Source organism: Saimiri boliviensis, chromosome 12 (genome assembly GCF_048565385.1).
Source record: "Saimiri boliviensis isolate mSaiBol1 chromosome 12, mSaiBol1.pri, whole genome shotgun sequence".
In the NCBI taxonomy this organism is placed as follows: Eukaryota; Metazoa; Chordata; class Mammalia; order Primates; family Cebidae; genus Saimiri; species Saimiri boliviensis.
Window position 1 is genome coordinate 28,635,889 of NC_133460.1, and position 72,089 is coordinate 28,707,977.

Below are 72,089 nucleotides of genomic sequence, written 5' to 3' on the forward strand. Positions count from 1 at the left end.
AGGGGATGAAGATGACGATGATGTCAGTGAGGAGGAAGAAGAATGTGGACTTGAAGAAGGTGAAGATCAGGATGAAGAGGAGGAAGAAGGTGAGAAAGGTGAAAGGAGGAGAGAAACAGAAAACGAAGGAGAAGATGATTAAGACTCCAGATGACCTGCAGAAACAGAACTGTTCAGTATTGGTTGAACAGCTCATGGATTTGGTAGCTGTTAAAAAAAACAAACAAACGAAGTAGCTGTGATACAAACCCCAGGACACCCACCCAAAAGGCCAAAGAATAGTTCCTGTGACATTCTGCCTTCCCTCCATGGAGGCCCTTTTTGTAATCTACCACCAAGCTTGAGGACTTCACCCCAACAAAACTGTAACATTGTTAGGTTTTGCGTAAGACTCTTGCTGTAGCATGGATAGCTGTGATTGGTGAGTCAACCGTCTGTGGCTACCAGTTACACCGAGACTGTAACAGCATTTTTACTTTCTGTACAACAAAAAACTTTGTAAATGAAATCTTAACATTTTGGGTCTGTGTTTTCATGCTTTTCTTTCTAATGAATTTTCTTTTTTTTACATTATGACATTTTATGTGACAACTGCCATATAAGTATTTTTAAGAATTTAAGTGGGCCAGGCATGGTGGCTCACACCTGTAATCGAAGAACATTAGAGGCCAAGGCGGGTGGATCACCTGAGGTTGGGAGTTCGAGACCAGCCTGACCAACATGGTGAAACCCCGACTTAATTTAAAAAAAAAAAAAAAAAAAAAAAGAAGAATCTAAGTGAAATAAACAGATTACTCTTTGGTAAAGCCTTAAAAAAAAATTCAATCATACTATGTATGGATGAAAGCAATCTGAGAGATTTGAATAGAAAAAGCAGTCAAGTGGCTGGGCATGGTGGTTCATGCCTGTAATCCAAGCACTTTGGAGACCAAGGTGGGTGGATCACCTGAGGTCAGGAGTTCAAGACCAGCCTGACCAACATGGTGAAACCCCATCTGAAAAAAAAAAAAAGTAATCAAGTTAAAACTCACAAAGCTGCAATTGAGCTACTTGGGAGATATGATCCACAAAAACAACTGATTATTGAAGATCCCTGTTATGGGTATGACTCTGACTTTGAGATGGTGTACCAGCAGTGTGTCAGGTGCTGCATAGCATTCTTGGAGAAGGCCCAGTGAGGCAGGTTCATGCCCTGCTGGGGCCAGCCTGACTAGACCCCACCCTGAGGCCCTGCATTTCTCAGTCAGTGTGTCATCATGTTCTAGAGCCCAAAGCCCCAGCTCTTTGTTCACTTGACACATTGTTTCTTACCTTAAAAAATAATTGTAGATGGAAATCAGTTGTGTTTGGCAGAAGATTAAACAAAAACCTTTGACTCAGACACTTTATGGTGTATATTAAGCAGTTTTAGACTAGTTGAACATCTCACTTTGCCCCAGTTAGAAAAACAGTCGAACAAACAGCATAAAACATAATAAAGGAAAACCTCACTTGAAGGCCCAGGTCAACATCTAAGCCCATTGAGACTTAGATCATCAAGTCTATCTCTTCAGTAGCTTTGTGTGGATGGCCTGATGGAGGGCAGGTGCCCTCTGCTCCTCTGAGCTACCTCTCACTTCCCCAGTACCTTTTATGGATTGACCGTAGCCCCTTTCGTAGGAGCTCACAGTTCAGATTAGAAGTGTTTTAATTTATAGACACCCATAGTGCACACTTGTATACTGAAAAGATAGAAAAGAAAGAAAGATTTATAGAATGAATCATTAGCACCTTTAATACTTCTTGAGTTTTGTCAAGTTTACTTCTTGAAGAGGTCAGCTCATTTGCTACCCTCTGAACCACTGCCTCTAAAACTTAATTACATCCAGAAAGGACACTTGTATGCCACTCTATCTATGGTCAGTTGAAGAATATGACTGTTTTTATATGCACGTGTAACCCAAATGTCCAATATAAATTGGCTTATTTTTTAAAATAATTTTAAAAGTTGGGAAAAGTTTTATTATTTGGCATGCTTAAATATTGATTGTTACATATTCTTCATCAGTATTTATCAAATGTATAGGCAGAACTTAAAAAATCATTTAATAAATTTTTTTCCCACTTATCAATCCTTTATTGCCCACATCAACTTGAAGAGAGACCAAATCAAGAGACAAAAAACAACTCAATGGTCAATGGAATATCATATACAAAAACAGAGGTAAAAAATTTTATTTATTTCTCCACTGACCTGTTTATATGTTCTCTCTGCCACACACATCATAAAAAAATCCAAATAAGACACAATCTTTCAAAAAACATTAATTATGGACAAATCAGTAACAGGTATAACAGGTGATGCCCCACAAAAGAGAGTCAAGATGTCCTCAGCTGAAATGGACTTCAGTTGGTCAAGGCTCTTCTCACGGAAAAGTCGATGTAAGAACGGAAAAAATGCTCATCCAATAGTGACAACATTTCCCAGCATCTGACAACCTACTCCTTGCTGGCACTGACCGCGCTCATGATGAGGCCACTTATTTCCAACACAGACATATCCATGTTTTTGCACTCATTCCCTTCCCAGATTATTGCTCTAACTCAATCAGAGGCAGGGCTTGAGGTCTGAAGCCAGAATAAATGGTTCTGCTGGAAAACATCCTCTTTGGGGTCACGTTTGTTCTGAGTGAAGGGTACTCATATGCGCCCTCTCACTGTCACTGGTGGCAGAAGACTGGCACTCTGGGCCATGTGGCAGGTTATCCCATAACATATCCTCGATCTCCAAGTCATGGCGGGTACTGGGTCTCTTCTTGACATGTTGAGGCTTCAAGAGCCACCACTCACACCAGATCTAGAGCCCTGGCTGAAGGCTGCTGATTCCAATTCTGATTCCGCCAGACTATCTAATTCCCACACAAGATGACACCACCTTGTAGTGGTTCTCTTTACCTGAGTTTAGGTGCTTTGAAAGTATTGATTTTCTATCCTCAACTCCACAATCATTGTCACTTGTCCCCTTCCACACTCCTACACAATAATATCATCTGTGTCTCTGCTTCTCCATCTTCCTCACTTGACAGGTCATAAGATACCCCATTACCCAAACACCTGAAAGCCTCCCTACGGCACTTTTCTCCATCTGAAAATTTTGCTTTCTCTCTTGTTTGCCACATTCTAACCTCTGGTCAACATTGTCTCTCCTTAATGATAGGATGGACACAACTTGGGTCATTGTCAGTTTCAGTCCCTTTATGAGATATGAATTTACTCTTTTAATCCTGTTGCCAAAGATGGGCTCCCCAAAACCACCAATAACGGGTACAGATTCCAAAGTTTCTACTCCTCTGACTTTATCAGGGGAGTTATTTCCATTTTCTCAGCTCCCATTGCCATTTACAGTTTTTCCTAATTTTCTTCTTCTCCAATTTCCATTGTTTCCTGATGGGTTTGCTAACTGAGTAGAAACAATTTGACAGCGGACAGTTCCCATGAGTAGCATAAGACACGAGCATCCAAGTACTTCACTTACATTCACAATAGGCATCATCAAATATAAGACGATTGCTATAACTTGCATGAAATAAAGCAGTAACAGCCAAACAAAGATTATTAAAGAGGTAACCTGAATCCACCAGTTGCTGAAAGACGGAAAAAATACAACTCGAACAAGCCCCTTCCGAGTCAGAAGTGTCCATGGAATTTCAGGTTTTGCTTTGGTGAATGTTGAGCCTCTGATTAAGTCAACATCAGTCAAGTCTGGCTTTATTTGGCCCATCTATTTTGGTTTGTTTTTGAAACCCTTAATCCGAGTCTGTTCAACTGACTTTTCCTATGTCTGCTGATCGTATGCTCCCATCTTCTTTTGGTACCAGATACAGCATCTCTCTCATTTGAGACCATCTGTGTCTCCAACCAGAGAATGGGATTTCACTGGTGCCTGATGCCCTGCAGGCCAGCACCCAGGGCCTTTGTCCTCAGTGGCTGGGGGCCCTCCATGAGGCTGGGGATGAGTCAGCGGGCTAGCAGGCCGCATCTTTCCCACTGGGCAGAAACACCCACGGAGTCGTTACTGTGGAGGTTTTAAAGGCCACCCGAGCCTCGGAGGCAGCAGACCACCCAGCAGCCTGAAGTGGCAAATCGATCACCTGTCCACTGACCTACGAGGTCATGGGCTGACCAGAAAATAAGCAGAGAATGAACTGGAAAATGAGGGAGATTAAAAGTGAAGGAGGTCTTCGCTAGGCATTTTTTTTTTTTTTTTTTGTCATTTCACAGTGAGAATTTATTGAGAATGGCTCATTACACACAAAATATATATAACATCTCTGGAAAGCAAAAGATCTGTTTCATACCCCTGTGGCTATAGTGAACAAGGCCCATTTTCCCACGTGGCTTCAGGGGCTGTGCTGGGTCCAGGCTGGGCAGCTGTGGGTGCCATGTGCTGTGGGCACAAGTCCCTGATGTCCAGGCTCCCTCTCTGTCCTGATTTTCATGACTTGTGCAAGAATGCCACACCCTGAGGCTTACATCCTGCCTCTGTGACACTCCCTAGGCAGATGGGTCTTGAGAACGGGTGGCTTTCTCATTCATCTTCCAGGCAGGTGACCTTTAACTTGTGGCATGCCCTGAGAAGCCATGCTCTGGGACCAGAGACTGAGCATTTCTAAACATCTTGGATGGACTGAGGTGCTGGTACCACTCTCCATGGAGGCCACTGCCCAGTGACAGCCCTACCAGCATGTGCACTGTGTGTGAATCACATCTCGCCATCCTGAAAACTTCCCTTCCTCCCACTGGTTTCTGTCATACAGCGGATCTCACAACTTTACCAGAACATCTGAAGATGCCCACACCCCACATTTGCTGTGCATGGGTACTCCTGGGCCACCTGTCATTAAGGGAATGGAGATGAGACCAGTCTGTAGCCAACACCAGTCTCTGAAACCCAGAAGGGCTGTCCAGCTAACAGCATCTCCGTCTTGGCCAAAGGCTTTGTCTAGGGTTGAGGAGCAATTTGGCTGAGTGGTCTGACCACCCTCCTAAAGAAAACCCACCTCTACCCCCAGAGTTACCTAGTGGGGGAGGGTCCAGCTGCCACTATGCGATGCCTTGGGCACTGTAAGACCAGGACCCAGGAGTACAGGGATGGTGTCACTGTTGCCCCTTTGAGAATGAGGCATTTCCCTTAGTTTCTAAGGTGTAGTTTGGGGTTCAAGACCCACCTCCACCACTGTCCTGGGCAGACTCCCCAGACTAGGCCAGCTGCCTTGTCTGTGAGGTGAAGTGGGGGTACTCAAAGCACTGGCCAAGTCCCTTTCTCTGAAAAAGAACGTGAGCTGGCTAACTGCCCTGTGCAGAGGTGTTAGCGGTTCCAAAGTACCTTCACTTTTACTGTTTTACTTGAAGGTGATTACCCCTCAAAAATAAAAACGTAAATCTCAAAGAAACAACCCCTGACCCCAACCAAAAAAAAATGAGGTGGGGGAAGGAAGGAGCGCTATGCTATTTGCTGTGTTGTATGACCCTGGGCAGGAACTCCTCATCTCCATCAAGATAGAAGAGATCCAGTGTCCTGTGCAATGTGGCATGAAGACCAGGTTGGGTGGGCAGCTGCAGGCTGTCCCTGCCCCTTGCTTTGGAGCACAGCCCCTAGCAGCCAACCTTAAAGGACTAGAGGCTTCCCACACTCAGAGGACAGACCCCACTGTCAGGATTTGGGCTGGTGTCAGGAGGTGTGGGGATCCCTCTGCGGCTAGGGCAGCTGTTTCTTCCCAGAGCACACACTGTGCTGCCAGTCATCAGGGCTTCCAGTGGCATCCAGGCCCGGGCCGCACCCTGAGAGCCCTCCATCTGACGGAACTGAGGACCTGGAGGGCTGTGGGGGGCTTAAGAGGCCCCAGGGGCTAGGGCTCTGATCAGCTGTGAGGTGTGGCTATCCTTTGTGGCAGGGGCCAGACATCCTGTAACCAGCTGCAGAAACTTGGCCCCATGGGTAGGCAGGAGGTGGTGGTGTCACCAACCACGGGGCATGGGGCGTCTGCAGCACTTCCAGGAGAGAGGAGCCTGGAGGGGTCCTCAGCGCCGCAGGATTGGAGTCAGCTATGCTGTCTCCAGACACTCACATACTGTCCTGACAAGTGGCCACAGTCAAGCGACTTCGCTTTCCAGGCTCAGTCCTGTGGTCTGAGGGGAGACAAACTCAAGGCTCTCCCCTTGCCTTGGGTCTACCTCAAAGGCAACAAGGGCACTGCCAGGGCTGGACTTCCTGTGGGCACATTTGGAGTCAGGCTTGGGGTCTGACTCTTGAGACCAGGAGTTTGAGCCCAGCCCGGCCAACATGGTGAAGCCCATCTCTACTAAAAATACAAAAATAAGCCAGATGCAGTGGCATGTGCCTGTGATCCCAGCTAATCGGCTGGCTGATGCAAGAGAATCACTTAAACCTGGGAGGCAGAGGTCGCAGTGAACTGAGATTGCAACACTGCACTCCAGCCTGGGTGACAGAGCTAGACTCTGTCAATAAACAAATAAATAAATAAATAAAATACAGCTCTTGGCCTGGCACAGTGGCTCATGTCTATAATCTCAGCACTTTAGAAGGCCACGGTGGGAGAATTGCTTGACCTCAAGAGTTCGAGGTCATCTGGAAACATAGTGGGACCCCTGTCTCTACAAAAGCAAGTTTGAAAATGAGCCAGGCACAGAGGGACACACTTGCAGTTCCAGCTACTTGGGAAGCTGAGGTGGGGATTGCTTGAGCCCAGGAGGCCGAGGCTGCAGTGAGTCCTGATTGTGCCACTGTACTTTAGCCTCTCCAGATTTGTGGATCTCGTAATTCTAAGTCATTATCCTCCACCATCCTTTGCTTTAAGTTGTCATATAATGATATCAGTTTTTCTGGAATCACATTAGGGTCTATAGATGTGCTTTTCTTATAGATATCCTGCACTCACATCAAAGCTGCGTTTTCTCTTTCTCTCTCTTTCTTTCCTTTATTCTTTTCTCCTTTATTTATTTATTTTTTCTAGACAAGGCCGTCACCTCCTGTGCTCACGTGAACCTCCTGCCTCAGCCTCCCGAAGTGCTGGGATTACAGGCATGAGCTACTACATCCAGCCAAAAACTGCGCTAGAAAAAAAGGTATTTGGCAAAAAGATCAAGGTTTCACGTGTGCTGGGATGGTTGCAGTGATGACATTGAGAAGTCCCTTTTCTTTTTTTACAAGGGGTCTTAGGTTGGATCATTTATGTTGAAATGGTGGGCAAAGGCAGCTGCAGGCCTCTGTCTACAGCACATATCAATCAATCCACTGTTTGCTTTTACTGCCAAGACGTTTCTCTGCTTCTTGGGAGCACTTCCAGCATCACCAGTGGCACTTCGTGTGCATCCTATTGTGTTCTTCAGGTTTACGGTATTGCACTAAACATGAAAAATACATGAGAACCACGACGGATCAGGTTTCACTGTGGTACACAATGTACAGGAGAGACAGGTGCTCACGTGGAGATGGCTAGTGTCCCATGGCATTTGAAGTGAACACTCTCGACATGAGCTCACAACAATGGGAGCAGGAGTGGTGGCAGAATTACTCCAGTGGCACAGCATGCTCCCATTAATCTATGCAGTTATGAGTTAATACTTCATCTTTATGTTTGTTTATGTTTCTCTCGACTAAATGGCACCATGCAATGTGTTTGTGTGCATAACTTTTGATAAATGTTAACTGTTTATAGTAGATTTCTGTATATTTTTATGGTACTAAGTGATAAAAATAAACTAGTGTCTACATATATTTTATGCATATTCATGACATACCTTTTTTTTTTCGTTTTCTTTGGGATGGAGTCTCACTATGTCACCTAGGCTGCAGTGCAATGGCACAATCTTGGCTCACTGCAACCTCCACCTCCTGAGTCCCGGTTCAAGCAATTCTCCTGCCTCAGCCTCCTGAGTAGCTGGGATTACAGGCACGCATCACCATGCCCAGCTAATTTTTGCATGGCATACTTTTTCTAAACTTTTTCAATATTTCTAGGATACAAGGTTCATCTACAAGTTTCTTCAAATGGTTACAAATCTCCAAAAGATGTTTCAATATATTTATTGAAAACAGCCCGGGCCAGGTGTGGTGGTTCATGCATGTGATCCCAGCAATTTCGGAGGCCAAGGTGGGAGGGTTGCTTGAGTCCTGGAATTTGAGACCAGCCTGAGCAACATAAGGAGACCCTGTATCTATCTAAGAAGATTTCATTTAAAAACTTTTTTAGAAAAGAATCTGTATGTAGGTACACCCATGTAGTTCAGACTTGTGTTGTTCAGGGGTCACCACTGTACATGTGATGATTATAGGAAAGAGATGACAAAAAGTTAGTCTTATTTCTGCATCTGATCCCATTTTAAAGAGGTGTTTAGGTCTGAGAATTTTCACACGTGTGAGGTTCCACAGTCAGGATGCCGAGGAGTGGCATCCCGCTTGCTGGAGTCCAGCCCTCCCCACCATACCCTGCTGACTGGTGCTGCACCTTCCATCCCTGTCACACTGTTGTCTTGGAAGGCCGTGTGAGTGGAGACACGCAGCATGGGATCTTTGTAACTGGTTGCTTTCACTGAGTCATGTTTTTGAGCTCCATCCCCACTGCTCTGTGTGTCAGTGACGTGTTCCTTTGGATTGTGGAATGGTGTTTGCCTGTACAGGGAGACACAGGTGGTTACCCCTTCATCCATGAGAGGACGTGTGGTTGTGTCCAGATTTGGGTGATTATGAATAGAGTTGCTATAAACATTTGTATAGAGGTTTTCATGTGAACACAATTTTTTCTTTCTTCAGGGAAAATAGCTGTGGGACTGCTGGGCCATGTGATTTAACAGAGCTGTCAAACTGCTTTCCGGTGGCACCTCACTACGGTTTGATTTGCATTTTCCTAATGACTAGTGTTGATGGTCTCTCATAGGCTTACTGTCCTCCAAATAGAGCATCCTCCTTGGTGAGGGTCCAAGTCATTTACCCATTTTTGTTTGGATGGTTCTCTAACTGTTGATTCTGAGAATTCTTTGTTTATTTCAGATACTTTCTTTGTTGGATGTGTGTGGTTTGCAGATATTCTCTCCCAGTCTGTAGCTGTCTTTTCAGCATCTTTTGCTATATTGTTTTTTTTTTTTTGATCAAGTCTAATTAATGGATTTTTGCTTTTATGTGTACTTGGTGTCTTGTCTAAGAACTCTTTCCCTAATCTCAAGTTATGAAGATTTCTTCCTATGTTTTCTTCCAAAACTGTAAACACAGACACACACATACACACACACACACCCCCCACACACTAGAATATTATTTAGCCAGATAAATGACATCCTGTCATTCATGGCAACATGAATGAGCCTGGAGGACATTATGTTAAGTAAAATAAGTCAGACACAGAAAGATATTCTCACTCATATGTGGGAGCTAGAACAATTTTGAACTCATGAAAGTAGAGAGGAGAGTTATGGGCATTAGAGGTTATAAAGTGTAGGGAGGAGAGAAGGCTGGGAGAGGCTCGGTGACATACAAAATTACAGTTAGATAGGAAGAATGAGCTCTGTTCTGAAACACTGTAGAGTGAATGTGGTTAACAAGAATTTATTGCATATTTTCCAAAAGCTAGGAGAGAGGATTTTGAATGTTCACAAAACAAAGAAATGAAAATGTCTGAGGTGATGGATATGCTAATTGCCCTGATTTGATCATTTATACATTGTATACACATATGGAACTATCACCCTGTATCCCATAAACATACACAATTATTACATGCCCACTAAAAATGAAAGGAAAGGATTAACTATCACAGAGATGAGCCCTGGAGCTCATAAACAACTTTTCAAATTCCCCGTCCTGAACTCATCACATGCCGTGATCTCCCTGGTCCTTGCCAGCTCCTAGGAGCTCATCTTTTCAGAGAGCCACCCAAGCAAGGGGATTATTTACTTCATTCTACACCTTGCTTGCCGTGACCATGGCGTCAAGCAATAAAAGGACGGAAAGAGTGAAAAAGCAACGGAGTGTGCCCACCTGCTTAGGCCACCGCTCTACTTATCAGAAATGAGGTGCCAGTGGGCTGCAAAGGACTGAGGTACAAGAAAAAGGAGTAAAGAGAAAAGAATTTCTTGCACTCTCTCTACATGGTAGGAGACTGTTTCCTGCTCCTCAGCTGGGTCAGGAAGGCTGTCCTGAGCCCTGTCTTTTTGCACCCAAGTCCATTTCCAAGCTCAGGCCTCCTTGAAGACAGACTGGGAGACACCAGAGAAGGGAAATGGCAAAACTCAATGCCAGCTCAGTGTTACTTAAAATCCTTTGGAGACAGAATCTCTCACTGTCACCCAAGCTGCAGTGCACTGGTGTGATCTGGGCTCACTGCAACCTCCATCTCCCAGGTTCAAGCCATTCTCATGTCTCAGGGACCTGAATAGCTGGGATTACAGGCATGTGCCACCATCCTTGGCTAATTTTTGTACTTTTAGTAGAGATGGTGTTTCACCATGTTGTCCAGGCTGTTCTCAAGCTCCTGACCTCAAGTGATCCACCTGCCTTGGTCTCCCAAAATGCTGAGATTACAGGTGTGAGCCACATACCCAAACCCTAGAGCTGTTTTTCTTCTTTTTTTTCTAAGACGGAGTCTCACTCAGTCACCAGATTGGAGTGCAGTGGCATGACCTAAGCTCACTGCAACTCTGCCTCCCAGGTTCAAGTGATTCTCCTGCCTCAGACTCCCAAGTAGCTGGGATAACAGGTGCGCACCACCATGCCCAACTAATTTTTGTATTTTTAGTAGAGATGGGGTTTCACTATGTTGTCCAGAATGGTATAGATCTCTCGGCCTCTTGATCCACCAGCCTCAGCCTCTCAATGTGCTGGGATTACAGGCATGAGCCACTGTGCCTGGTCAAGATTTTACTTTGCATTATAGATATGGGAATACAACCCTGTCTGTGGAGATGTATTCCAGTAAGAAATACAAGACATAGGATAAAATATATTTGTAGAAATTCTAATAGATTTGATTTTAATCATACTCACCCATGGTTTTAATCAAGATAAAATAGATGGCAGGAGATATTTAACTTTGTCAATATAAATATAATGAAAAACTAATTGTCATACTTCTCCCATTTGCTCCATTATATTGGAACATTGGACAATGTTTGATACTCTGTGTCATACTCATTTCCTTACATTTTATTTAAAACCTTAAAAATGGCCGGGTGCGGTGGCTCAAGCCTGTAATCCCAGCACTTTGGGAGGCCGAGGCGGGTGGATCACGAGGTCAAGAGATCGAGACCATCCTGGTCAACATGGTGAAACCCTGTCTCTACTAAAAAATACAAAACATTAGCTGGGCATGGTGACGCGTGCCTGTAATCCCAGCTACTCAGGAGGCTGAGGCAGGAGAATTGCCTGAACCCAGGAGGCGGAGGTTGCGGTGAGCCGAGATCGCGCCATTGCACTCCAGCCTGGGTAACAAGAGCGAAACTGTCTCAAAAAAAACAAAAAACAAAAAACAAAAAACCTTAAAAATTATTGTTATTAAATTGGATTGCAAAATATATCAACACCACAGCAACTTATCAAATGCATCTCATGTTTCAAAATCCTTGTTTTAGAATCACATCAAAATTATTTAAAATTTAACTTAATAATATACGTGTCACAAAATATGCCAACACAAAGTATTTAATGGTTGACTCGGTAATAAACCTAATAATAAATCATTAAATTACATAACTTTTATCTCTAGTGACTTCAAAAGGAGCAATTTCAGTAAAAATGTTTCAAAAAATTATTTTTAAAAATACAGTGAAGACATGAAACTTGAAACTTCTATGTTTAAAAAAATGTCAAGACAACTTTCTTCAGATCAGAATATATACTAGTTTATTTTTATTTTTATTCTCTCACAATTATAGAGAATCAGGTCAAAAATAAAGTTAGAAATTATTCAAGAATGTCAGATCTGCTTCAAGTTATTTTTATGAGATAGAAACAAATACAATCTTTGTTTTTGTAAAGGGCTTTACACAGGTTTCCTTTAGACTATAAGTGACAAGAAAACGGGAACCATTTTCTACATATGTGCCTAGTAATAAGTCATTATTAAATGCTAAGTCAATATTTGTTCAATAACAAGCCAGCACTAGTATCAAGTGCTAGAAATATAAAACATTAAAATTATTTCAATTATTCATCTTGAAATACAATTTCAAGAACTATTTTTTTTGTCATGGTGATTCTTCATTGGGTATGGATGAATGATGAGGCATAAATGACCAACGTAAAACATTCCAGAATAAAGACGGGGTCCTTGTCACATGGTCATGAAATACTAGGCTCACAGACACTTTGAAGGGTGAGAAAAATAAAATGTATTAAGCAAAAAGAATACAGAGGAACCAGGGACCCTCAGCAGAGCGGGAGTCCTGCTAGCATAGGCTTCCCGCTTCACAGATTGAATTCCAGGTTCCATACAGGAAGAGAGGAGGCCAGGCTCTCCACACTGCAAACAGTGTGAACTTCCCAAGGCTCCACTCCAGTGCTCACTCCTCCCAGTGTGCAGGCCTGATGGAGGTTCTCTGATGACCCCTTTATACTCAGCCGCCTCATTCCTCTCTCTAAATAAGTACATCCAACTGCTGTTAGAATAAGGATGCTGCTTCCTACAGTCAGGGGCAGTTTTGGGAAAGCTGCACTCAGAGTCCCCTCAGAGGCCTATCTAAAAGTCCCTGGCAGAAGGGATCATTGTCCGAGGCTCCAGCTGCTTGACCATTCAACCTTTGAGGGCTGAAGGTGAGACAACATACACCAGATTATTAGAAAGCATGTATCAGAACAAAATGAGCCGGGTAGGTGGCTCACGCCTGTAATCCCAGCAGTTTTTGAGGCTGACGCAGGTGGGTTGCCTGAAGTCAGGAGTTTGAGACCAGCCTGGCCAAGAGACTGAAACCCTGTCTCTACTAAAAATACAAAAAAATACAAAACACTACATGGGCATGGTGGCAGGTGCCTGTAATCCCAGCTACTAGGGAGACTGAGGCAGGAGAATCTCTTGAACCCAGGAAGTGGAGGTCGATGAACCAAGATCTCACCACTGCACTCCAGCTTGGGCCACAAGAGAGAAACTCTTTCTCAAACAAAGCAAAACAAATCAAAGTGAATCAAAATAAGGGGAGGGGTAAGGACAGCTCAAAAGTCCCAGGGCCTTTTACCAGTTTGCACAGGAGAGGGAGGCCAAAAACCCCACTGGGAAAAAGAAACTTGGCCCTTTGGCCAGCATGCTGTGCTTCTGGGCTCCCTTCCCCTGAGCCCAGTCCTAAGCCAACCAGTTTAAGGTTTGAAAATTTAACTTTTCTCAGTTTGGAGGATACATCTAAGGAAACTGTCCCATAGTATAGAGACAAAATTAACTCTCTGTGAAGACAGGACAGAAGAGGAGAAAGAAAAAGATGTTTTTTCAAAGGAGTCCCAGGGATTCAGGATGGATTTCAAAGGGATACACATGGAAGATGGATGGCTACACATCTAAAAACAGGGGAGCAGGCGACACCTGGTTTCCTTCTGGTTTTGAGAAGTGGGTCTTCTATATTAACAAAATTACACAAATACAAACTATAATTGGTTAAAACAAGACTTTATTTAAAATATTTATTTATTTACTTATGAGCAGAGTCTCACTCTGTCACCCCGGAGTGCACTGGTGCAATCTCGGCTCACCGCAACCTTTGCCTCCTGGGTTCCAGGAATTCCATCACAACTGTGCTTAAGTTTCTCTCCTTCCCCAGCTCCCGGACTCTGCTCTGCCTTCAGTCTGAGCCAACATACAAACCCCGTTTACGTTCCTCCTAAGAACAGACTGACTTCTGGGTGAAACATTCCCTAAGCCTGAATCTGATTTTGCCATTCTCCACTCTTCCTCCCACCTTCCTTCTCATGTTGTTCGCTCCTCCATAAAAAACACAGCCCTTTCCTGCCTCTTGTGAGATGCTTGCAGATCTGATGCTTGGAGCTTTCCCCATTGCAATACTCCTTTAGAATAAAGTCACGTCTTACCTACATCTGAATTTATTTGCCAATATCTAGAAACAGCCTCAGGACAATAACAATTATTCCCTCACAGAGGACATCACAACCCGCCTCCTATTCTCAACTCTGATCCTGTCTGCCTGTGCATTCTCAGCTTTCCAGCGCTCTGTAGCTTCTCTCAGCATAAAGGCCCCGTCTATGGCGGCTGCGAGCAGGCTGGGACACCTGAAGGGGAGGACCCTCAGGAAGAAAAGACTGTGCTATTCATGAACTCCTTTGACATGTTTTCATACTAATACTGCAATTTGGGGGGAAAGAAAAATATTTTTAAAAAACAAAAAAGTTATCTTTTAAAATCTAAAAAATTTAAACCATTGTTTTAAAAGCCTTACATAGGCCAGGTGCCCCTGTAATTCCAGCTACTTAAAATAAAACATTTAATTAAGAAGGGAGGCTGAGGAATAGAATGGCTTGGACCCAGGAGGTGGAAATTGTATTGAGCCGAGATCACACCACTGCCCCCTAGCCTGGCAAGAGACTCATCTGAAAACAAAACAGAAAAAGGCTGACACAGTTCATAGCTATCAGCCGACACACTAACAAGCATCTGTGAGTGAGCAGAAGGAGTCTTCACTTTGGAGTGGTTTCTATAACTCTGTTTACATTCAAAGGGACAGAAGAGTGTAAGACTCTGTTGTTGCCCTGACATGGTCCCATGCTTTACTATAAAGTGCAATCTTAGTTGTCCTTGAGTTAACTTGAATTGAGGTATTTCTTCTTTTTAAAATACAAACTTTTCCAGTTATTTAGCAGGAGAGGTGGTATTTTCCTGTCTTTTTTGGTGAGGGGCTCAGATGTTACATTACCCCTCATTTCTTCCTTCAGGAGAGGACGGCCTTAGCGCGCTGAAGACAAATTAAGTCATCAGCACTCAGAGCCCCGGTCTTGCGAGCAGTATAGAACACTTCCTCTTGATCTATCCTTGATAAGGCCTAAGAATGTCAAATAGAAAAGAGGTACGATTTTAAAAAGGGTTCCATCCTTTTAACAATCACCACTGAGGAGAAGCCACACTTGCAGACTCCTTTAGATAGTTCAGCTACAGCTACTTTGGCTGAGGTTTACACTGCCAACTTCTGGCAGCTTACTTAAGTCATCTCCTTTCAGGGCTAGAATTAGATTGCTGGAGCAAAGGGCAGCTTGCTTTATTAAGTTACTTAAAAATTGGGCTCCCCAAAATGTCACCCTATTGTGACAGGCTTCTGACAGTATCATCTGTTACCTGTGCACTTGTGCCTTAAAGATAACGAAAGCACACATTGCAAAAAGGTAGATTATTAGTCTATTCGCATTCTACCCAATCTATAAAGTTATGATATACTGAAAGAAAATTGTAACCAGGCAGGCATATGCTGGATTGTATTGAAATGTTAACAAAGTCTAATGATTAAGCATCAAAAGGCACTACTTTTACGCTTATGGTAGAAAATTGTATTACTTTAAAATACTTCCACAATGCCACAGAATATGCCTATTTTAAATGATCATCCTTGTCAGCTGTGAGTAATTTTGCTGTGTACTTACCAAAAGTCACAAACCATAAATATTACTTTGTTCCATAAGAGTTATCATTTCCAGTAAAATCCCATGTACTTCCTGCAGCCAGTACCTGAGACAGGCACACCTCATACTGTCTAAGTGCAGGTCTCTCGGCTTAGGCACTAATGGTTTGCCTAACACACCCATGGGACTGACTGCACTGTGGTATACACAGTAGAAAATGACAGAAATTTGCAAACTGAGTAATAAAAAGTAGTCAAGAGTGGTAAGTAAGTGCATTATGCATGTTGACATTGTTAGAAATACAATGGCAAGAAATCATTTCTGTATGATTAATTGCAAGGGCAAAGGTTCAAAATGTTCAAATTCATTAAGAATGAATTTAATTTGATTAAAACATTCTGAATTATGGCCACAAAAGAGATAATATCTATAATTTTCAAAAAATGTGAATCCTTATAAAAACCATAAGAGATACGGGAAATAGAATGCCGAAAGGTTAATAAGCTCTTCAGTATGTTAATTTTGAAGCTTTCCATTTTTCTAATCACTACTTCATATGACCTAGACATAAATGTTGGCACTGGTGTTTGACTTAAAACCCACTTAGTGACTTCATAACCTTACCTTCAGATCCCATGCTCTTTCTCTGTCAAGAAGGTAATATGGCAAACCCAGGCCATGCCTGAATGCCAAGGCACGAAGACAGAAGTAGCATCTGGTATAAACACTTAGAGAAACGTTCAGATTATAATTAATTAACTCCAAGTACCACCTTTGTAACTCGTTCCTGGGGAAGGAGAAATACAACAAAACCATCACAGGACCATGTTAGTTCACTGGGCTATCTTCAAAAACATTATTCTTATGTAACAAATGTGCTAAAGCTCTCATGTGCTCTAGTTTGTTAGAATTCATGAAATAACACACTGGACAGAACCCGATCTAGTGAAGAAATACAAGAAAGCATGCAACTTTCCCAATTCTCTTTGAAAACTCAGAAAAAAAACTTGTACCGGAAACAAAGCATGAATGTAAAAAATGTGTTAATAAACTTGATTTTACCCTATGCTTTCAAAGACATTTTATCTTAAGAAACATGGTAAAGCCAGCCGGGCGTGGTGGCTCAAGCCTGTAATCCCAGCACTTTGGGAGGCTGAGGCGGGTGGATCATGAGGTTGAGAGATCGAGACCATCCTGGTCAACAAGGTGAAACCCCGTCTCTACTAAAAATACAAAAAAATTAGCTGGGCATGGTGGCGCGTGCCTGTAATCCCAGCTACTCAGGAGGCTGAGGCAGGAGAATTGCCTGAACCCAGGAGGCGGAGGTTGCGGTGAGCCGAGATCGCGCCATTGCACTCCAGCCTGGGTAACAAGAGCAAAACTCCGTCTCAAAAAAAAAAAAAAAAAAAAAAAAAAAAGAAACATGGTAAAGCCTTCAGCTTTTTTATTTCTTTGAAAACATGAAAAGATTCAATGGGAAATTCCTTATAAACAGAAACATGTGGTAAGGTCTTCAGTTATTCCAGTTCCACATGAAGATAAGAACTCATTTCTGAAATAAAACCTATGAATGTATAGAATGCAGAAATGCCTTCATTTACATGATATTTGCTCCAAGACCTATAATAATACACACTGGAGATAGATTTTATAAATATAAGAAAGCATATTGGATTGGAACCCTAGTAGATTACCAAATACAGAAAAGTTTACAGTTTTAAGAATTTCTTCAACATTGATGTGAAAACTTTCCCTAGAGGGAAATCCTACTAATGTTCATAAATTGAAAAGCCTCATGCAAATTTATTCTTGTATAATCTTCAAAAAGATACATAAGTAAACGTTATCCTACTTCTATTTTGTTTCTCAGTGATTCTTCATTTGAAGGGGTCTCTGTATTACTTCCGCTTCTTTTGCAAGAAAACATTGAGGTTACAATTTTGTAGATACTTTTTCAACAATACTATATGCATTTAATAGGCAGTTGTTTTTTTAAGTCAGTTAACAAAACTTTTCTTTATTTAAAAATATCACACTGAGCTACTAGAATGGCTCCAAATTCTGTTTTGAAACACATGCAGGTGCGTTCCTACGCTAATGTCCAAACAGGGCACAGCTGCTAGCAGTCCATTCTGAATCCAGCACCCCAACTTTGGGATGAGGAGAAAGGGGACGGCCTCCTCTGTACTTGTGCAGCTGACTCAGGGCTCATTCTTGAGTGTTCCATTGCACAACTCAGACTTCATGCTCACTCCCCCAAGGCACCGCAATAGTGATCAGATGGTAGAAATGATGAATGCCATTTATTAGCTGTCACTATTACGGAGCAGGGATACTCTTTACACCTCCAACGGTGGAAAGATCAGAGAGAGACATCTTGGCTAAACTAAACTCATTTTATGAGATGCCTTCCGGTAGGGTGCCAGCCTTACACTGTGTTTCTCCTGAGTTGGGTTAGAAATGAAACCCCAAGGTGCTCAGCATCGGTCACCCCTGGCCACAACAGAATGTGGGGATGAGTTGAATGCACTGAGAGGGGAACAGGCTGGAAGCAGCCCTCTGCTGCATGATTATTCACCTGTCCTGGCCAAAGGTTTTGTTTTTGTTTTTTTGAGACAGGGTCACCCAGGCTAAAGTGCACTGGCATGATCCTAGCTCACAGCAGACTCAACCTCCCAGGCTCAAGTTACCCATGCACCTAAGCCTTTCAAGGCTTGGAACTACAGGCTCATGCCACTTAACCGTGTGATTTTTAAAAATTCTTTTTGTAAAGACAGGGTCTCACTTTTTGCCCAGGCTGGTGTTAAACTCCTGTGATCAAGTGGATACTCCCACCTTGGCCTCCCAAAGTGCTGGAATTACAGACATGAGCCACTGTATCCAGCACTTGGACAAATGTTTAAATAAATACAAAACTAGAGTAATCTTACCACTCTCATACTAATCACTGTAAATACTCAATTGTATAAAAACAATACCTCAACAACACATTTGGCTTCTTGCTTTTGAAGTTTCAATGTTTTATCCACTGGCTAAGTCAACAAATGTTTGTAGTTCTCCAGTATGGAAATCAGTTAGGATATAAGCAGATATGTGGTTTTCTCATTGGTTTCACTGAAAACCCAGCTGAAACCACTTCCAACATTAATTTTCTAGTCATATAACCACAAGGCTATGATGGGAATGTCAATCAGATATGTGAATAATCAGCTGACCAGGACTTAGTTTACTATAGAAATGTATGCACTTCATAATCTCTTTTCTGTATTTCCATAAATATTTTAACTATTATAATAACGTGTAAAATATGGCATTTCATAGAATGATCATGTTTATTAATAGTAGTTATCGAAGAAAACAATTATCCCTACAGGATATGTATCTTCTTAGTTTTTGTTGTTTTTTAAATGGCTGAATAGCATATCCTTTTCAAGCACAGCAAATTTTCAGACTAGAAGCTGCTCAGTTTAACTTACATGTATATATGTGTGTGTGTGTATGTGTATATATGTGTTGTTTATCAATAATGTTTTTAAATTTTATTTCAATCATTTTTGAGAAACAGGTGGTTTTGGTTATATAGATAATTTCTTGAGGAGTGACATCAGAGCTTCTGGTTCACCTACCACTTGAGCAGTGTACCCAATATGTAATCTTTTATCCATCACCCCCCTCCCAACCTCCCCCTCCAGTCCCCAAAGGCCACTGTATCATTTTATGACTTTAGATTCTCATGGAGAATACATGATATTTGGTTTTCCATTCCTGAGTCACTTCACTTAGAATAATGACCTCCAGCTCCATCCAGGTTGCTGTAAAGGCCATTATTTCATTCTGTTTTATGGCTCAGCAGTATGCCATGGTATATTTATTCCACATTTTCTTTACTCATTAATTGATGGGCATTGAGGCTGGTTCCACATTTTTACAATTGCAAACTGTGCTGCTGTCAACATGCATGTGCGTTTGTCTTTTTCGTATGACTTCATTTCCTTTGGGTAGATACGCAGTGTGAGATTGCTGGACTGAATGGCAGTGCTGGTTTCCACAGTGCTTGTACTGGTTTACATTCCCATCAGCAGTGTAAGTGTTCCCTTTTGACCAAATCCATACCAGCATAGATGATTTTTTGATTTTTTAATTATGGCCCATTCTTGCAGGAGTATTACATTGTTGTATTACATTGTGGTTTTAATTTGCATTTCACTGATAATTAGTGATGTTTCTGAAGACAAATACATCCTAACAAGACTAACAGACGTTGAAAAGTTTGAAGAAAACTCTGATAGACACTAATTTTTAAAAGGTTCAATTTACAGTCAAAAAGAGACCACTTATAATCCCAGCACTTTGGGAGGGCGAGGCGGGTGGATCACAGAGCAAGAGATCGAGACCATCCTGGTCAACATGGTGAAACCCCGTCTCTACTAAAAACACAAAAAATTATCTGGGCATGGTGGCGCGTGCCTATAATCCCAGCTACTCAGAAAGCTGAGGCAAGAGAATTGCCTGAACCCAGGAGGCGGAGGTGACAGTGAGCCGAGATCGCGCCATTGCACTCCAGCCTGGGTAACAAGAGCGAAACTCCGTCTCAAAAAAAAAAAAAAAAAAAAAAGAGAGACCACTATGAATAATCAACAGCAGAGGGACAAGATAAATGTCCATTAAACACTTTGTTGTAATGTTTTCAATCTCCAAAGATCGTGGGCATAGCTCCTATTCAGAGCATAGCTCCTGATCCTTCTGTGTTCACAAATGGTGCTATGTAGACCTGGTCATCTTGAGGCTGGCCTCTGTCATCACTGCCTCTGGAGCTCATATCTGTGGAAACCTGCACATTTCTCTGTGTATTCTCTGACCTTGGAACTAGAGCTTGAGCCCTACCAGATTAGCTGCAGGTCTTGAGATCAATTTAACTGCCACTATAGTGGAGCTAAGTGTTCATCATTACAAATCTTGCTCCCTTCCAGAAACCAGTTTACAAGCTGGGCACAGTGGCTCAGGCCTGTAATCCCAGCACTTTGGGAGGCTAAGATGGGTGGATCCTCTGAGATCACGAGTTCGAGACCAGCGTGACCCATGGAGAAACAACATGGAGAAACCCCTGAAGAGGGAAATTAAATAATAACAACAGTAGTCTGTAATTGCTACGTAATACAATTTGCTCTATTGTGTTCAATATAAAACCTAACCCCCAGCTCTGCTTGAAATTAACTAACTCCCTATAAAATCTACCTTATCTACTCTCCCTACTTTCTCAGCAAAGTTCCCAGGCATCTCAAGACTTCCATTTTTCTTGCAGACCAGCTGCAAGGTCACAGGGTAATATAACACCCAAAGAATGTGCAATGTGTTTCTCAAACGTATAACACTCAAAGAATGTGCAATGCGATTCTCAAACATAACATACATCACAAGGCATGTCACAAGTTAACTGTTCTTTCCTCTGGCTTCTGTAAACCTGTTAGTTGCTATGTCATCCTGGCTGTATAACAAATCAAGCCCTGTCTTTGTTAGGCTCTCAACCTTGGGATGCAAATCCGCCGAGCTGGTGGCCACCTTAATAAAATCCTCCTGTTTCACCCATTGGTCTCTCCAGGCTCCTGAATATTATGTAATACCCCATCTCTACTAAAAATAGAAAATTAGCCAGGTGTAGTGGCACATGCCTATAATCCCAGCTACTCAGGAGGCTGAGGCAGGAGAACTGCTTGAACCCAGGAGGCAGAGGTTGTGGTGAGCCAAGATCACGCCATTGCACATTGTTGCCTAGGCAACAAGAGCAAAAATCCATCTCTCTCTTTCTCTCTCTCTCTCTCTCTCACACGCGCGCACACACACACACACACACACACAGAAACCAGTTTACAGATTGATGACAGTAGTGATTAAGAGAACTTTAGCTCTGCAACTTACTTTCTTTTTTTTTTTTTTTTTTTTTTTGAGGCGGAGTTTCGCTCTTGTTACCCAGGCTGGAGTGCAATGGCGCGATCTCGGCTCACCGCAGCCTCTGCCTCCTGGGTTCAAGCAATTCTCCTGCCTCAGCCTCCTGAGTAGCTGGGATTACAGGCACGTGCCGCCATGCCCAGCTAATTTTTTTTTTTTTTTTAGTATTTTTTTTAGTAGAGACAGGGTTTCACCATGTTGACCAGGATGGTCTCGATCTCTTGACCTCGTGATCCACCCGCCTCGGCCTCCCAAAGTGCTGGGATTACAGGCTTGAGCCACCGCGCCCGGCCAGCTCTGCAACTTTCAAATGACGTTCATTTTCTGTTAAATCCTTTACTAAAATGGCTCCTAGCAATATCACCATGACAACTCAGTTTATACTATTAGCAAAGTGGTAACTTAGCAGCCATTTGAACAGCAACCAATCATCACTAGTCTCTTCTTGGTTACAAGAAGCCTTATTTCAATTGTAAATATACACTGTGTTAATTCTGAATGAAAGTCTTCAAAAATTTTGGGGGGTACATTGTAAGTGTACATATTTATGGGGTATATAAAATTATTTGATACAGGCCTATAATGCGTCATAATCACAGCAGGGTAAATGAAAAATCCACTGCACCTCAAGCATGTATCCTTTTATTTATATTTTTTTTTACAAATAATTCTATTACACTCTTTTAGTTACTCTAAAATGTACAATTAAATAATTCTTGACTGTTGTCACTCTGTTGTGCTATCAAATACGAGATGTAATTTATTCTTTCTAACAAAATGTGTGCACCTATTAAGCATCACCCCTTACTCCTCTCATCCTCCATGCTACTTTTACCAGCAGCTGCAAACAATTCTCCTACTCTATATCTTCATGAGTTAAATTGTTTTAATTTTTAGTTCCCACAAATCAGTGAGAATAGGTGAATTTTGTCATTTTGTGTCTAACTTATTTCACTTAACATTCCCATTCATGTTGTTGCAGGTAACAGGATCTCATTCTCCTTTATAGTTGAATAGTGCTCCACTGTGTATATGAACCATTTTCTTTAGCCACTCATCTGTTGATGAATACTCAGAATGGTTCCAAATCTTGGCTGTTGTGAATAGTGCTGCAACATACATGAGAGTATAGTTATCTCTCTGATATACTGATTTCTTTTCTTTTGGGTTTATACCCAGCAGTGAGATTCCTGGATCATACGGTGGCTCTATTTTTAGTTCTGAGGACCTCCAAACTGTTCTCCATAGTGGTTGTATTTAAATTACATTCCTACTGACAGCATACAAGGGTTGCCTTTGCTCTATATCCTCGCCAGCATTTATTATTGCCTGTTTTTACAGTAAGAGTCATTTTAAGTGCGGTGAAATGATCTCTCATTGTAATTTTGATTTGCATTTCTCTGAACATCAATGATATTGATGTTGAGTATCTTTTCACATACCTGTTTGGCATTGGCATGCCTTTCTTAGGGAGTTTTCAAACAGGTCTCACTTTGTCAATCAGGTTGGAGCGCAGTGGCAGAATCACAGCTCACTGCAGCCTTGACCTCCCAGGCTCAGGTAATTTTCACATCTAAGCCTCCTAAGCAGCTGAAATTACAGGCACATGCCACCAAGCCTGCCTAATGTGTCCTCTTTTCAGAAATGTCTATTCAGATATTTTGCCCATTTAAAAAATCAGATAGTTATTTTTTTTCCTACGGAGTTATTTGAGCTCCTTAGTATTCTGGTAATTAATCCCTTGTCAGACAGTTTTCAAATACCTTCCCCCATTCTGTGGGTTGTCACTTCACTTTGTTCACTGTTTCCTTTGTTGTGTAGAAGCTTTTTAACTTGATGTGACCTAATTTGCCCATTTTTGCTTTGGTTGCCTGTGCTTATAAAACATTATGCAAGAAATACTTGCCCAGTTCAATATCATGGAGAATTTTCCCACTGTTTTATTTTAGTTTCATATCTGAGGTCATAGATTTAAATCTATTTTTAGTTTTTTAAAAGGCAGAGATACCGCATTGCCTAGATCATCTCGAACTCCTGAGCTCAAGCCATTCTCCTATCTTCGCCTCCCAAAGTGCTGGGATTACAAGTGTGAGCCACCATGCCCAGCTTAGATTTACATCTTTAATCCATTTTGATTTGATTTTTGTAAAAGGTAAGAAACAGGAGCCTGGTTTCATTCTTCTGCATGTGGATATGCACTTTTCCCAGCACCCCTTACCGACGAGACTGTCATTACCCCATTGCATGTGCTTGGCACCTTCGTAGAGAATGAGTTCACTGCAGATGTATGAATTGGTTTCTGGGTTTCCATTCTGTTCCATTGGGCTACGTGTCTGTTTTTAATCACAGTGCCATGCTGTTCTGGTTACTACAGGTGTAGAGGGTAATTTGAAATTAGATAATATAATTCCCCCAGGTTTGTTTTTGCTCAGGTTAGCTTTGGATATTCCGAGTCTTTTGTAGTTGTCTGTATATTTTAGAATTCATTTTAAAATTTCTATTTCTGTGAAGAATGTCATTGCTTTTTGCAGAATTGTGGAGGCTCCACATTGGTGGTCTGAGATGAGACCTGAAGGAATTCTTTAGATTAATGGACAGAGACTCGTTTCTTCACTTACTTTCCCACAAATGAAGTCCGTCTCTCTGCACTAAGCTGCCCGGAGCTGGGAGAGGAGTGATACAAGCACCCCTGTGGCCATGACCTCTGGGACAGCACTAGGTCTGTCCAGATGGCACTAGGAGTTGCAGTCCTTGTGACCTAGACAGCCTTTCAGGTTGATTAAGGATCCCAGACTATTTTATCCCATGGCAGCCAGGCTTTCACCACGCAAGTTCCAACCACGGGGATGAATAATTCCCCTATGGTTGGGGCTAATCTAAATGTTTTTTCTGTGGGTGGGATTTGGGTGGATTCAGCTTTGATTTGCTTTCTGCTGTGACGAGGCAGCACTGAGTTCAGGCAAAGTCCCACAGCTGCTGTGCTCTCCCTTCCCCAAGCATGTCGCCTCTCTCCTTGCCACAGGTTCACAGTGGTGGCATCAGCAATTCAAGACTGTCTTTTCTATGCTGTTCAGTGCCTCTTTCACTGATATGACATTAAAACCACATCATTCTTATTGAGGTGCTTTTTTATTTAAATAGTTGCTAAAGGTGTTATTCCTGTGGGGAGCACAATTGGCGGAGAATTCTATTTGTGACTGCCTACATCCTGAATCACAGTCTTATCTGGAGTAACAGGCAAACGTAAAAACAAAGAAACAAACAAAAACAAACCTCTTGCCAGTGCCTGAGGATCTTCATCTTCATACGCTTCATATGCTTCTATGTCATCAAGAGGTGTTCCTTCAGATTTTCCTAAGTGTCACCCACAAAGCCATTCTCGCTGTCTAGTGGACACTGTGAGAGCCTGTGCCGAAAATGCCTCCCTGGCTCACCCTACCAACCAGCTCCAAGACCCTTCCCTTTACAGCAGTCATGAGGCCAGACTGAAAGAAAGACCCATGGAGCTCCTGTTTCAGTGTCATGCTGCCGTCTATGAGCAACTCCATGATTCAGCAAGATTTCTTACATTCTCATAGATAACTTGGGGCCCCCCAAGTGCTGCTGTGGTTGCATTAATGCCCCGGGAACCTCCTGAGTGTGGTGAGCATGGGGTGATGCCCCCTCAATGTTTCTCAGACTGCCTGGGAGGAACGCTGGAACTTCTGACTCATCAGCCCAGTGATGCAGCACTCCTAATGGGAAGAGGACAGGGGCACAGGGAAGTGTGGCTATTCTGTATCTCAAGGTTTTTATAAAATGGATTTTCAGAGAGAAGCGGGAGAACACCAGCAAACGCAAATACACAACGTATGGCTCAGGGTGAAGCTCTACTTCACAATGCAGAGGCCCCAGACCTGTCAATGGGCAAACAATTATTTCAAAGGCCAGATATGCGCTCCTCACAAAGAGACTAGAACTTGCAGACAGCTTGTAAAAGCCGTAAGGAAATTGACTGTACTATTAGGTTTCTCATTGTACACTGGTAAGATATTTGCCAAAAACATTTACCAGAAAAATACATTTTCATTTATGAGATTACTACAACAGCAATTTACCAAGACCTACCAATGACTAGTGAAAAATATGAACTGTTTTTCTAAAGCTGGGGAGAAAGAGTATGTGGTATTTATGCCCATTCTTATTATCTGAATAATGTAAACTTTAAAAGTATTTCTCAAAGTGTTTAAGTTTATGGGAGCAAATAAAGTATTCAAAAATGGTTAGAAAGTTCAAAAAAAAAAAAACTGTACAAACTCACATATCGTCTACTGTGATTTTCTCAAAGAGCCCGCATAAGTCCTTATTGTCCACAGCCACACTGCTCCCAGCCTTGATAACAAGAAGAATGGCTCCCAAGACAATCCTCCTCCAGTTGGTTGGACAAATGTTGATATCAGCACACTTGACAAGTCTTTTTATGTAAACCTGGAAAACAGAGCACTGGCCTTTGATTTAGCTCAGTTTAAATGCTGTGATAAGAACTCTTATGAAAAACCAGAATACTTCTGGTTTTGACCAGAAAGTCGATGCCTTTTATTCTTATGTTCTACAGAGACTTTGTTTCATCAGGTTAAGTAAGGGGCCATATCACAATCATAGCCCAAATATTTTTGCTACCTACTCTGCCCAGCGGGGGTAGATTAACACACCCAAGGACCAATGAACGGAGGGCAGTAGCTCTCAATCACAACATACATGAGAATTGCCCGGGGATACACACTGGGACTGAGCTTAGACCTACAATGGCACACATTCCTGCCCATGAACCAGATGGTCTTGTTACTGCTCTTCATTCCAAGCCCTCCACATGCCCTGGATGTGTGTGCACTGCATGTGCATGTGTGCACTGAAGTGTGGGGGGAGAAACCAGAAATCCCTCCTGCTGCCTTTAATAGCAATTTTTCTGTAATGAGAAACGCAAGGCAACATTTAAGCCATAATGATGATTCAACTCAAATGTGTGTATTTGCTTTCAAAAGTTTCTCTTAAAGTTCTGAGATAATTTCAGAAACCTACTTTCATTTAAAATCAGGAACATAGGACTCTGTTTACAAGATCAATTTCTTTTTTTTTTTTTTTTTTTTTTTTTTTTTGGAGATAGAGTTCTGCTCTGTTGCCTAGGCTGAAGTACACTGGCTTGATCTCAGGTCACTGCACTCTGCCTCCTGAGTTCAGCAGTTCTCCTGCCTCAGTCCCCTGAGTGGCTGGGACTACAGCGGCGTGCCACCATGCCTGGCTAATTTTTGTATTTTTGGTAGAGACAGGGTTTAACCACATTAGCCAGGCCGCTCTACAAGACCAATTTCTAAAGATGCTATAAATAGAAAATATCTTACCAAACTTATGATTGCTAAGTCAGCATCTAGCCTTTTCACACAAAACATAGTACGTATAAATCTGTAAATCGCTTTGTGTGTAGGATCACACATAAAGTGTTCTTCCAGAACCTCTCCTCGCTGAAAGAAGAAAGGATGCAATGTAAGTATCCATTGAAGAGAAAACCTGAAGTGCTCTTAAGACAGCAGTGTTCACATTTGTGCCCATGTATCATTTACAATCATTTTGATTGGGGAAATGTCTTTCAGTTTTTACACTATGAACAGTGGGATCTTAAAATACCATAATGATTTAATACTCATCAACATTCACTTAAAAATTATATGAGCTAAAGTTCAGAAAATTTTTGTTCTTTTTTACTCTTTGCCCCACATAATTCTATCCAAATGTAAGCTACTCTTAGGCTTTAATGTCTTCCTGATGGTATGTCATTCTCTGCAATAAACTTTGAGAAAATACTGTTTCCTGTAACCATGAGGCTCTAACTTTGCGCTGTTATATACAATAGTCACTAGCTACATGTGGCTATTATGTACTTGAGGAAGTACATTTTTAAACTTTTATAACATGTAGGTTGATTTAAACTTAAATTATTTTTAACTCTCTTCATAAAAGTCATGCTTCTGTGTTAAAAGTATTTACATATACTCATACTGCTTGATGCTACTAATAACTGTCTTTTAAAAGATACATTTTCTGTTATTTCGATAGTAGATTTACTCATAGTTGTTCACTAATTAAACAGAGCTACAGATCAGTTCTTATTCTAATACATTCTTTTTACAACATCTAACAGGACTAAATGCAACATGAAATGGGGAGGATTTAAAGACGGCTTTGACATCAGCATGAAACAAATACAAGTCTGTGATGAAAATGCAACCTCAATAAAAGTGCCACTTACATTAAATGGGAATATACGTTCATCAAGTATTTCCATAGTTCTGTTTCCATCTCTATAAAATAAGAATGTGTATTACTTCAAAAAACTGTTAATATCTTAGTATAATACCTGTTTAGTATAATAATGCCTCCTATGTGCTTTGGTGTTTACTTCACCAAAGCAAACAGTTTGTACAAATTCTTCTCCTGGATCCTGCCCTGCAGAATGTTTCCCGACCTCTTCTTCCTCAGCACATCACGTCCTGTACTGTGAAATCTTTTTCACAATAACCAGTCAGAACTGCCTATAGGTATTGACCCTCCCTAACAGGCAATGGCAATAAACCAAACATATTTTCTCTCTGCTTAACCACACATTGAAACACAAGAATGTTTTACAAAGCAGTAGTGGTGAGCAATAAAGTCTTGAGGACTTTAATAAATGTACACGTGATTCCAATTTCCTAGCTTCCTTTCTTTTTAGTCCTCTGTAGTATACTTTCATGATGAATTTATTTTCTGTTGTTTGAATTAAAAACTCATCTGCCCTTTTATTTTAAAAGAGGCTAGTCTTTGATTAACTTTAAATTTTGTAAAACTAATGCATTGTGCCTGTGTGATAAACCAGTGGTTCTCCAAATGTGCTCTGTGGACCTCTGGGGATCCCGAAGACCCTTTCTGAGAAGGCCTAAGAGGTCAACACTGTTTTGTTTTTCTTTGTTTTATTTTGTTTGTTTGTTTTTGTTTTTCTGAGATGGAGTTTCACTCTTATTGCCCAGGCTGGAGTGCAATGGTGGGAGCTTGGCTCACTGCAGTCTCCGTCTCCCAGGTTCAGGTGATTCTCCTGCCTCAGCCTCCCGAGTGGCTGGGATTATGGGTGCCTACCACCACACTCAGCTAACTTTTGTATTTTTATTAGAAATGAGGTTTCACCAGGCTGGCAAGGCTGGTCTTGAACTCCTGACCTCAGGTGATCCATCTGCTTGGCCTCTCAAAGTGCTGGGATTACAGGCCTGAGCCACCGTGTCTGCTGGACACTGTTCTGACAATCATACTAATTCAACCTCAGAAAGTTGATACAAATTTTTTTTTAATTAAGAAACTAATATAAAGACACTGACTACTTTTTCATAGACACTTGCCATAACTGTATAAAAGCACTGCTGATTTCTCATCCTAAATCAAGGCAGTGGTACCAATTGCACTGGGAGTAATTCTGTTCTTTATTGTCCCTTACAGTTAAAAAGCAGTCTAAAGTACTTAAGAATGTCTTTGGTGAGGTGGTAAAAATTAACGGTGTTACTGAATCTTGACATGTCTCTTTCATATTCTGAATCAGTAGAAAGCTAAGAAGAAGCACTTCTGCTGACTGCAGTACGGATTTTTTTTTTAAAAAATTCATGATTTAATTGTGAGTGGAACAATCACTTTTTTCACATAACATCATTTTTATTTAAAGGTGCTACTGTGCCAGTGCAATGGTTCACACCTCTAAAATCCAAACCCTTTGGGAGACCAAAGCAGCAGATCGCTTGAGCTCCTTCAGAAGTTTGAGTAGCCTGGGAAGCATGGTGAAACTCTGTCTCTACCAAAAACATACAAAAATTAGCCAGACGTGGTGCCACATCTCTGTGGGCCCAGCTACACAGGAGTCTGAGGTGAGAGAATTGCTTGAGCTGAGATCATGCCAATGTAATACAGCCAAGTGACAGAGTGAGACTCAGTCTAAAAAAAAGGGACAACTATCATTCTCAAAAATAAATGAACTGAAGTTGTTACATCAAGGAAATTAACATGTGTTCCCAATGATAAATTAAGCTTTCCTGAGGACTTTGAAAATCTCGATCATTCTACTGCAGGCTTGACAGCTTTTCAACACTTAAAGACTTTTAAAATAACATTGGTGGTTAAAAGTGATTTTTGACACAATAAAACATAAACCAATATATTCCAAATAACTAATGCATGATAGTATAAATGCAAGTATGGGGGGAAAGATCCATTTACCATGCAAGACAGATTACTGATTACTGATCAAATAAATTTTTTAATATGTGTAATACCACTGCAAGGAATTTTAAAAAGTAGCACTTGTCAAGTTTGCACTTACTATTAAATACCCACAAATGTCTCAAAGCTTTAAAAATGCACCTTTTACCAACTACATATTTGCATGAGATTAGGGCATGTCATTGCTTCCCTTTTTTGACCACAGGCATCCATTATCATGCCCAGATATTTTTTGTATTTTTAGAAGAGATGGGTTTCCACCATGGTGGTCAGGCTGGTCTCAACCTTCTGACCTCAAATGAATCTGCCCACCTTGGCCTCCCCAAAGTGCTGGGATTGCAGGTGCCTCCCACCACACCTGGCCATCTTATTGCTTCTTAAAGCAAACTGCAAAGAAAGACCTAGAGAATCCAGCCGTCTTCTATCAAGTGCGACATTCCAGGTCTTCAATCATATAAATACATGACACACTTTTTACTCAACTTTTTGTTGCAGAAAATCTATTTTCTCATTAAAAATTTTTCTGTTAACAATATTGTTCTCAAGGAGTATTTTCTGTTGTCACAACCTGGGTCATGGGTAACTACTGACATCTACTTGGTACAGGCCACCAGTGCTGCTAAACTTTCTGCAATGCACAGGACAGTCCTTGTGACAAAGCATTATCTAGATCAAGATATCAACAGTGGTAAGGCTGTGAAATCTAAACTAAAAATAGATTTTGACAAAAATCTCAATTTTATAGTTCTAAGACAGTAAATATCAATATCATCAATATAAATATATACTCTTTGAGACTCCCAATCATTTAAGAATTAAAAGTGTTAAGGACCAAGGAAAACACAAATAATTTGCTTGGATATTTTAGTAGGCCCAATACAGCTCATGATGTCTAGAGCTGCGACTTAAAGAGCTTGATAGCTTGCAAAGTAATTAGCCAGAATAACAAGACAGTTTTTTAAAAAGCTCACCTTTTCTTGATAAGGTAATATATCTCCAAGGCCACACTGTGGAAGGAAAAACATTCACAACAATAGATGTTATCATTTGTTAGGTCTGACGACATTTTTTTAAAAGGGTGTGGTGGAAACTCTCCTAGTGGCCCTGAAATTAAAACCTTCTAGTTCAGAACAGTTCCATAAGGGCACTTTCTTGTTTTCATTTCTTGGGTTTTAGCAAAAATATGAGAACAAAAATGCAAGGCAATTCAATACACTGTTAGAAAACGTGTTTCTGTAGATGCTTATAATATATAAATAATAACAAAGTTCCCTGTTATATGTTCCTCTACCCACAAAACCTTTCATCACATGCAACTTATTTTATGTATTTATTTATTGTGTGACCCAGAGTCTTGCTCTGTAGCCCAAAGCAACCTTGGTTCACTACAACCTCCACCTGCCGAGTTCAAGCAATTCTCACGCTTCAGCCTCCCAAGTAGCTGATACTACGGTTTGGTGCCATTATGCCCAGCTAACTTTTGTATTTTCAGTGGGGATGGGGTTTTGCCATGATGGTCAGGTTGATCTCAAACTCCTGGTCTCACGTGATCTACCTGCCTCAGCCTCCCAAAGTGCTGGGATTACAGCTTGAGCCGCCACACCCTGACTCATGCAATTTATATCTATGTGTACATATGTTTAAATTTCAGCCACACAGTAGTGGTTTCTTTTTTTAAATGTTAGGCCCTGCATTTTAGTTTAGTCCACTATCTCCTATCCACCCATTTTTAAAATTATTTCCCAAAAAGTACATAATATAATGAAAGTGCTTTATAACAAATAAAATTATTTGAAATTGCTTTTGCATAATTATTAGAAAACATATTAGTAAACATAAGCTCACATGACATCAGTGATAGGTACAGCAATCCTAAAATAAGCAGTGCTAACAAGGTAGTGCAGCACGACACAGTGTAATATCAATGGCAGGTATCTTCAGTTAGTTTAACTGAAATATTTATGAACAGATACAACTCTTCAGATATATGTAACTGTATTTCTATGTTACCCACTGATGCTGTGTATCAGAAAACAAGAGGTTCTCTTACGTAAGTTACGTGCTTCCATTTGCCCTCAGCATCTACAATGAGGTTCAAAATAACTGAGGGAAGGCAAATCTCAATTTTAGTAACAGCACTTTTTAAAAAGCCTGTAACATGAGCACTTCAGATGGACGTGTCTATAGTGCTTCAAGTAGTTTTCATCTCTGAAATAATTTTAAAATCACAGAATTTGAAGTTATATGCTGGAAAGGACCAATGACCTTACAAGGCATTTAATCCAACACTCATTTTACAGGTCAGGGAAACAAATCTTAAAACTGACTTGCCCAAGGTCCCAACAAACAGGAGCAATTTCTTGCCCTAAACTCAAATTAGGCAATGGCTCTGAATTTTGCTGTACATTAAAATCACCTGAGAAGCTTTAATAACTGCCTCATTTTCAATAATTGGCATTGGATATAACTTTGGCCATCAGGGTTGTTGGTAAAAGCTTCCCAGGTGATTTCAATGTGCAGCAAAATTTGAAATGATTGAGTTGGGGTAAAAATCAGAATCTTCTGGGCTGCTTTTCTTCACATAAAGATGCTATGTTTTCCTAAAAGACTTCTCAGTGCCTAGAGATAGAGGGAAAGTGGAGATTGGAGGATACATGTATTTGCAGACATCTATTTTGAAGAAAAACTTTGCAAAAGTGATCCCAATGAGTTCCAACTATCCCATTGAAAACAGTGCAATACTAACTTGTAATGAACATTTTTCAAAATCTTTTCCTGAAGCCAATTTGCCCTATTAATTTGCTCAATAAACCTCTATTTCACCAAGAGTGAATACACCAAATGATCATTTCTCAAACTTGCTGATGGCAAATTAAAACTTACTTTACTTTTGAAAGTAGACTTCTAAAAATTAGAAGAATGAGGAAAAAGACATGAAATTTGTTTGAACAAGACTGTCTTCAAAGCTACTTTGGAATTCTATGCTAACACATAAAAATCATTTGAATTAAAAAGCAGCCAGGGACTTTAGCCAAAGTTGTTTGTTTGCTTGTTTGTTTTTATGCTCAAAGATTTAAGAGACCGCCAGGTGTGGTGGCTCATGCCTGTAATTCCAGCACTTTTGGAGGCAGAGGTGGGCAGATCACCTGAGGTTGAGAGTTCCAGACCAGCCTGACTAACACGGAGAAACCTCAACTCTCAAATAAAAAAGAATACAAAATCAGCTGGGTGTGGTGCATGACTAATCTTAGCTACTTGGGAGGCTGAGGCAGAATTGCTGGAACCTGGGAGGTGGAGGTTGTGGTGAGTCATATCACCACAACCTCCACCTCCAAGATGGTGCATTGCACTCCAGTCTGGGCAATACGACAAGAGGAAAACTCCATTTCAAAAAAAAGAAAGAGAGAAAGAGAAAAGAAAGAAAAGAAAAGGAGAAAGAAAAAAGACTGAAGAAACTTGGCTGACCACAGACATTTAGTGATGACTCAATAGGTCCCAGAGCTCAGCACCTAAGACATAATTTGATTTCAATTTTTGCTGAAACACAATTTCATCTCAACTATTTTTATAAGGAAGGGAGGAAAGTGACATTATTATAAGTGTGTAAACCTGCCATTTTTAATTAAAGAAAAAGTTACTGACAATTGAATTAGCTAAAAAGGCTACTGCATTCAAAACAAAATTGTTTTTAAGCTAGCTAGTTATATTTCTAGAATGAAAAGTAAACTTAAATATAAGGATATTAATATCCTAAATTAGCACTTTGCAAACTGTGCTCTAAAAATCAACACTCATGGCTGGGCGCGGTGGCTCAAACCTATAATCCCGAGGCCGGGCATGGTGGCTCAAGCCTGTAATCCCAGCACTTTGGGAGGCCGAGGCGGGTGGATCACGAGGTCAAGAGATCAAGACCATCCTGGTCAGCATGGTGAAACCCCATCTCTACTAAAAATACAAAAAATTAGCTGGCGATAGTGGTGCGTGCCTGTAATCCCAGCTCCTCAGGAGGCTGAGGCGGAAGAATTGCCTGAACCCGGGAGGCGGAGGTTGTGGTGAGCCGAGATCGCGCCATTGCACTCCAGCCTCAGTAACAAGAGCGAAACTCCATCTCGGGGGGGAAAAAAAAATCAGCACTCATAACCAAGGAGATGATCGTCATGTACAATGGACAGCCCCTGTGGTGGTGGTGTTGGTGGTTGTTCCTTTTAAAAGATAAACTTCATCTCAGAGTGCTCTCCAAGTGCATCTTTGTGGCCCATCAGGTGCTCATGCACAATGGGAGAAATTCAAATGCAGACACACTGTGGTGCCAGCGGAGAAAAAGCTGTTCCTTCTTCTAAGACTGATATCCAAAGTAGTACACATTGACTTAGGCCTGCAACGCATTGAGAAACTAATTTTTCACAAAAAACATTCAATAAAGGGAACCTATCCTTCTTATTGCATTCAGCATTCTCTTAAGGCATAAAGGCATCAAATAAATAGCAACACTGTTTCTGAAATTGCTTATTTGCTGAGAGATTTTTCCTTCCACCATGATGGAGAAGATGAAAAGAGAAATTGATACTTAATATTTAGAATCTGGTATCAATATATGGGTGACTCCAATTTCTTAAACTGATTGAAGAGGAAAATCAAATGACTGAAATAATTTTAATCTGTCCCTTGGCAGTAGAGTTGTACTCACGATTTTAGTGTCATTTTAAAATGAGGGCAGCTGGCTGTGGTGTCTTCAAGAAAAATTGTCGAACATGAGCTGAATTTTATAGAAAAATGATCCATATATATCTAAAGAGGAAGGGAAGGATAAGGTAAACTTATCAAAGTGTGTTTTTTTTTCCCCCAGTGAAAACGTCACATGACAAAGCACTAAGATATTTCTTACACTCCATGAACTGCCTGAGTGTGATATCGTGTGCAATGTACGGAAAAACCATTGGAGGCTCTTAACTTCCAGAGATGATATTGAGATATGGGTTAGAAAATGCTGCTCTTAATATGCTACCTGTCATCAAACCTAACAAGGATTTTATGAATTCCCTTTATATATAATGACAAAAGTTTAAAATACAATTTGTTTTTTTCTACCATGATATAAAGCAGCTGCGAATTTCTATTAATTTATTACAATAAAATGTAATGTATTAAATAATACTGGTACAAGAGAAATTTATTGCAATGAATATAAGACTAATGTATTTACAAACTTACTAATCCTATGTGTATTATTTCAGGCAATATTGTGACAAAACAGGTGTTTCACATTCAGAGGTTCTGTGTGCCAGGGTTGCTAGGCCACCACCAAGTGAGGAAGCCGTAGGTTTCTCTAGTCCTGTTTTCTTATGTGGAGGATGAAAAGGTTATCACTTAAATATTCTCTCACACCCTAAAAACAGATAACAATTTAAAAAATTTAACTTTCACTTCGTGTTTAAATAAGACTTCCATGACATGACTCAAATGAAACCCTCAGAGAATACTTGCCATTCATTTCAAAAGTTGATTAATTTCATTCTATAAATCAGCTGACCTGCACCTAGGCATTTTCCTGCTATACCCTTGCTCTCTGCCTAGAAGACTGTTTTTCTCTCTGCTTGTCTCAGCAAGCTTGATTCCATCTACCTTCTTGGATCTTTTTTCCAGCAGCCACACAAAAAAAAGTTTTGTTTTTGTTTTTCTGTACACTAATTAATCAAATTCAAGACTGGTAACATGATACTAATTCTTGCCGAGTATTTCCCTCACCAGAAAGTATGCCTCTCCATAAGAGTAAGGGAGGGCTCAGCCAGGCGCGGTGGCTCAAGCCTGTAATCCCAGCACTTTGGGAGACCGAGGCGGGTGGATCATGAGGTCAAGAAATCGAGACCATCCAGGTTAACATGGTAAAATCCCGTCTCTCCTAAAAACACAAAAAATTAGCTGGGCATGGTGGTGCGTGCCTGTCACCCCAGCTACTCCGGAGGCTGAGGCAGGAGAATTGCCTGAACCCAGGAGGTGGAGGTTGCGGTTAGCTGAGATCGCGCCGTTGCACTCCAGCCTGGGTAACAAGAGCGAAACTCCGTCTCAAAAAAAAAAAAAAAGAGTAAGGGAGGGCTCTTACTCTTTCTACCTCCAGCTTCTAAGCACAGAATCTTGAGTAAATCAAAAACTTTTACAAGTATTTAATAAATTAATTCAATTATAATTTGGAAAATAAGTCTTACTACATTTAATTACACCAAAAACACCCCTAACGGTTTACTGTTTATACGTATTATTTAAGGTAGTCAACAAAAAAGAAATAAATCATCTAACTGCAGTCAGCATGAATAAAGAGTGTGAAATTTTATGATCTTTAACAAGAAAAGGAAAGGGTTATATAGTAGGTTAATAACAAAAACTAGAAAATAATTATACCTAGTAATTTAGTAAGTCAAAACCAAAGGCTTACCATCGAAGGTCCATGTAGAGGTCTTTCACTTCCTTGGATAGGTCTATTTCTAAGTATTTTATTTTATTTTTGCAACTATTATAAAAGGGGCTGAGTTCTTGGTTTGATTCTCAGCATTTGTGGTTAGGGTACAACAGAGTTACTGATTTGTGTACACTAATTTTGTCTCCTGAAACTTCGTTAAATTCATTTATCAGTTTCTTGGAGCTTTCTGGTGGAGTCTTGGGGGTTTTCTAAGTATAAAATCATGTCATCAGCAAACAGTGACAGTCTGACTTCCTATGTACTGATCTGGATGCCCTTTCTTTCTTTCTCTTGTGTGACTGCTCTGGCTAGGTCTTCCAGTACTACGCTGAGTACAAGCAGTGAGACTGGGGCATCCTTGCCTTATGTTGGCTGTGGGTCTGTCATAGATGGCTTTTATTACATTGAGGTATGACCTCTGTATGCCCATTTTGCTGAGGGTTTTCATGATAAAACGATGCTGCATTTTGTCAAATGCTTTTTCTGTGTCTATTGAGATGATCATGTGATTTTTGTTTCGAATTCTGTTTATGTGGTGCATCACATTTATTGACCTGTGTATGTTCAACCATCCCTGGATCCCTGGTATGAAACCCATTTCCTCATGGTGGATTATCTTTTTGATATGCTGTTGGGAACCACAAAACATTGCTGAATGAAATGATGGACACAAACAAAAGAAAAGACATCTCCTGCTCATGAGTGGGTGGTATGAATAGTGTAAAAATGATCATATTGCCCAGAGCAATCTACAAATTCAATGAAATTCCCATCAAAACACCATCATCCTTCTTCACAAAACTAGAAAAAAATAATACTAAAACTGATATGGGACCAAACAAGACTCCACAGAGCAAAATCAAAATTAAGCAAAAACAACAAATCTGGAGGCATCAATCACACTCCCTAATTTCAAACTCTACTATAAAGCCATAGTTACCAAAACAGCATGAAACTGGTATAAACAGAGACACATACACCAATGGAACAGAAGAAAGAACCCAGAAATAAACCCGAATATCTATAGCCAAATGATCTTCAACAAAGCCAACTAAAATATAAAGTGAAGAAAGCAAACCCTATTCAACAAATAATGCTGGGATAATTGGCAAGCCATATGCAGGAGAATGAAACTGGATCCTCAACTATCACCATACACAAAAATCAACTCAAGATGGATCAAGCACATAAATTTATGCCTGAAACCATAAAAATTCTAGAAGACAACCTTGGAAAAACCCTTCTAGACACCAGCTTAGGCAAAGACTTCATGACCAAGAACCCAGAAGCAAATGCAACAAAAACAAACAGGGAAGACTTAGCTGAAGAGCTTCTGCACAGGGAAAGGAACAATGGGCAGAGTAAGCAGACAACCCACGGAGTGGGAGAAAGTCTTCACACTCTATATATCTGACAAAGGGCTATTACCCAGAATCTACAAGGAACTCAAACAAATTTCAATTTACAAATTTCAGTTACAAAAATATGGAACCAGCCCAAATGCCCATCAGTCAATGAGGGGATAAAAAATTGTGATATATGTGTATATATTTTATATACATACACACACACACACACACACACACACACACACACATATATATGTGATGGAATACCACTCAGTTACAATAAGGAATAAATTAATGGCATTCCCAGGAACCTCGATGGAATTGGAGACTATTATTCTAAGTGAAGTAACTCAGGCATGGAAAACTAAACATTGTGTATTCTCATTCATACGTGGGAGCTAAGCTACGAGGATGCGAAGGCGTAAGAATGATACGACAAACTCTGTTCAAACTCACAAATCATCACTAAAGAACTTACTCACATAACCAAATACCACCTGTTCCCCTAAAAACCTACAGAAATAAAAAACAGATAAATAAACTACAGCAATCTTCTCAGCAAACATAAATAAAATAAAATAAAAACTAAAGTTTATGTTTTTCTCTCTCCTTTTTGGCAGGACAAATTTTAGGCATGTTTTTAAACTAGTAATAACTTTTTTCCTTTTTCTGAGACAAAGTCTGACTTTGTCACCCAGGCTGGAGGGCAGTGCTGAAATGATGGTTAACTGCAGCCTCAAACTCCTGAGCTCAAGCAATCCTCTGCCGCAGCTGCCTGAGTAGGTAAAACTAAAGGCATATGCCACCATGCCTGACTAATTTGTTATTTCACCATTTTGTAGAGATGAGGTCTTGCTATGTTGACCAGGCTAAAAATAAACATATCTTAATTAAGTTAAATATTTCTAACAATGTGAGCATTCATGAAAACAGCTCCATCTATGTTGTGAAGTAATGGGATAATATGACAGTGTATAAAGTTTGAATGAAAATACCAAACAAGGCCTTAGAAGACAAATGTAACATGCTTATTATAGATACATCACTAAAAAATTGTCTGGGTTAATATCATTAATGATATTGAAATTAAACTTTGATTTACAGTGTAATATAGGTCCTAAATTTGGATTAAATATAATAGATTGATCACAAATTTATTTCCTCTCCCTCTAGACATCTCATTAGTCACAAAATAAAGGTGACACACAGCACCAGGAGACAAGGTTGAAAAGAGATAATTTTTAATAAATGCTGAGACAGATAAAGTAGATAAAAGAGTGGTAAATAACACAGAAGCACAACTATGATGCCTAAAGAAAGTGACTAGAGGCTGGGCAAGGAGGTTCACGCCTATAATCCTACCACTTTGGGAAGCCAAGGAGTTCAAGACCAGCCTGTCCAAGATGGTGAAACCCCATCTCTACTAAAAATACAAAAATCAGCTGGCTGTTATGGCAGGTGCCTGCCACTCCAGCTACTCAGGAGGCTGAGGCAGAGAATTGCTGAAACCCAGGAGGCAGAGGTTGCAGTGAGCTGAGATCTCACCATTGCACTCCAGCCCAGGTGACAAACCAAGACTCTACCTCAAAAAAAGAAAAAGAAAAAAAAAGAGATAGAAAGTGAATGCAACAGAAGCGAGCAGTTTGTCTTACAGAACTAAAGGTGGGCTGTTAACCTAGAGGCAAATAGCACTTTGAAAAGTAGTGCAAAATGTAAAACAAAGCCACCAAGGTCAGTTGAAAATCTGTGGTTAGAGACACACGTCCACCTGTTCTCACATCTGATCAGAAACTTAGAGGTGTGTTCCCTGGATATACCAAACCTCAGAATTTCTGGCTCCCAACTACCAGAGATTAAGCCAGAGATATAAAGAAAACTATACACCAAAAACGGAACTCCAACTTTCCTCCCTAACTCTGCTTTTGGAAAGCAAGTAGCCAGGCAGAAACTTGGGAGAATATTCTCAAGAAACTAAACTGTCTCGAATAAAGATCCCCAGATAATACACTGAGGTCTCTCAAATGAAAAGCTAGTTGCTTCCACAACCTCACACTGAGTGCCATCAGTTAACAGAGTCCTGCTTCCAAATCAAGCAAGCCAGCCAGGGACCACCACACACTGGAGAAAAGCTTCCAACAACAGAGATTGAAACAACACACACAAAATTCATGGGACCGGTCAAAATCAGGAGCAAAACTTTTTAAAAATGTTAAAACACTCTTAAAAATATATAAAATTCAATAGATATAATAGAGGATAAACTCATAGCATATTCCAGATGTAGAATAAAAGGACAACTGAAAAAAATTGAAAGGAAAAAATTGGAAACCAAAGCAGTCTACTGGTCTAAGCAGCCTAGCGCCTGAGTAACACAACTATCAGAAAGAAGGAACAGAGAAAATAAAAAACATTCTCAAAAAGAGAGAGTCTGCAGACTTAGTAGCCTCAGTAAAATGAAAAGATCCCCCACCAAGCTATTATTATGAAATTTCAGAATCTCAGAGACAGAAAACGCTGAAAAAGCTTCCAAAAATACATAAAACGCGGTTATAAATAACGTGTCATGCAATGGCAATAGATTCAAGAACGCTGTGATGAGAGCACAATTGCAGAATATCTTCGGAACCATAAATTTAGATTCAACCTAGAAGTTTACTCTCTATCAAGGAAGAAGAATTTTAAGACTGCTCAGATCTCTAAACATCTCTGCCCAGGAGGCCGGGCACGGTGGCTCAAGCCTGTAATCCCAGCACTTTGGGAGGCCGAGGCGGGTGGATCACGAGGTCAAGAGATCGAGACCATCCTGGTCAACATGGTGAAACCCCGTCTCTACTAAAAAAAATACAAAAAATCTTCTTCCTCTTCCGGGGACGTTGTGTGCAGGCACTCAGAATGGTCCAGCGTTTGACATACCGACGTAGGCTTTCCTACAATACCGCCTCTAGCAAAACTAGGCTGTCCCGGACTCCTGGTAATAGAATTGTTTACCTTTATACCAAGAAGGTTGGGAAAGCACCAAAATCAGCATGTGGTGTGTGCCCAGGCAGGCTTCGAGGGGTTCGTGCTGTACGACCTAAAGTTCTTATGAGATTGTCCAAAACAAAGAAACATGTTAGCAGGGCCTATGGTGGTTCCATGTGTGCTAAATGTGTCCGTGACAGGATTAAGCGTGCTTTCCTTATCGAGGAGCAGAAAATCGTTGTGAAAGTGTTGAAGGCGCAAGCACAGAGTCAGAAAGCTAAATAAAAAATGAAACTTTGAGTAATAAAAATGAAAAAAAAAAAAATACAAAAAATCAGCTGGGCATGGTGGTGCGTGCCTGTAATCCCAGCTACTCAGGAGGCTGAGGCAGGAGAATTGCCTGAACCCAGGAGACGGAGGTTGCGGTGAGCCGAGATCGCGCCATTGCACTCCAGCCTGGGTAACAAGAGCGGAACTCTGTCTCAAAAAAAAAAAAAAAATCTCTGCCCAGGAAAGTTTGCTTAAGTACAATTAGAGAGGATAACAGGACAGAAGGAAACACAGAATCTAGGACTCAGGCGATCCCACACAAGGCGGCAGTTATGTGAGATCCCAAAAGACTTTAAAGAGATAGCACAGCTAGACTAAGACATCAAGCATATCTAGGGAAAGCCTCTCTATACTGAACTAGGATGACAAAAGGCCAAGGAAAGGCTGCCCACCACTCGAAAAAACAAAGAGGAACAGATATGTTTTAGCAGATGGACAATATCTTTGAAAGGCATGTGATAAATGCTACAACACTTCGTGGGGGGATCAGCTGTTAGAAAACAGGCAAATGAATATAGTCAGAAAATTAGCTTCACGCTAAAAAATAATGGATGTGAAATGTAAATTATATGTAAAATATAATTTAACAATAATTATTATTTTTCAATAAAGTGACAGACCATCCAGAGGCTACTTATTGCATTTGGCTGGATAAACCAACGTAGGCTAGGGAAAAAAAGATGATCCAGAAGAAGTGCAGAAGTGCTCAGATTTCAGAACTGTTTCAGAGAAAGGATGAAGGAGTATGTAAGGAAGAGACACAGTGAAAACAACATATAACTCAGCAGTGAATAGTATTTGGATAGTCGTAATCATGTCAATATTACTGATTGAATTAAAAAGTGTGCTACAATTGAAAGAAACAGAGGGAGAAAAATAAGGTCATGGTTAGCAAGGAAGATATGTTTTCACCTGCTGTGACAGAGGGTCAATAGACCACACTGACAATTAACTGAGCTCTTCTATTTTTGTTATTTCATTAAAAATAAGATTAAATATTTAAAGCAGATCTTTATACCACAAGCAACTACTGAAATTTAACTTGAGCGTCAGCAATCCTTAAAAGGTGGGCACACTAAGCTGAAGACTTTTTGGGATAGGAAAGTAGAAGAGATTCAGAAAATCCATGAAATGAGGTCCATCCTATCACCACTGGGTCCCCATTATACTTTAAAGGAATCAAGAGAGACATAGTTTTTCATCAAACTATCAATTTCTCAACTTTTTGACTATTTACTTACATAGTTTGTACTGCTGTTTTCTCCTATTTCTTGTGCTAAGAATGAAAGAAAAAAAAGTCACTTCTGACACAAATAATATAAAATAAAAGTAGTTGTTAACATCTTACTGACTACTCCTATGTACAATCAGAGAAAATTTCATTAAAAAAATTAATTTCTACAATTTATAATTTAAACTCTCTGGCATGATAAATCTCATAAAGTAAAATGTTAAAACTGAGATTTATTTTTTGACCTAGTTTACTTTCTGTTTTTATTACATAGGAGTGAAATAATACTCATGTACAAAAGGGCACAAAAATTATGCCAGATGAAAAATTTAGCTAATTAAAAAATTTAATTGTTGCATATATGAGCCATTCTGCATTCACACATAGCTTAATTACTGGAATCTAAGAGCTAACAGATCTAAGAACTACTTCCTGGCCAGGCACCCATCTCTAGATGCACCAGAATCCCTGTAAGCCTCTCCAACCACAATCACTGGTCATCTACTAATCTGTTACTACAAACAAAACAAACAAAAACAGGATCTTAACACAACTGAAAAGTAATCTATCTGAAATTTAATCTTTTGTTTGTTTGTTCTTTTTTATTTTTTGATACGGAGGAGTCTCGCTCTGTCACCCAGGCTGGAGCACAATGGTGTGACCTTGGCTTACTGCAACCTCTGCCTTCAGTGTTCAAACAATTCTCCTGCCTCAGCCTCTGAGTAACTGGGATTAGAGGCACACCCCACCATGCCCGGCTAGTTTTTTAGTAGAGACGGGGTTTCAGCATTTTGGTCAGGCTGGTCTCGCACTCCTGACCTCATGATCCACCCACCTCCACCTCCCAAAGTGCCGGGATTACAGGCATGAGCCACCGCACCCAGCCAAATTAAAATCTTAAGTAGACAAACCTAATTTGGGCATGGTGTCTGCAGCAAAAAAGAAAGAAAGAAAGAAAGAAAAGCCAGAATAATAAAAGCTCCAAGAGGGACTTGGGCCATGCTTTGTTTCCTACACTGCCTACACCTTTAATGCTGGAAGGGCCTTGTAGGCAAACATTCCTATCACTGAAGTGTGACGCACATGGAATCGCTTTTCTTTTTTCTGCTTTCATGCTCTCCAGGTGTGAGAAGCCCATGTCTCTGGAAGGAACTGGGAAATACACCTCTGATATGGTTTGGATATGCCTCCCTCTCCAAATCTCATGTTAAAATGAAACCCTTAATTTAATGCTGAGGACAGGACCTAGTTAGAAGTGCTTGGGTAATTGTGGAGCATTCCTTATAAATGGCTTGGTGCCATTCTCATGGTAAGAAGCAAATTCTCATTCTGGTATTAAACCAATATGAGTTTTTCTTTTTGTTTGTTTATGTGCAGAGGAGTGACTTATTTATAGAGAGAAGGAGAGAGAAACAGAGAAGAGAGAAAGCTTCGACAAGAGAAAGTGTGTGGAAGCAGGACTCCAGAGGGGCAATTCAGGAGGGGAAAGAGATCTCCCACTGTGTCGGATAATACGAGTTTTTCTAAATACTTTTTATAATACATCTGATCAAACAAGATTTTTCACTCTTTTTCTTGGCGGAAAAAAACAATGTTGTCTCACTATCTGTCTGGGATGTCGTTGCTTCAGAAGGGTTGGACTCCAGTGTCACATCTATACAGAGGAAAGAAAAAATATGTAATCACTTATAACAATTTATCAACTCATTTATTCGACAAGGAAGCCATTTCACTACCTCTACTTTTATTCTTTTTTTTTTTTTTTTTTTTTTTTTGAGACGGGGTTTCACTCTTGTTACCCAGGCTGGAGTGCAATGGCGCGATCTCGGCTCACCGCAACCTCTGCCTCCTGGGTTCAGGCAATTCTCCTGCCTCAGCCTCCTGAGTAGCTGAGATTACAGGCACACGCCACCATGCCCAGCTAATTTTTTTGTATTTTTAGTAGAGATGGGGTTTCACCATGTTGACCAGGATGGTCTCGATCTCTTGACCTCGTGATTCACCTGCCTCGGCCTCCCAAAGTGCTCGGATTACAGGCTTAAGCCACCATGCCCGGCCTCTTTTATTCTTATCCATTGGGAAAAGGGACAAAGAATTAAACATAAAGATAAATCGAAGACTCCTCCATTACATGACAAATCGTGTTGATAATAAGATGGGAAAATGTATAAACAAAAAGTTGACATGTTTTCACTAACATGATAACAACGAAAGGAAAGTACATCACATGTTAAAATAACACAAGTGAATATGTGAAAATTTTAAAAATTTAAACCAATATGAGTTTTGCTAAACACTTTCTATTATACACCTCATCAAACAAGAGTTTTCACTCTTTCTTTGTGGAAAATAACAATGTTGTCTCACCATCGACTTCAGATTTCTTTGCTTCTGGATGATCAGAAGGGTCGGACTCCAAAGCCCTATCTATACAAAGAGAAAAGAAAAAAGACGTGATCATCATAACAATTTATCAACTCATTTATTCTACAAGGAGGCCATTTCACTACCTCTACTTTTATTCTTATCCATCGAAATGAATGTATAGACATAAGACAAGGCCAGACAAGGTGGCGCTTGCCTGTACTCCCAGCTTCTCAGGAGGATGAGATAGGAAAATCCCTTAAAGCCAAGTCAGGAATTTAGGACAGCATGAGTAACAAAGTGAGACTCTTTTTTATTAAAAAAAAAAAAAAAAAAAAAAGAAAGAGGTAAATGTTCCCTTTGAGTTGTATAAAATCAACATGGCCTAAAATAAATCAAGATGGCAATAAATTTTTAAAGAGAGGCCTAGTTTACAGACAAAATATAAGATGTATTGTGGAGTTTAAAAAAAATTTTTTTTTTTTTTTTGAGACGGGGTTTCGCTCTTGTTACCCAGGCTGGAGTGCAATGGCGCGATCTCGGCTCACCGCAACCTCCGCCTCCTGGGTTCAGGCAATTCTCCTGCCTCAGCCTCCTGAGTAGCTAGGATTACAGGCACGCGCCACCATGCCCAGCTAAAAAATTTTTTAAAAAGTAGCTGGGAGCGGTGGCTCACACCTGTAATCCCAGTACTTTGGGAGGCTGAGGTGGGCAGATCACCTGAGGTCAGGAGTTTGAGACCAGCCTGACCAATATGGTGAAACCCCATCTTTAAAAAAAAAAATTTTTTTTAAGTAAATTCAGCATATTTGTCACTTCCATGTCATTCTGAAGACACAGAACCTTAGTTCTGTTGAGCAGCTGTCTTCCATTGTCATGCGAGATCTCTGTCTTCATTTCTTCATTAGGAATACATACGGAGAACATACACAAGCCGTCTTTGTATTGGAAGGGGCCAAAAGAGACATACATAAACTGTATTGTAATCCTAAAGAATAGCAATAAAGAGCTCTTTTGTTCTCTACTCCAACACCAACCCATCTATGAACCATTGTGTAAAATCACTCACAGGCTTTCCTTACACCAGCAACCAGAGTATAAGTTTACACAAGTACCTACACATTTTGTGTATAAAGGTATAATCAATTCACATAATATATATTTATTCAAAATTCTTAAACATCTTGAAAAGTGAGCATAGTACTTCAAGTTACAAAGTCACATTCATCATGAGTCTTAATTATTCTGCCTCTGAAAAAAACTAAGAGCCCAACCAATGTTGGTTTTTCTGTTTTTTGGTTTTGTTTTGTTTTAAGTTCAGAGATACATGTGCAGAACGTGCAGCTTTGTTACATACGTATATATGTGCCCTGGTGGTTTGCTGCACCTATAAATGCATCATCGAGGTTTTAAACATCACATGCACTAGGTATTTGTCCTAATGTTCTCCGTCCCCCTACACCCCACCCACAATGAACCCCCCAGTGTGTGATGTTTTTCTCCCTGTGTCCATGTGTTCTCATTGTTCAACTACCACTTATGAAAGAGAATATGTGGGGTTTGGTTTCTGTTCCTGTGTTAGTTTGCTGAGAACGATGGCTTCCAGCTTCTTAAACGCTTTACTTTCTTATCTTTGAACAAGATGCTATTGTCAGGTAGGGGAAGGACAAAGGGGGAGCCATGGCAGCAAACACTCTCCCCAGTTTTAACCTTCAATCTTTATGTTACACGTTAAAAGTCTACATTGACATTTCACGTCTTTTGAAAGTTTTGACCACGAACCATCCCTACCTCTCTTTTAGAACAAGGAGGTAGATAAAGTCTGTTAAGTCACCAGAATAAATCTAGAGACATATTTCGTGTTAAAGTAAGAATTTTAAAGTCATCAGAGTCTCATAGGTAAACTCCTTTGGGGGAAAACAAACCCATTTTTCTGCAGCCCTGGCCATGACATTTCATACCTTTCACAATTATTTTAAGCATCCTCCCATTTTCTTTCCTTTTGTGTTCAAATTACAGAGAGAAAAAAATAAGCACCTATCAAGGTGACTTAAAGCAACCCATTAAGAACATCCTATCATCTCTCCCACGGCAACCTTCATTCTGATTTCAAAGAAGAAATCCCCAAATATTTCAGTATGAATTGTCCTGAGATTTAGCTACTTTAACGAAGGAAATAATTAGGCACTTACCTGGTTCCTTCACTTAGGTACCATCTGGATAGGTACAAAAAAAGAATGAGATGGGTACTGGAAAGTTGGGGTATTTGAGTTTTTATTGAGAAAAGGAAGAGAATATTCCAAAAAAGCCTCAACAAAATCCCACAGAATAATGAACAGAGCTACAGACAGGAGACATAAATAAATGGTCCCAGGCCAGCCTGAGAGAATGAGATGAGGGAGCAAGAACTGGGTGTTTGGGAAGGGAGGAGAAAAGAAATTGACTGGACTCCGTGGAGAAAGACTAAGCGGTGGAAAAAGGAACGCAAGGCAGAGCCAGCCTTTGTTTCTGACCAGCCCTGGAAAAGCTGGCTACAGGCAAAAAGGAGCCTGAGGTAGGGGATGACACCCAGGGGACCCTGAAGACAGCAGCAGCCAGAGGGGTGGCCAGGGCAGATGGCACCATCACCTCCTTACCTTCAGGTATCTCCCCATCACAGATGTCATGCACAGGACGGTCCTCACCAGCTTCAACAGTCAACTCGGCAGGTTCTATGGCAGCAGCCGTGGGCGCTGGGGCTGCCGTATCCTGAGCTGCTGTGGTGTCCTCAGCTTCTGTCGCGTCCTCAGCTGCTGTGGTGTCCTCAGCTGCTGCCGTGTTCTCAGCTCCTGTCGAGTCCACAGCTGCTGCCATGTCCTCAGCTGCTGTCCTGTCCTCAGCTGCTGTGGTGTCCTCAGCTGCTGCCGTGTTCTCAGCTGCTGTGGTGTCCTCAGCTGCTACAGTGTCCTCAGCTGCCGTGTCCTCAGCTGCTGCCGTGTCCTCAGCTGTTGCCGTGTCCTCAGCTGCTGCGGTGTTCTCAGCTGCTGCCTCACAGATTTTAGACTCAGGAGGACACCCTGACCCCTCATCCTGGTCCGACTCTTGGCAGACCTTGGGGCACACACAGCAGCTCAGTATGTTCCCCATGGGGCGCCTCTACTCCTGTCTGCTGCCACCTGTGCCTCCGCTCACAGTGTTGGCCAGGCACTCCTGCTGCCCTAGGCCGAGGCTATGCCGCACTTTCAGAGATGGTCTTGCCGGCGGCTCACCTGGCCACCCCACAGCCCGGCCCCAGCCGGGGCTCGGGCCAAGGCCCGCACCCTGCCGCCTCTCCTGAGTTGACTTGTCTGGGAGGGTCAAAAACAGATGGCTAATTTAATAGGTTGGAAACCCAACAAGCGCTGAGAGATACAACTACCTGAAGAGAGCACAAAAGGAGCTGCTCCTCCTTCTGCAGTCACTACAGACTGAAGCCCACTGGCCCAGGTGGAAGCCCAGGCACGTGACTCACAATGCCCCGCCCCACACCTCACAATGCCCCATCCTGGCTGCCACCCCTCCCCCACTGCCCGGGCTGCCCCACCCTGTGCCTTATGATGCCACTGCTCTCCTGGCCCCTCCTTCAGTGCCAGTGGAACTAAGGTTTTCACTCATCCCCCACCAGCTTCCTGAGCTTTTTAGTCCTAAAAACAGGGCGGTTCATTACTGGAAGCCATCTTCCTCTAGGAGTTCTATACAAAGTGGCAGTTAGCAGAGTGGGTCCCATTAGCAACCAAGCTGAACTTTTATTTGTTGACTCAATGTAGATGCACCTGAAATATTCCTCTCCTGTCTTCCAATGAGTGGTGGTTTTCGTCTGCAACTTGACCACAGCAATCCCTGGGGCCCTAGCTCTACTCTCACTGAAGAGTTACGGCTGTGTGTCTTGAATGACACCTTGGAACCCATCCTGCCTCCACCTCCTTCTCCATAAAATAGAAACCTAACTTGTCCCACAAGCTCTAAAGGGCTGAAACTTACCAACTTCCTTTTCTCCCATTTCTTCCTTTGATGGCAGGGACTTTCAGATTTTCTCTCTTTTACTAACAAAGCACTAAGATGACTTTGTCATACAAAATCAAGAGCCGTAAAGGTTACTTTCAAAGGCTTGAAGTAACCACAGAGTATGGTCTCTGATCACAAAATAATCAAATTCTCAGTAACAAAAATATAAGTAGAAAGTTTGTATGTGTTTGGAATTCCAAATGATTAAACAATTGATGCTTTAAACAACATAGAACAATATTATTCTCTTACTTTGAGTTTCTATAAGGGCAAGATCTGAGAAAAGTACTTGGTCGTATGTAGTTTACTTGGGAAATTATGTCGGGAAGCAGAAATGTGGGAGAAGGAAAGAGAGAAAACAAAGGCAAGAAAGCTAATTAAGGGCAAGGTGATGGGCTGGTTACCGCTGTGGCAACTGATCTCATTCCTACTGCGGATCCCTGAAGTACCTTTTTTTTTTTTTTTTTTTTTTTTTTTGTGGCATCTTACACTTCGCCCAGGCTGGAGGGCAGTGGTGCCATCTCAGCTCACTGCCATCTCTACCTCCCGGGGTTGAAGTTATTCTCCTGCCTCAGCCTCCCAGTAGCTGGGATTATAGTTGTGTGCTGTCACACCCAGATAATTTTTGTATTTTAAGTAGAGACGGGATTTCACCTTGTTGACCAGGCTGGTCTCAACAAGAAGAGTGACCTAAACTCAAGTGATCAGCCTACCTTGGCCTTCCCAAGTGCTGGGATTACATGCGTGAACCACCAATCCCGGTCCCCTGAAGTACTTATATAATAAGCCCACCAAAACATGGGGAGGTTAGGTAATTATCCACTGACTATAAGCCCTGAGGTAAAAAAGCAGAGAGACCTCAGTGTCTAAATGGGATTCTGCTGACTTGCATGGAACTGTCTAAAAGTCATATGGGTCGCACTAAAAGTAAAAATATCACAACTACCTGATATAGTTCATTGGCCTTTGTGACCAATAAATACCCTGGCTGGAAATGTTCTATTTGCCTTCGACATTCAATCCAATCTGTGCCTTGGAAAGTAGATGGACAAGAGCACACTTGTTCCATAAGACGCCGGCTAGTTGATATTTGAGGCTTTGTGGGAATTTGGTTTCCATTGCAACTACTCAACCCTGCTGTTGTAGCCTGAATGCAGCTATAGAAATATTAACAAATGGGTGTGGCTGCATTCCAATAAAATTTTAGTTAGGAACATAGAAATTTAAATTTCCTGCAATTTTATGTTATGAAATATTATTATGCTTTTAATTCAGAAGACTTAATTTTTACAGTGATCTAGTGGAATTATAAAAAATAAAAAATATTTTTTAGAGCAGTTTTAGGTTCACAGCAAAATTTAGTAGAAAGTACAGTTCCTATATAACCACAACCAACAGTCCTCCCTCAAATCAACAGCTCCCACCACACTGGTGCACTTGTTACAATTAAGGAATCTACAGTGACACATTGTTATCACCCAGAGTCTGTAATTTATATCAGGGTTCACTCTTGGTGTTATTCATTCTATGGGTTTGGAGAAATATATAATGACATGTATCCATATTTTAGTATCTCGCAGAATAGTTTTGCTGCCCTAAAAATCCTTTGTGCTCCACCTATTCATCTTTTCTTCCCCTCCAGCCCCTGGTAACTACTAATTCTTTTACTGTCTCCATCGTTTCGCCTTTACAGAATATCATATTGTTGGGATCACACAGTATATAGCCTTTTCAGGTCAGGTCGGCTTCTTTAACTTAGCAATATGCATTTAAGGTTCCTCCGTGTCTTCTCATGGCTTGAGAGCTCATTTCTTTTTAGTGCTGAATAATAGTCCATTGCTTGGATGTACTACAGTTTATTCATTCATCCACTGAAAGATATCTTGTTTGTTTCAGGTATTCTGCTTAAGCAACAGAAAACAAACTAAGACAATCAGCCTCTCCCACACTTGTTGCAGTGTTTCCTACCAGTTCCTAACAAGACAGGGAAGTCACACCCATCTCAGGAATTGTAGACGTGAGAGTAACTCACCCTTGTCCATTCTCTCTTAGGTGCAGCTGTGGTGTTTACCCCTTTGTCCCTCCACCAGAAGCCAGGTCTGAGCTGTCTATGCCATCTGACCTAAACTAGCAGGAGAAGTGCCTTTCCTGCAATACAGGAGCTGACACTCGCCCTCTTCCCAGGGCTGATACCTCCATTCTCTACTCTCAAGGCCAGTCACACTTTTTCCACTCTGGAATACAGTTCTTATCCCAGGAGATTCACATGGTAATCAAAGGTTCTCCCAGGTCTAAGAAAGGAGGCCAACTACTGGGAACACCAAGGTGGACGTGACATGTGGTCTGTGCCCCCAGGCTCACTCATGGTAGAAGACAGACAATTAATGATTCAGAACAGTGGATTCACGGCTTCAGTTCAGGCACAATTCAGGCATATTTCCATCAGGGGAAGGAAGACGCATTTGAGCTGCGCCTTGAGCCAGGTTGAGTCCCCAAGTCATGTAAAACAATGCAACCAGGGCTGTGCTTTTGGTTCCTGATGTCCAATATTCAGGCAAGAATGTCAGGAACAGCATCCTCTGGCTCAACAATGGATTGTGGGATGAAATAGAGTGCCCAGAAGTTTGCAGAAGGAGCCCAGGGCCTCAAAGCATGCAGACTTCAAAGTCTGGTGTTTGCCCTCGGTCAAGGACCTTGACCCTACTGTTGCAGGACTTTTCCTAGTTCAGCTGAAGACAGGGTCCTTGTCCCATGGCCATGAAAATTTAGGCTTGCAGATGATTTGAAGAGTGAAAATAATGGGATTTATTGGACAGAAAGGAAAAAAGGGGGGAACAAGGACTCTCTGCAAGTCCAGAGTCCCTGCTGGTGTGCTTCCTACCTTACAGTTTGAATCTCAGCTTGGAAGAGGAGAGGCCAGGCTTCTCCCCACTGCAAAAGGCGCAGATTTCTGTGGCCCCGCCCCAGTGTATACATTTCCCTGTGTACAGGTCGGAGGGAGGCTCTGCCAGGGAGCCCTTCCCACATGGCTGTCTCACTGACACCTTCCAAAGGCCTTCCCAGAGGGCTGTGGGAGAAAGACCCCGGCTTGAATTTTTCTGGGAAGCTGGGAAATGAACAGGGAGGGTCTGGCACCTCTGTAGAAGAGCACCACGGAGGGCCCGTGGCAGCCTGTTCTGGGTGTCAGAACGTGGCAAAGGAAACCACAGGCCTGGCCTCTACTCTCGGGACAATCACAAACTTGTGTGAAACCTTGTTCAAGACACTTTACTTACTGTTGCTTCTGTAAAATGGATCCTCCATAGAGAGATCTACCTATGAGTTTCTTTTGAGGTTCAACGTCCTTGAAATTTTGTCCCAATGATCCATGAACAAAGAAAATCATTTTGCGGAGAAGCTATATATCCAACACATGTGATTGTAATTCCTGAGGTGTAACTAAATAATATATTAAATAGTATATCAGTAGCTTGCTTATTTCAGCCACCTGTTTGTGCTAGATGACTTTCATTTGCCCTCCAGACCCACTCTACAGATTGCATCCGTGTGCTCTGTCAGACGCATTTAAACCAGAGCAACTCCATCTTGAGTAGGGAGTGGATAAAATAAGGCTGAAACCTACTGGGTTGCATTCCCAGACAGTTAGGGCATTCTAAGTCACAGGATGAGACAGGGGGTGGGCACAAGATACAGGTCATAAAGACCTTGCTGATAAAACAGGTTGCAGTAAAGAAGCCAGCTAAAACCCACCAAAACCACGATGACCATGAGAGTGACCTCTGGTTGTCCTCACTGCTCCACCCCGACCGGCGCCATGACAGTTACAGATGCCTGGCAAATGTCAGGAAGTTACCCTATATGATCTAAAAAAGAAAGGCATAAATAACTCACCCCTCGTTTAGCATACCATCAAGAAATAACCATAAAAATGGGCAGCCGGCAGCCCTCGGGGCCGCTCTGTCTATGGAGCAGCCACTCTTTTATTTCTTTACTTTCCTAATAAACTTGCTTTCACTGGACTCACCCTAAATTCTTTCTTTTTTTTTTTTAATTTTAATTTTTTTTTATTGCATTTTAGGTTTTGGGGCACATGTGAAGAATGTGTAAGATTGTTGCATAGGTACACACATGGCAGTGTGGTTTGCTGCCTTCCGTCCCCTCACCTGTATCTGTCATTTCTCCCCATGCTATCTCTTCCCACCTCCCCACCCCCCCGTCCCTCCCCTATTTCCCCCCAACGGACCCCAGTGTGTAGTGCTCCCCTCCCTGTGTCCATGTGTTCTCATTGTTCAACACCCACCTATGAGTGAGAATATACGGTGTTTGATTTTCTGCTCTTGTGTCAGTTTGCTGAGAATGATGGTTTCCAGGTTCATCCATGTCCCTACAAAGGACGTGAACTCATCGTTTTTGATGGCTGCGTAATATTCCATGGTGTATATGTACCACATTTTCCCTATCCAGTCTATCATCGTTGGGCATTTGGGTTGGTTCCAGGTCTTTGCTATTGTAAACAGTGCTGCAATGAACATTCGTGTGCACATGTCCTTGTAGTAGAATGATTTATAATCCTTTGGATATATACCCAGTAATGGGATTGCTGGGTCAAATGGGATTTCTATTTTTAGGTCCTTGAGGAATCGCCACACTGTCTTCCACAATGGTTGAATTAATTTACATTCCCACCAACAGTGTAAAAGTGTTCCTATTTCTCCACATCCTCTCCAGCATCTGTTGTTTCCAGATTTTTTAATGATCGCCATTCTAACTGGTGTGAGATGGTATCTCAATGTGGTTTTGATTTGCATTTCTCTGATGACTAGTGATGATGAGCATTTTTTTATATGTTTGTTGGCCTCCTGTATGTCTTCTTTTGTAAAGTATCTGTTCATATCCTTCGCCCATTTTTGAATGGGCTTGTTTGATTTTTTCTTGTAGATCTGCTTTAGTTCTTTGTAAATTCTGGATATCAGCCCCTTGTCAGATGGGTAGACTGCAAAAATTTTTTCCCATTCTGTTGGTTGCCGATTCACTCTACTGACTGTTTCTTTTGTTGTGCAGAAGCTGTGGAGTTTGATTAGGTCCCATTTGTCTATTTTGTCTTTTGTTGCCATTGCTTTCGGCGTTTTGGTCATGAAGTCCTTGCCTACACCTATGTCCTGAATGGTTTTGCCTAGATTTTCTTCTAGGGTTTTTATGGTGTTAGGTCTGATGTTTAAGTCTTTAATCCATCTGGAGTTAATTTTGGTGTAAGGTGTCAGGAAGGGGTCCTGTTTCTGCTTTCTGCACATGGCTAGCCAGTTTTCCCAACACCATTTATTAAACAGGGAGTCCTTTCCCCATTGCTTGTTTTTGTCAGGTTTGTCGAAGATCAGATGGTTGTGGGTATGTTGCATTCCCTCTGAGGCCTCTGTTCTGTTCCATTGGTCTATATCTCTGTTTTGGTACCAGTACCATGCTGTTTTGATTACTGTAGCCTTGTAGTATAGTTTGAAGTCCGGTAGTGTGATGCCTCCTGCTTTGTTCTTTTTGCTTAGAATTGACTTGGCTATGCGGGCTCTCTTTTGGTTCCATATGAAGTTTAAGGTGTTTTTTTCCAGTTCTGTGAAGAAGGTCATTGGTAGCTTGATGGGAATAGCATTGAATCTGTAAATTACTTTGGGCAGTATGGCCATTTTTACGATGTTGATTCTTCTTAACCATGAACATGGAATGTTTCTCCATCTGTTTGTATCCTCTCTTATTTCATTGAGCAATGGCTTGTAGTTCTCCTTGAAGAGGTCCTTTATGTTCCTTGTTAGTTGTATTCCTAGGTATTTTATTCTCTTTGTAACAATTGTGAATGGGTTCGTTCTTGATTTGGCTCTCTTTAAGTCTATTACTGGTGTATAGGAATGCTTGTGATTTTTGCACATTGATTTTGTATCCTGAGACTTTGCTGAAGTTGTTTATCAGTTTCAGGAGATTTTGGGCTGAGATGATGGGGTCTTCCAGATATACAAACATATCATCTGCAAATAGAGACAATTTGATTTCCTCCTTTCTAAATTGAATACCCTTTATTTCTTTTTCTTGCCTGATTGCTCTGGCTAGAACTTCCAGTACTATATTGAATAGGAGTGGTGAGAGAGGGCATCCTTGTCTAGTGCCAGATTTCAAAGGGAATGCTTCCAGTTTTTGCCCATTCAGTATGATATTGGCTGTTGGTTTGTTGTAAATAGCTTTTATTATTTTGAGATATGTTCCAACAATACCTAGTTTATTGAGGGTTTTTAGCATAAAGGGTTGTTGAATTTTGTCAAAAGCCTTCTCTGCATCAATTGAGATAATCATGTGGTTTTTGTCTTTGGTTCTGTTTACGTGGTGAATTACGTTTATGGACTTGCATATGTTGAACCAGCCTTGCATCCCCGGGATGAATCCTACTTGATCATGGTGGATGAGCTTTTTGATATGCTGTTGCAATCGGTTTGCCAGTATTTTATTGAAGATTTTTGCATCTATGTTCATCATGGATATTGGCCTGAAATTTTCTTTTCTGTTGAGTCTCTGCCAGGTTTTGGTATCAGGATGATGTTTGTCTCATAAAATGATTTGTGAAGGATTCCCGCTTTTTGGATTGTCTGGAATAGTTTCAGAAGGAATGGTATCAGCTCCTCTTTGTATGTCTGGTAGAATTCAGCTGTGAACCCATCTGGACCTGGGCTTTTTTTGGGTGGTAGGCTCTTTATTGCTGCCTCGACTTCAGACCATGTTATTGGTCTATTCAGGGTTTCAGCTTCTTCCAGGTTTAGGCTTGGGAGGATGCAGGTGTCCAGGAATTTATCCATTTCTTCCAGGTTTACTACTTTATGTGCATAGAGTTGTTTGTAATAATCTCTGACGATGGTTTGGATTTCTGTGGAATCTGTGGTGATATCCCCCCTAAATTCTTTCTTGCACGAGATCCAAGAACCCTCTCTTAGGGTCTGGATAGAGACCCCTTTCCTGTAACAATTACGGTTGGGCTTGGCCAGCGGGAAGGACCATAGGAGATGGATGGAAGGGAACACGTGGGGACAGATGAATATTTCCAGCTTTCCTCCTGCTGGCTTGTGCCCTCTGCCATGAGTTGGCTGTGTCCCTTCACCAAGTGCCATACCTTTTGTCTAGTGTCCCTCTCCATACACTACACTCTCCTCTTAAATAATCTCTTGCATCTCCTGCCCCTCCTGGCTAAGCTGTTCCCAACCTTGAGGCACTGCGGTAGCCCTTGCTGGAGCTCTTAACCCCTGTGCGCAAGTTTCTAAACCGTCTCTTATCAAAGTCTCCTCAAATTACCCAGTTTGAGCGCATCGTCTTTTCCCCGCCAGGGACCTGACTAAAGCAATGCCTAAAAGTTTGTGGAATTACATCAGCCAGAAATCTCATCACTGGGAATGTCCTGATGATTCCAGCATTTCTGAATTTCTGTAAGTGAGACAGCAACATAGAAGACAACTGCTCGTGATGTGGTCACACTGCAATGAGAACATCTGGGCAGGGCAATTAATATGCCCCAAGACATCTTTCTTTTTGGAAAAATACCCCCCCCACCCCCCACCCACACACCAGTAACTCCTATTGCTTTAACAACAAAATAGTAATTCAAAGAGATACTTTTTTTTTTTTTTTTTTAAAGGCTCTCTGGCAAATTTCTACTCTACCTTCCTTAAGAATAAGAAGAAACAGCCGGGAACAGTGGCTCACACCTGTAATCCCAGCACTTTGGGAGGCCGAGGTGGGCGGATCACCTCAGGTCAGGAGTTCAAGACCAGCCTGGCCAACATGGTGAAACCCTATCTCTACAAAAATACAAAAAAAAAAAAAAAAAAAAAAAAAAAAATTAGCTGGGCACGATGGTGCGTTTCTGTAATCCCAGCTACTCAAGAGAATAAAGCAGGAGAATCGCTTGAACCCAGGAGACAGAGGTTGAAGTGAGCCGAGATCGCGCCATTGCACTCCAGCCTGGGCGACAGAGCGAGACTCCGTCTGAGGGTGCAGGGTGGCGGGGAGGAAAGAAGAAGACAAAACAAAAGAGGAACCAGCAGCACACTGGGCCTTGGAGGGAGTCCAACTAAGGAACACGACAGAAAGAAGGGAGAAGAGCCATAGAGAGCCAAGCCAGGAGGGGGCGCATCTGGGCCGGTCCGGGTGCACCTCGTCTCGGCAGGTGCCGAGGCAGAGTCTGCTCCGAGGGAGAGGGCGGAGCCGGGCTGGTGCGCTCACTTTCCTTCTGTCCTCAGCTGCACGTGGGATCGTGGCAGTGTCACAGCGAGGAACACTCAGGCACGCTTGCCCCCCCAAGTTCACACGGTCTGCGCCACGGGAGGCCTCAGACCCCACCCTTGTCTTCCAGCCTGAAGGCGAGGGCCTTGCAGGCTTTGGCAGAGGAGGTGAATGTCTAATAATACTACTAATAATAAAGCAAATAGGAAATATGAGCTATCAGCGGCAAGGGGTTAGGTGTGGTGTATCATCCTGATAAAGAGAGTCTAGACACCAAGACACCAACAGCTTCAGTATAATACCACAGGTAATAAATGAAATGTAGCATTTTAAGTCAGTGGAAAGGAAGGATAGTCAATAATATGATTGAGATCACTGGCTATCGTTTTGAAAAAAAGAAAGTTTGGTCTACACCTCACACTGTGAATGAAAACAGTTTCCACAATGGACCCGAGATTTACTCATTGTAACAAACAAACAAATGACAAATGAACTGTATTAGTTATCTATCTCCGTTTGCAAAACAAATTAACTCCAGATTCAGCAGCTTTAAACAACACACATTTATTATCCCAGGTTCTGAGGGTCAAACATCCAGGAGAAGCATAACTGGGTTCTGGCTCAGTAACTCTCATCAGGGCAGACAAAATGTTGGCCCAGGCTGCAGTTTCATTGTTGCTGTGTTTTAAGAGATGGGGTCTCACTATGTTGCCCAGGCTGGAGTACAGTGTCTATTTATAGGCACAATCATAATGTCATAACTACAGCCTCAAACTCCTTGGCTCAAACTATCCTGCCTCAGCCTCCTGAGTAGCTTTGACTACAGGCATATGGCACCAGTGGGCAGCAGTCATTTGAAGGCTTAACTGGAGGAGGATCCCATTTCAAGGTCACTCAGGTTGTTGTTGGCCAACCTCAATTCCCTGTTGACTATTGGCCTGAGACCTCATTTCTCACCACTGGTTCATGCCAAGTCCAGCCCAGATGTGCCCAGTGGAGCAGCTCTCTTGCAAGCAATGAGTCAGGGAATTTCAGCTCTCTATCCAGAAACCCCACTGTCCCCAGGACTCTTAGATTCTTCTCCTGCATCCACTGAGCTGGGACATAAGAGAACATGGAAGGTTGCATGAAAAGTATGAAGAACCACCCCTGAAAAAGGCACACATCATTTCTCCCTGCAGTCCTTTGGCCAGAATTAGGCATGATGCCAGGGGACTGGGAAACATAGCTCTCCTGTGTGCCCAGGAGAAAAATAAATCCGTTTGGTGAGCACATGGTACTGTGTCTGCCATGGCCTTGTAAATAAGGGTCTCTGCTCTTCACCAGCCAGGGCTTGGCTATCCAATGGAAGAACTCCTTCTTTTCAGTTCTTCGAATCACAAGTCAAGTGACTCAATGACTGAGTCAATGGGAGAATTAGTGCATCCCAACACCCGAACCCTGTGAGGTCTCCAGCTTAGTCTGGTTTCACTGGCCTGCTCATTCCTTCCTTTCCCAAGGAGGCCCTCCTGACTTGTATCAACAAGTGCTGAATTACATTACCTGTACAGTGTCAGTGTCATTAGAAACTTCTAAAATGCTATCCAAGGAAGCTTTGCTGAATATCCTTCTATTTACTTCCTCAGATGCACCCTTGCCTCTTCTCCACCCTGCACTGTCCCTTGGGAGGTACATCCAAATGCACTTCCTGTCAGCGTCCTGACCCAGGTGGGTTCTGCCAGCAGGAGGCCCCAGAGGGAATCCGGAAAGTGGAGTGGGAGTGGGGCTGTCAGGTACTTATTTCCCTGGCTCCTGCCTGTCAGGTCACCATGAATAGTAGTGTCTTTAACTTTTTTTTAAATGTTGAGATGCAATTTAAGCTGGGCAAATTTAACACAGGTCTGTAGTCCCAGCTACTCTGGAAGCTTGAAGCCAGGAGTTCAGGACCACCCTGAGTAACATAGCAAGACTCCATCTCAAACAAACAAACAAAACCAGGCAATGACAAAAAAATGAGACAAAATTCACAAGTTGGCTGGGTGCGGTGACTCATGCCGGTTATCCCAACACTTTGAGAGGCTGAGATGGGCAGATTACTTGAGGTCAGAAGGTTAGTGGCCTACATAGTAAAACCCCATCTCTACTAAAAATACAAAAATTAGCTGGGCCTGGTGGCACATGCTTGTAATCTCAGCTACTTGGGAGGCTGAGACAGGAGGATAGCTTGAATCCAGGAGGCAGAGGCTGCAGTGAGCCAAGATTGTGCCACTGTACTCCAGCCTGGGCAACAGAGTGAGACCCTGTCTCAACAAACAAACAAACAAGCAAACAAACAAAACAAATTCACAAGTCATAAATTTACCATTTTAACCTTTTTAAAGTGTACAATTTAGAGATTTTTAGTATATTCACAATGTTGTATATTACAGGGATGTCCAGTCTTTTGGCTTCCCTGGGCCACATGGGAAGAATAATTGTCTTGGGCCACACATAAAATACACTAACACTAATGATAGCCGATGAGCAAAAAAGAATTGCAAGAAAACTCCTAATGCTTTAAGAAAGTTGACAAATTTATGCTGGAACGCATTAAAAGCTGTCCTGGGCTGCATGTGCCTTGGGTTGGACAAACTTGTCATACAACCATCATTGCTATCTAATTCCAGGACATTTATGTCATCCCCAATAAACTCTGTATCCTTCAACCTCCCTCTGCCTTCATTCCCTGGTAACCACAGCCTCCACGGACTGTTGCATCATATCCTTCTCCCAAATGCCATGGATCTGTTGAGTTGTCCTTCCTAGGAACCTTCCTTTTTCTCTTTTCCTTCCTTTCTTTTCTTTCCTCTATTTATTTCTTTCTTTTCCTTCTTTCCTTCCTTCCCTCACTCTCCCTCTCTTCCTTTCCCTTCCTTTCTTTCTCTTTCCCTTTCTCTCTCTCCTTCTTTTCTTTCTTTCTTTCTCTTTCCGTTCTCTCTCTCTCTCTCTCTCTTTTTCTTTTCTTTTCTTTTTTTTTCTTCTCACTCTGCCACCCAGTGGTACAATCATAGCTCACTGCAGGCTTGAACTCCTGGGCTCCAGCAATGCTCCCACCTCAGCCTCCCAAATGGCTGGCATTACAGGTATGTACCACCTTGCCCAGCTACATTAAAAAAAAAAAAAAGTTTTGGCTGGGTGTGGTGGCTCACGTCTGTAATCCAAACACTTTGGAGGCCAAGGCGGGCGGATCACCTGAGATTGGGAGTTCAAGATCAGCCTGACCAACACGGTGAAACCCCATCTTAAAAAAAAATAATAATAATTTAAAAAAAAAAGTTTTGTGGAGATAGGGTCTTGCTATGTTACCCAGACTGGTCTGCAACTCCTGGGCTCAAGCAATCCTTCTGCCTCAGCAGGGGTGAGGCAGGTGAGGGCAGTGGGTGTGCTGAGCTCAGTGAACCTGCCCAACCCAGAATCCACCAGGGCAGTGATTTGGGGAAGGGCCACTCCCTGCTCCTCGTCTGGAGAAAGATTCATTTGGAAAATCCCCATTGCTGTAAGGCTGACATCAGAAAGGAGGGCACTTACCTGTGCAGAAGTGAAGGTATCAAGGGACTTGAGCTTCAACTCAGGGGTGTGGTGCTGGACACTGTGGACACCCAGAGGTGCTGGGCAGGAGCGCAGGGAGCAGTCTCCCAACCCAGCTCCCAGTGGGCGTTGATTGACTGCAGGGCATGCTCCTACCTTCCTGCTTAGCTGGAGGCCAGGGGAGGGTCTCAGGGAAGGGAGAGGGGATGGAAAAGGGGATCTGAGGAACAGAGTGGTGCCACTCAGACTTAGAGTCCCTTCAGAGGCCCATGAGCATCTCACTGGGTCCCTTCCCTGCTCCACTCTCTGAGAAGGGACATGTGCTTAAATTCCTCCTGCAGAACCCACAGTCCCTGCATCTCCAGAAGAGCCCTCCTGGGAAGGGCTGGAAAGGTCTCCAGTTCTGCCATGAATGTCTTGAGTGGGAACATGTCTCTCGTCCTGAAAATGGTCAGCATTACTGTGCTCTTCCCACCTTTGCAGGGCTACCTGAAAAAGGACCTCAAAATCTTGCCACTAAATTAGTGGGTCTCAGCCATGGGACATTTGGCTATGACTGGAGATACATTCATTGTCAAAACTGAGGAAAGGGCCGGGTGCAGTGGCTCACGCCTGTAATCCCACCACTTTGGGAGGCCAAGGCGGGGGACACTTGAGGTCAGGAGTTTAAGAACAGCCTGGCCAACATGGTAAAACTCTATCTACTGAAAATACAAAAAGTAGCCAGGCATGGTAGTGCACGCCTGTAATCCCAGCTACTTGGGAGGCTGAGGCAGAAGAGTCGTTTGAACCCAGGAGGCAAAGGTTTCAGTGAGCCGAGATCCTGCCACTGCACTCCATCCTAGGCGACAGAGTGAGACTCTTGCCTTAAAAAACAAACAGCCTATTTTCTAGGTAGTGATAATAATAATTTAAAAAAAAAAAAAAAAAAAAAAAAACAGCCAGGCCCAGTGGCTCACACCAGTTATCTCAGCACTTTGGGAGGTTGTGGTGGGCAGATCACCTGAGGTCAGGAGTTCAAGACCAGCCTGGCCAACATGGTGAAAACATGTCTCTACTAAAAATACAAAAATTAGCCGGGTGTGGTGGTGGGCGTCTATAATCCCAGAATCGCTTGAACCCGGGAGGTGGAGGTTGCAGTGAGCTGAGATCGTGCCACTGCACTCCAGCCTGGGCAACAAAGATCGAAAGTCCATCTCAAAAAATAAAATAAAATAACAAACAAACAAAAAACTGGGGAAGGGATGTGCTATGCAGTAGAGGGCGGAGAGACTGCTGAGCACCCTACAAAGCACAGGACAGCCCCTGCAACAAAGCATTTTCCAGTCCTACCTGGGAGGAGTGCCGGGGCAGAGAAATCCTAAATGAGACCGACTGCTAGGATGCAGTAACTGCATGATCCACATGCAGGTCTCCCTCCAGTCCCCAGCCCCACACCACCTCCCAGGGCATTCCTACAGCTTCCCATGGAGGAAAGGATACACAGTCTCATAGACAGTGGCCAGAATTGAGATAGCAAGTGACTTGTCCAGGGTCACATAGCCCACAAGTGGCTGTGCTTGGATTCTAAGGCAGCTACCACAATGGAGAAGTGTGGGTGGGTGTATTTGAGTGATCAGGCACAACAATGTCAACAGTGGTTGCTTTAGGTGTTGGATTGTGTCTTCTCTGTTTTTCAGCTTTTTGACAATGTGATTATGTTATTTGGATAATTTATAAATATTTTTAAAAATTTAAATGAAGGCATCAGAAATGCTACTTTGCACTATTTCTGTGAACTCTGGTGTGTTAGTCTGTTCTCACACTGCTAATAAAGACACCTGAGACTGGGTAATTTATAAAGGAAAGAGGTTTAACGGACTCACAATTCCATATGGCTGGGGAGGTCCCACATTCATGGTCAAAGATGAAGAAGGAGCAAAGGCACATCTTACATGGCAGCGGCAAGAGAGCGTGCGCAGGAAAACTGCCCTTTATGAAACCATCAGATCTCATGAGACTTATTCATTATCATGAGAATAGCACAGGCAAAACCAGCCAGCATGATTCAGTTACCTCCCACCGGGTCCTTCCCATGACACATGGGGATTATGGGAGCTACAATTCACAATGAGGTGTGGTTGGTGACACAGCCAGATCCTATCATCTGGTTTCCTGGAAACACTTGGCTTTTCCCTTGCTGGCCTCCTGCAGTGACTGGGCTTTTGCTGGGAGGGAGTCCACCGGTTTTCATTTTGCAGGCTGTTCTCCTTCTCTCAACTAAGTCAATATTATCAGTGTCTTCTCCCACACACTTAGTTTTACTGACAGACTTCAGTAAAACTGACTAAAGACTGTCTAGGGAAAAAAAATTGAGATGGGTCCCGAGGGTAGTCACTCTGACTGTTTTTAGTGATAGAGTCACCTCTGTCTCCTTCTACTTTGTCAAAGTCAAGCCTCTCCACTTGTAACTTTCCAACACATAAATAGACGTTTTTTAACTTTACATTATTTGATATCAAGCTCACCTGACCCCTCCTCATTTAGATATTGATATAGTTTGGATATTTGCCTCCACTCCAAATCTCATGTTGAAATTTGATCCCCAGCGTTGGAGGTATGGCCTAATGGGAGGTGTTTGGGTCATGGGGGTAGATCTTTCATGAATGGCATGGTGCCATTCTTCTGGGAGTGAGTGAGTCTTCCCTGTATTAGTCCCTGTGAGAGCTGATTGTTAAAGAAAGCCTGGTCCCTCCTCCTCTCTTGTTTCTTTCTTGTCATATGACACAGTCCCCCATGAATGGAAGCAGTGTGAGGCCTTCACCAGATGCAAATGCCCACACCATGCTTCTTGTACAGCCTGAGAGCGGAGTCAAATAAACCTCGTTTCTTTATAAATTACCCAGCCTGAGGGTTCCTTTACAGCAATACAAATGGACTAAGACCTATATATAAATGAAGCCTGTGATGGGGGAAGGGTTGACACGTAGTGATGGATTACCTTGCTTTTTTTTTTTTTTTTTTCTTTATTAAGCCTACAGCACCCGCTATTACCTTGCTTTTAAGCTAGGAAAATGATTTCATGATATTCAAATGTGCAAGAATGGCTGGGTGTGGTGGCTCACGCCTTTAATCCCAGCACTTTGGGAGGCCAAAGTGAGCAGATCACTTGAGGTCAGGAGTTTTAGACGAGCCTGGCTGACATGGTGAAACCCCGTCTCTATTAAAAATACAAAATAAACCAGGTGTGGTGGTGGGTGCCTGTAATCCCGGTTACTCGGAAGGCTGAGGCAGGAGAATTGTTTGAACCTGGGAGGTGGAGGTTGCAGTGAGCCCCTGGGTGACAGAGTGAGACTCTGTCTCAAAAAGAAAAAACAAACTGCAAGAATAACACATCTTGATGGGCAACTCTTCACACTTGATATTAGCCAAAAGTCCGAAAAGTGCTGGGCAACTCTTGGTGACAAACCTAGGATGCCACAGCAAAACTGCCCAGGACACCATGGGAGCAGCCCTAGCCAGGAAATATGCTTGCATCATGCTCTAGGTTCTTCTTCTTCTCCTGGAATACTCTCTGATGCACCCAAACTCTTCTAACATCTCTGCTGCTCCAAATTTCAGGTCAAAGTCTTCTTTGATACCTTGGTCAAAGTTAGTGTCTCTTTCACTTAAACTTGTCATGTAACCTTGGCCAAATCACTAATCTAGTGAGCCTGAGACCTCATTGGTACATTGGGCATAATACCAAACTGGCTGGGCATGGTAGCTCACTCCTGTAATCCCAGTACTTTGGGAGGTTGAGGCAGGAGGATCACCTGAGGTCAGGAGCTCGAGACCAGCCTGGAAGTGTGGTGAAACCCCGTCTCTACTAAAAATGCAAAAATTAGCCAGGCATGGTGGCAGGCCCCTGTAATCCCAGCTACTCAGGAGGCTAAGGTAGGAGAATTGCTTGAACCCAGGAGACAGAGGTTGCAGTGAGTCGAGATCACGACACTGCACTCCAGCCTGGGTGACAGAGTGAGACTCCATCTCAAAATAATAATAGTAATAATAATAATACCAAACTCAGGAGTATAGTGAAGATGAAAGGAGAGGGTAGAAAACAAGTTGACCCCCTAGGTTTCCACTAGGCATTTATTATATCCGAATCACAGATGACTTACTGATAAGCTTCCCCACCTTTTTTTTTTTTTAAAGACGGGATCTTACCATGTTGGTCAGGCTGGTCTTGAACTCCCCACCTCAGGTGATCTGCCTGCCTTGGCCTCCAAAGTGCTTGGATTACAGGCGTGAACCACCACGCCAGGCCCCTGATAAGCTTTTTAGTGCAGCTTCATTTGATTCTAGATTGGTTGACCTTAGGCAAAGGTACATTCTCTTAAATAGTTATTTGCCTGTTCACAACAATTATTTATTTTTATTGTGGAAAATTTTGAAAGTGTACAAATAATTAAATAAAGGCACCAGTCACTCTACCCAACCACATTCAAACTCCCTATGCAATTCTCCATCACCACCATTTTAGCAGCTGCCCAGGATATGATTCTCTGGACCTAGTACTCTATCCTGTTACTAACAGCTTAGGTTACTTCCAATTGCTCACTGTTGCCAAGAATGCTGTGATAAGTCGCCTTATAAATAAATTGTGGTGCATATTCACTGTTATTTCTTCAGGATTCTTAGAATTATTATTATTATTATTTTGAGACAGGGTCTTGCTCTGTCACCCAGGCTGGAATGCAGTGGTGCAATCTTGGCTCACTGCAGCCTCTGCTTCCCAGGTTCAAGTGATTCTCCTGCCTCAGTCTCCTGAGTAGCAGGATTACAGATGTGCACCACCATGCCTGGCTGAGTTTTGTATTTTCAGTAGAGACAGGATTTCACCATGTTGACCAGTCTGGTCTTGAACTCCTGACCACTCACCTCAGCCTCCCAAAGTGCTGGGATTACAGTCATGAGCCACTGCACCGGCCTTCATTATTTATTTATGAATTTAAAGACCAGGTCTCACTATGTTGCCCAGGCTGGTTGCCAACTCCTGGGCCTCAAGCAATCCTCACACTTCGGCCTCCCAAACCACTTGAGATTTACAGGCATGAGCCACCATGCACAGCCAGAAGTAAAATGTTTAAAACGAAGCCCAAGCATCATTGTAGAGGCCCACTTCAGAGACTGATGGGAGTTTGGACCCTAATGTGTGATCACAGGCAGCCCCTCTGCACACATGACCTGCCCCTATTACTCTTCACTAACAGGGCCCACAACAGCTGCCAAGGATGTCCAGGGTCCCAGTGACAACTCTGTGTGTGTGTGTGTGTGTGTGTGTGTGTGTGTGTGTGTGTGATGGAATCTCGCTCTGTTGCCCTGGCTGGAGTTCAATGGCATGATCTCCGCTCACTGCAACCTCCTCCTCCCAGATTCAAGCGACTCTCTTGCCTCAGCCTCCCAAGTAGCTGGGATTATAGGCACCTGCCGCCACACCCAGCTAATTCTTTGTATTTTTTAGTAGAGATAGTGTTTCACCATGTTAGCCAGGCTGGTCTTGAACTCCTGACATCAGGTGATCCACCCGCCTTGGCCTCCCATTAGTGCTGGGATTACAGGCACGAGCCACAATGCCCGGCCGACAAATCTTTTAGGGCAGCTCTTCTTGAGACTTAAACCAAGGCTCCTACTGCAGCACTCTCTCCCTCTGGCTTTTTATGCATCTCTCAGAGAACTGACTGAGCTTTGGTTGTTAATTTTATTAAAATCCAAGATTTATTGAATGTTTCTTTTCTCTTTAAAAGTCTCCCTGCCCCATTTGATATTCTGGAATTCCTCCCGGACAGTGGGCCGTCCTCCTCCCCAGGTGAAGAATCACTTCATTTCCTCATCCCTGAAGTCACTTCCCTCGCTGTTGGAAGCGATGCCACACATTTGTTTGCTGGACACAGGATGCAAACGCTGAAAGCTCACTTTGTGTCCTGCCACCCTCCCCGCCCACCGTCAGTCTCCTCTCCTGTGTAGTGGTGGCCTTATCCCCTCTTGACACAGCTGGGGTCCCCTTTCTGTTCTCCATCTGAATCCAGGCCTGACACGTCTCTGCTCCCTGGTATCACCCTGCAATAGACACATCCTTCCTAGGAACACAGGAGCCTCTCCTCCCTTCCCCATGCCCCAGGGCTGCTCCTTTGCTCCCATGCCAACTGCATGCCTTCTCTGGAACACAGCTCTTATCTACCTCCCCAAAACAGAAGATTTATCCTGTAACTAAGTCCGGCCAATCCGAGGAAAAGGCTTGAGGGTAGGGATGGTTCAGAGAAGAAAAACTAGGCCATCCTCTGAGATCAGGAGGATCAGAGCAGCCTTTGAACAGTCTAGTGCAACTCCTTTGACTTCCTAATGGGGAAACTGAGGCCCAGGAAAGGGTGAGACATGCCCACGGCCACACAGTGAGAAAGTATCAGGCAGGACTGGGCTGAGGTTCTTCTCATGCCAGACCCCACGTGTTTCACCCTGACTCCCTCTGCTCACTAAGACTCAATCAAGGGCTGGCTGTTCCTATGCATTGCATAGATGTAGTACCTTTTAAGTGTTTACCATAGGCCGTCCTGTGAGGATAAAACGGATCAGACATGCCCCTTGCCTCCAGCAGTGTCGTTCACTAAGGAATAATAACCCAAACTAGGGCCAGGCAGAGTGGCTCATCCCTGTAATCCCAGCACTTTGGGAGGCCAAGGTGAGAGGACTGCTTGAGTCTAGGAGTTCAAGACCAGCCTGGGCAACACAGGGATAACTCCATCTACACATACGCACACACAAAAGGACAGGGAGAGAAACTGCATGAGCCTCAGGCAGATACTGCAATACATGGAGCCCACAAGGGCCCTGGGTGTGCTTCTCTACCATTTCACTCGCATTTGACCTTAGTTGTGGCATGCAGGAGGGCCCTGCCAGGAGGGTGACCCCTTACTCACCTTCAACCCCTGCTGTAAGTGGCCCCCGCAGGGTGTGGGGCTGAAGTGCCCTCCCAGACAGCTCAGTACAGCCATCCTACCACTGGGTGGCACTGTGGTGCCTCAGGAGGGGGACCACGCTTAAGGGAAATGGCCCGCAACAGGGGTGGCATAGGGGAGCTTCACTTGGGTCCTCCTCTGCTGGGCAAATTGCTTTCCATCTGGGGTTACGAAGAGGTACATGAAATAGGTACTACCTTCGAGGAGCCCACAGTGGAGCAGTCACATGGACAACAAATTAATTGCTCCCATAATAGATGTCATTAGTTGCTCCAATAGAAGCACAAGAACAAGCGGTTCCCACTGAGGGGCCCAGGGAAGGAGGTGGCAGCTGAGTCTTGCTGAAGAGTCCTAGGTGGGCCATTCTAGTTCTGGCTGCCTTTCACCGTGCAGGTTCCCAGAGCACTTTGCAGGGGGTTTGGGTGGGGGTGGGGGTGGCATGTGCCCAGGGAGGTTCTGCCCAGTCCATAGCATGGCCATCTGTAGGGAGCTGAGGCCTGGAGGCCTCTGTCAGCCACCTTCCCCTGGTGGCAGTGGGCTAGGCCTCAGTGGCCAGGGCCTTTGTTCTGGCTATCCCACATTGCTTTGTTCCTGTCGAAAGCACTTAGCTAAGGGACATGGAGGAGAGTCCCTGGTGTTAGGACAACCAGAACACTGGAAGTCTCCCAGTAGGGAAGAAAGGTAACCGGCCTCCTGTCCTCTTGCTGTGCCTTCTGGGACTTGACCTAAAGTTCATGTGACCTTGGCCTTGGTACGGCAGCCCGCAGGGTTCAGTGACTGCACCTGTAAAACAGATCTTCCGCCCCTGTATGGTGGCTCATGCCTGTAATTTTAGCACTTTGTGAGGCCGAGGTGGGTGGATCAGGAGGTCAGGAGATCTAGACCATCCTGGCTAACATGGTGAAAACCCGTCTCTACTAAAAATACCAAAAATTAGCCGGGTGTGTTGGCAGGTGCCTGCAGTCCCAGCTACTCAGGAAGATGAGGCAGGAGAATCACTTGAACCCAGGAGGCAGAGGTTGCAGTGAGCCAAGATCATGCCACTGCACTCCAGCCTGGGTGACAGAGCAAGACTCTGTCTTTAAAAAAAAAGGGGGGGGGGTCTTCTATACTGAGAAATGAAAAAGTTTAAAGGACCCCTTTTGACTGACCTAAAGGCACACCCTGGTGTCCTGCAGGTGTCAGGGACACGTTGGGAGGAGGATTCTCTTCTGCTGGCTTCAGGTCAGGGCTGGGTCCAGTGGAAAGCCAGAATACATCTTTGTCCTTGGAACACAATTCATGCAGCCGGGAAGTGATTTAATACCTAGTCCATAAATTTTCATTACATTTTTGAAGATGGAACAAAGCCTCTAGTTTTCAAATTTTCGCTGCAGAAGTTAACCCATGATGGTGTTGAAAATCACATCCAAACTAAAACTTTTACAAAGCACAATAGGAGATGGAATGACTGAGGTTTGCAACTAGGAGGTCAGCAAAGGGTTGGCCAGACCCTCGCTCGCATGCACGTCCATCACCAGCAGGGTGCACCTGTTTTCTCCCGCCAAGTCCTCACTGGTGAGGCTGCCAGCCAGGGCTGGGTGTGGCACTTCATGCAGATTGTTCAAGCAGATACTCTGCACCTCCTTTTGTCATTTACAAGTGACACTGGTGACAGGTGATGGGGTGCTTGAAGGCACACAGGGTCTCCTGGATCCAAGAGTTTGCTAGAGATGGGGAAACTCTTCACATTCCCTCCACCAGTGTCCCACCTCAGAGACAGGCTTGCCCACCATGGATGGGGATCCAGGTCATCTGTTAGAGGAGTTGGTCCCTTCTAGCTGACTGCTGGAGGCAGTCAGGGAGGCATCAGGGGCTTTGCTCCCAGCTGTATTTACATAGCATGAACAATCTATCCTTTTAAATTGTGCACAAACTGCAGCTTTCCAAAAACACTTTTATTTATACATTTCACTGCTAAACAACAGAAAATTTATGTATTTGTCTTTTTGAATAATGATGAGGGGAGGGAAGAAGGATGGCCAGAGAGGAGCTGACGGGGATTAAGGGAGATAAAGTCCTTTCTGTCCTCTGCCTTTGCCCCTTTACCAACAACTACTTTTTTTTTTTTTTTTTTTTTTTTTTGAGTCAAGAGTTTTGCTCTTCTTACCTAGGCTGGAGTGCAATGGCGTGATCTTGGCTCACTGCAACCTCCGCCTCCTGAGTTCAAGCAATTCTCCTGCCTCAGCCTCCTGAGTAGCTGGGATTAGAGGCATGTGCTACTATGCCTGGCTAATATTGTATTTTTCGTAGAGATGGGGGTCTCTCCATGTTGGTAAGGCTGGTCTCAAACTCCTCACCTCCGGTGATCCGCCTGCCTCGGCCTCCAAAAGTGCTGGGATTATAGGCGTGAGCCACTGTGCCTGGCCAACAACTGCTTCTTTTTTCTCTTTTTTTCTGTTCTTTTTTTTTTTTTGAGACAGGATCTCACTTCTTCACCCAGGCCTGAGTGTGAGTGCAGTGGTATAATCTCAGTTTACTGCAGCCCTGACCTCCTAGGCTCAATTGATCCTCTCACCTCAGCTCCCCAAGTAGCGGTAGCTGGGACTACAGGCACATTACAGGCACATGCCACCACACCTGGCTAATATTTTCATTGTTGTTGTTTTATGTAGAGACAGGGTTTTGCCATGTTGCCCAGGCTGGTCTCGAACTCAGCCTGGCTCAGTCACCTGAAGTCAGCCACCATGCCTGGCCTTATATAAATGTAAGCAAGTGATGTTTTGTGTCATCTTTCCATCAGAGCTTACTGTTACATTGTCAATATCTTTGTGATATATTATCCTTAATACATAAAGAGTTCATGTAAATAAAACAAAAAATTAGTACTCCAATGGAAAAATGAGCAACTGATGTGAAAACTACAGTTCACAAAGACTGAGACTGCCCGGTGTTACTGAGGTAAAACGGGCCCTCACTTTCTGTGACTGGGCAAGTACTTTCATACAATCTTTCAATTGATGGTAGTTTCAAAATTCTTGAATGTGCATACTCTCTGATCAAGCAATTCCACATCTTGAAATTTACCCTGTGGAAACATCTGCACAACTGGCAAAAATAAATATACCAGAATACTCCTTGTAGCATTATTTATTATATAGGCTAATTGAAAAATCACAAAAGTTCATCAACAGTAGACTGGTTAAACTATGGTGTAACCAATCACACAATGGAATCATATATAGTATAGTTATTAAATAGGATAAGGTACATGCCTGTCCTTCGATGTATGCCCTCAGCATATTGTCAAATAAAAAACAAAAAGCAGATTAAAAACTATTATGTTCCCTATGGCCCAGGCACAGGGACTCATGCCTGTAATCTCAGCACTTTTGGAGGCTGGGGCAGGTGGATCACCTGAGGTCAGGAGTTCGAGACCAGCCTGGCCAACATGGTATTTTGTATTTTTAGTTTCTACTAAAAATGCAAAAAATTAGCTGGGCATGGTGGCAGACACCTGTAATCCCAGCTACTCAGGAGGCTGAGGCAGGAGAATTGCTTAAACCTGGGAAGCGGAGATTGCAGTGAGCTGAGATCAAGCCATCGTGCTCCCCTGGGCAACAAGAGTGTTACAGGCTTGAGCCACCGCGCCCGGCTCTATGAATTTTTCTATGTAAAAATATAAATTTATATATACACTGAACATCTGGAAAGTTACATTAAACATTTAGGTGTGGCTAGCTTTGGGGTGCATTTAGAATTTTCTATTTTCTACAGCTCTGGATTGAAAAAAAAATTTTATGGCCAGGTGCAGTGCCTCATGCCTGTAATCCCATCACTTTGGGAGGCAGAGGCAGGCGGATCACCTGAGGTCAGGAGTTCAAGACCAGCCTGGCTAACATGGTGAAATCCCGTCTCTTCTAAAAATACAAGAATTAGCTGGGCGTGGTGGTGCAGACCGGTAATCCCAATTACTGAGGGTAGGGAAGTGAGACAGGAGAATTGCTTGAACCTGGGAGGTGGAGGTTGCAGTGAGATCGTGCCACTGCACTCCAGCCCGGGCAACAGAGCAAGACTCCATCTAAAAACAAACCAACCGACCCCATTTACAATATACCTTCTTGTTATCAGTAAAAATAGTAGTATTCCCATTTAAGGAGAAAATAAACATTTCAACATTTTAGTCCCTATATCTTTGAATGTCTTATGAGTCATGTGCCCTTTCTCCAGGACAGGGAGGAGCCCCGTCATACCATTTCAGCCTCACAGATAGGAACCTTGAACCTCCATGAGTAGAGGGAGCTTGGCCAAAATCACACAGACAGAAGTGCACACTCAGACTGCTTCAACTAGATGTTTCTAGAGGAATTTGTGTTTTGTTTTGTTTTGTTTTGCCTTTTCTGGGAATCATACCCTCCACCCTGAGGATCTTTGGGCACAGCCACCTTGGTATCTTCATTTTCTTTTTTTTTTTTTTTTTTTGAGACAGAGTTTCGCTCTTGTTACCCAGGCTGGAGTGCAATGGCGCGATCTCAGCTCACCGCAACCTCCGCCTCCTGGGTTCAGGCAATTCTCCTGCCTCAGCCTCCTGAGCAGCTGGGATTACAGGCACGTGCCACCATGCCCAGCTAATTTTCTGTATTTTTAGTGAGACGGGGTTTCACCATGTTGACCAGGATGGTCTCGATCTCTCGACCTCGTGATCCACCCGCCTCGGCCTCCCAAAGTGCTGGGATTACAGGCTTGAGCCACCGCGCCCGGCTGGTATCTTCATTTTCTTGTAGCAGGTGCTGTTAGTATTCTGCCTGCACCC

At 42.6% G+C, this 72,089-nt stretch overlaps 2 protein-coding genes and 1 pseudogene across 2 annotated transcripts; 1 reads left to right on the forward strand and 2 right to left on the reverse strand.

Moving 5' to 3' along the window:
* Positions 1-2,174: 2,174 nt before the first annotated feature.
* LOC120367407 (protein PHTF1 pseudogene) lies at positions 2,175-3,885 on the reverse strand (annotated as a pseudogene).
* Positions 3,886-13,601: 9,716 nt separating this feature from the next.
* LOC120360120 (cyclin-Y-like protein 2) lies at positions 13,602-47,377 on the reverse strand. The gene is made up of 11 exons (XM_074382190.1): positions 47,141-47,377; positions 44,508-44,567; positions 43,744-43,794; positions 42,151-42,185; positions 34,503-34,603; positions 30,787-30,822; positions 27,828-27,879; positions 26,923-27,042; positions 25,845-26,011; positions 16,223-16,385; positions 13,602-15,027 (listed from the first exon to the last, which is right to left on the reverse strand). The coding sequence occupies exons 1-11, from the start codon at positions 47,355-47,357 to the stop codon at positions 14,917-14,919; spliced, it is 1,113 nt and encodes a 370-aa protein (XP_074238291.1). The 5' UTR covers positions 47,358-47,377; the 3' UTR covers positions 13,602-14,916.
* On the forward strand, positions 40,476-40,877 carry LOC120367381 (large ribosomal subunit protein eL34-like). The gene has a single exon (XM_039478200.2). It carries the CDS (start codon positions 40,511-40,513, stop codon positions 40,862-40,864), a length of 354 nt encoding a protein of 117 aa, XP_039334134.1. The 5' UTR covers positions 40,476-40,510; the 3' UTR covers positions 40,865-40,877.
* Positions 47,378-72,089: the final 24,712 nt, after the last annotated feature.

Excerpts from the sequence above, each read along its gene's own strand:
- LOC120367381 (XM_039478200.2), top strand. The coding sequence starts at position 40,511 with ATGGTCCAGCGTTTGACATACCGACGTAGGCTTTCCTACAATACCGCC.
- LOC120360120 (XM_074382190.1), bottom strand. The coding sequence starts at position 47,357 with ATGGCAGCAGCTGTGGACTCGACAGGAGCTGAGAACACGGCAGCAGCT. Across the intron at positions 30,823-34,502 it reads TTTAAAATGACACTAAAATC|TGTGGCCTTGGAGATATATT; the intron begins GTGAGTACAACT and ends TTCCTTCCACAG. Across the intron at positions 27,880-30,786 it reads TATTACCTTATCAAGAAAAG|AGATGGAAACAGAACTATGG; the intron begins GTGAGCTTTTTA and ends CTTATTTTATAG.